The sequence below is a fragment of the Papaver somniferum genome, chromosome 3 (genome assembly GCF_003573695.1).
Source record: "Papaver somniferum cultivar HN1 chromosome 3, ASM357369v1, whole genome shotgun sequence".
NCBI classification, from domain to species: Eukaryota; Viridiplantae; Streptophyta; class Magnoliopsida; order Ranunculales; family Papaveraceae; genus Papaver; species Papaver somniferum.
In genome coordinates, this window is record NC_039360.1 from 163,381,626 (window position 1) to 163,453,714 (window position 72,089).

Here is a 72,089-nt window from a genome sequence, read left to right on the forward strand (position 1 = left end):
CTAGAATATGCTAATTGGTTAAAATCAGGGGAGTTTCTATTCTCGACATAGCTGGATAAGTAGGAATGGCGTTTTAGTTAGTGGCTAGATGGTTAAGCTTGGCATCAAACAAGTTAGAAAGAAATACAACTGAAAGGCTGCCACATCAAAGATCAAACCAAAACTCTTAGGCTCTTAGAAGGAAAAATTTCTTAGGATCGAAGATACATAGATCATTATGACGTCCACCCAGATAGTTCTCATACAATAAAACCATTGGTTCCTTGGTAATAGTTTTTGCTTTACTTGTGTTTTAGTTGCTGAACGGAATGCTGACCTAACTAACTAGTCATGCTCCCTCTGTTACTGTTTTTATTGATGGCTATATAAAAGCTAGCGTGTAATAATCTTTTTTGACATTATACCGTTGATTGATATATACGTTCTAATTGTATTTATAGGTTTACACAGAACATTTATTAGTAAACTGTATCTCCAACCTTGTGTTTGAGGACCAACTCAATAACCAACCACCAAACACAATGAATATTCTTTGATCTGTGATGAAATACTTATCCAACCATGAACTCTTTCACAATTCGGTGGCTGTTCATTTAACTGATGCAAAAGCAAATGAACTATTTCAGCTTATTAATAATGCTTAATCGTGTATGTACAATTTCTAAAATGGCATTACCCGAATACGATCAGTTAATACGCGCGCTAGACGATTCATAATCTAGGAGGTCATGGTGAGGTATGTCCAGAGTACTAGTAGCTGCATCGTGCATAGACTCCCAAATCTCTTCTTCCGCAACTAGTTACAAAGTCTGGAACCATTTATTTCGGCATTAATACTGTTATTGAACTCTTCCATAATTTTCTGTAGCCTCTGCTGTTGTAGGCAGAAGTTCCCTGTTCTTCAAATGCCCTAAACAAGTTTGGAGTGCATCTATTCATCCTAGTGTGTTAAGTAATGTTTGGAAGCTGGTTAGAAAGATTCGTTCTTCAGATGAAAATACGAAAAAGAAGAATTTAAGTTTAACCTGCAGATGTTTTTTCTGTGAGAGTTATGAAGAAACTCTTGATCATATTCTTTGGTCTTGTAATTGCAGTGAGCTGATATGGCAGTGGTTGGATGGTATGTTCAGCTTTTTGAATCCTGGTAACTTTGATGATGTTCTTACCCTAGCTAAAACATAAAGTCCCGCAATAAAGGAACTACAGATAAATGCTGCTTTCATTCCTATGAAGGAGCTGTGGTTTATGAGAAACAGGTGTGTGTTTGAAAATGAGAGTTTTAATGTTGCTGATATCAAGAGAAGAATCCGTGCTTTTATGTGGAATTCTTCTCGAGGCCTCATACCTCTTATGGCTTGCAAGTTCCGAGGAGTTTTGGGTTGCAGTGCAGAAGATTTAAAAGGGTTAGACTAGAAGAAATCTTTTTCAGCTTCCTCAGCCGAATCATCTTCTATTCTGCTGTGATGGGGCCTCAAGAGGAAACCCTGAGGAGGCCGGCTATGGTTTTTATTGGAAGAAGTAGTAATAGTATTTGTGGTAGCGATTTCTGGTGGGTTAGGGGTAGCCACTAATTACATTGAATGTATAATGGCAATTCTGTGTGCAGGGGAATGGGCGGTTAGTTAAGGTTTTCTCAAGGTCTGCTTTGGGACTGATTCTCAGTCTGTTTTTGTGGTGTTTTCCTCAAAGAAGTTACCTTGGTATGCAATTACCAGGTGGAACAGATTATGTGTTGATCTAACAAGCCGGAGCTTAATTTACTCATAGTTACAGAGAAGTAAGCTTCTCTACAGATGGTTTAGCAAGGATGGGTTTTAGTTTACCTATGGGAGAGATGCAAATTTTTGTAACTAGACCTGAGTTTAGTGAGAATCGAAAGTACCTAGCAGTCTTACTTCAGAGTCTGTTAAATTTTTTTTATTTTTTTCCTTTTCCTTTGGTTTGTCTTGTTGGTTTTCGGTTGACAGTTGGACCCTTTTGGTTATAAGAAAACAGAGAAGCTGTCCAAAACAGACCAGCTAACTCAAGCTTACAGAACTACATTCTGCTGGGCTGGACGTAGCACCAAGCTGAATGTTTTCACCTTGCTTGGTATTTAAGCTCTTCCATCGTGACTTGCTTGGTATTCAAGAAAATGAAGATAACAGAAAGATGTGATCCTCTCACTACTGCTGGGTTGTGGAGAATCTGGATTAACGTTCATAAACATGCAGATGGTAATAAGAAGAGAACTGATGCTCAACGAATATTATTCATAAAAGGTACTGATCGAGTAGACCCTTTAGCATCAAATGAAGGATAAGACATTACAATGATTTTTGGTCTCCTAGCATTCTGGAAGCCTGGCCTCCGTGTATTTTTGAAACTGCATATTCAAGAAATTTTCAGAAAGATTTTGGCCTAAGAACTCCATCTTGTGTTCCCCTCACTGCTACAAGAAGAGAAGTTAAGTCCTTGCCCAAAACGAAAACATAACGCAAACTGACAATTTAGTACGATCAATTTCCCCTCACTGCCTTATTATTACAATTTATTTACATGCTTGAATGGAAAAGAAGGAAAAAAATAATCAATTACAATGACCGTGATGTGATTAACATTAGCATAATTTGAATCCGGCACACAGAAGAATTAAAAAAAATAAAAAAATCTGGTTCGGATGACACTAACTTTTATATATATTCCTATACATAAGAGATGCCAATGAACGCATCAGTTCTCTTCCAGGATACTCGATAAAGCCGGTCTCCAAGACGGACGTCGGTTCCCATGATCTTTTCTGAATTGAGCATGATCAACCCTTTGCGTTACCACTTCCCGTAGTATTTCCTCCCAATCTTCCTTGCTCAGACGCTTATTTCTATCTGATTTATGCCAATCCTCTATCGTCTTAACCTCCTCCTCAGATTTTTTAGGCCACTGTACCTGTGATTGTTTCCGAAACGTCGATGATGGTACACAACAGATCCAATAATCATCATCGACATCCCTTGCAGTTGATGATGTACAATTGTTTCCCATCGTTCTTTTGTTTTGTTTGATCAAGTTGCTTGGTCTAGGTACGTACTTCGCTTCGTCCCTTTACTTGTTCTCTTGTGTTTCTCCAGTAATAACAAGATTTTGGTAAAAGTTAAAGGCCATCGTCGATATATATATACATGCAGGAACAAAAAGAGAATTCCTCAGAGTTTCGGAATTGCGATGGAATACTTTTCCATATGCTAATGGGATTACTCATCTGAGAGTAACATGGGTCGGTTTGGCTACCTAGTCGGCTAAACAAAATATTTTAAGATCGATTTTTTTGGGGACCATGGTTTTTTTGTGGGACCATGGCTTTATTTTGGGTAAAGGCATTAGAAGTAATTCTAGGTCACCCCATATCTAGTTATTTATTTAATACCTAATCTACCCTCTTAATTAATTTTAGGTTATGATTAGTGAATCATTTAGTTAAAAACAATTAGTGAGATTAAATTAAAAGATGGGTTTATTATTAGTTGAGTAGAATTATTGAGAGAGTAGAGTTAGAGAAGATGAAGGAGAAAAACATGGAAAATAATTTTTTTTTCCAATTCACTAAGTTTGAATATTCAAATGATGAAAACTCATCTGATTCTTCATCTCCATCCTCTCCTAGAATATTTGTTAATCTTCAAAATGATCCGGATTTGAACTGGATTTTGAACAGTTCGGTTACTTTATATGAAGAACAAGTAACCGAACTCATCTGAAGTTGTAGTTCGGTTACTTTATATGAAGAACAAGTAACCGAACTCATCTGAAGCTGTAGTTCGGCTGCCCCGTGAGATGAACAAGTAACCGAACTCATCTGAAAGTGTAGTTCGGTTACTTGTTCTAAACACGCAGGTTACCGAACTCTCTAATAATTTCTAGGAGTTACAGCGTTATGTTCGGTTGGTTCTCAACTAACCGAACTTTGGTGTACAAATTTCGGTTGGTTCGCAAACTGCATGCACTTTTGATCTAACCGAACTTTACGTAATATAAGAGTATATAAGTTTACAAAGTTCGGTTCTTTCGCAAACTTGAACCTAACAGCTAACCAACCGAACTCTGAGTTCGGTTTCTGCGATAAAATTGTGAAGTTACCGAACTTAACAAACAAAAAAAATATGAAGTTCCAGCGTCTATTGGCTAAGTTCGGTTACTTTGTAGTTTTAAAATTTTTTGTGAACAAACCGAACTCTATTGGCTAAGTTCGGTTATTATGGAACTCAACATAGTGGCCACAACAACACAATTCGGTTAGACTGGATTTGTTTTTTTTCGGTTCTAAGGGTGGAGTTCGGTTACTTTGTAATTTTAAATTTTTTTGCGAAACAACCGAACAGAGAGTTCGGTGACTTAGTTTTAAATCCAATAGAACCGAACTGTTCTTCGTGTTCTTCATTTTCAAGAAGTTCGGTTAGTAAACTAGGGTTTTATGGAAAATCGACCTAATCGAACATGACTCTGTAAATCCTATTAAAACTCTATTTTGATGATTTCTATTCGATTGAAGCAATCAAAATCAAATTAAAGCGAAGGATTTGTTGGAAAATACCTCCGGAGTGGTCCCATGGCAGAATCAGGTTGCGGATGGCGTCTTTTATACTCGATAAAATTATTATGTAACCGAACTTAATTGTGATTGCATTGATGTTGTTACATTTCTTAAATAGGCGGTGGTGGTGGTGGGAGAATCAGGTTGCGGCTGGTGTCTTTTATACTCGATAAAATTATTATGTAACTGAACTTAATTGTGATTGCATTGATGTTGTTACATTTCTTAAATAGGCGGTGGTGGTGGTGGTGGGAGGAGGTGGTGGTGGTAATCGGTGGTTGGTGGTGGTGATAATCGGAGGTGGTGGTGGTGGTAATCGGCGGTGGTGGGCGGTGGTGGTGGTGGTGGTAATCGGTGGTTGGTGGTAGTGATAATCGGCGGTGGTAATCGGCGGTGGTGGGCGGTGGTGGTGGGAGGAAGTGGTGGTTATATATATATAGGTGGTTATTAGCACTACACCATATCTAGGTTTTCCTTATGGAGTAAAAGTGTTACTAAAAAATACAAGCTAATTTCCCCAACTAAGAAAAATAGTTACTGGAATGCAGTTATATAATGTGTTAGGAGTTTGTCTAACTCTTTTACTCCATTAGGGAAATTAAATACGCTAACACTTTATTTTCATTACAATATTTATCCTAACTATATGCATTTTACACTTTATATTTAATTTGTAATGTGGAGATTGTGTTACAATCTTTGCTAACTCTCTGTATAACAGTTCAAGGGGCTAATAAAGAGATGACATGTGTCTTATTTTTTCAAAATAGGCTAACGGATTTTTTCCATTAGGAAATTGTTAAAATTTGAATTAAAAAAAGAAACACAATTTCAGGTGATTCCGTCCTGAAATATCAGGTTTCGGTTACCTGAAAATTTAATGTTCCAGTGACCTGAAAATACACTGCAGTTCATATCATGCCAGAATCAAATTCTTCTCAAGTGCAAATTTATAACAAGAATATTGGTGCAACTACCAATTCGTTCATATCCAGTATATTTGAGCCCAAAAATATCATTTTACATTGCAATCTTTCAAATTAGAAAGCTGAAACACTTGGGAAAATACAACAAATAGCCTACTTTTAATAAGAATTGACCCTGATCATAACTATTTCCCTAGCTTCAGCAGCAAACAGCAATGCATAAACACCAAAGAAAACTCGACTGGTACAGGGTAACCCACTCAAAAAGGTTATTGGAATCTGACCTTGGATGTAAGCTTTCGAGAATCAATCTGCAAAGTATGACATCAAACATACAAATTAAAATTTGATTGACAAAACAAACAAGTATCAAATTTTGCAACATGAATTTATTTATCTTGTCATTTAAATAGAGACAATTTATCACTCCCAATCCTTGAAAGAAAGATTTGCGACAAAATAATAAAGTGCTAATGAAATATATTGGTGCCTGCTTCCAGAGAAGGGTCCAATTGATATGATGCATATTACATGGCGTGTTTTGTGAATCGTATTCTACCAGTGGGATCTTTGATCTAAAAACAGCAAGTTGAACTTACCTTCCAAATGAACTCAAAGTCCCATCCACAGGTAAAAGAATTGCTAAAGGATCAAGTCATTCTGCTTCAATTCATCCAAAGTGTGGAGCTTTGGGAGTATCTGCAATGAAATTAAACACAAATAAGACAACCATTCCAAATGCTACATCTTACGCTCCAATGGTAAAAATCAAACAAGTCCCCATTGGCAATCAGAATTCGATGGACACAATCCATCATCAACAAACACCACAATTAAAGGAACAACTCAAACAGTAGGATTTATTCTAGGATTCCTCCAATCACCTATGTCTTTCCTCGGCAAAACATGTATAATAACACACTATAGGATGAATTACATAAGAACAGCAATAACAAAATTGATCCATCCTCCATCATTCGTATTAAAGAAGGGCCAATAAGAAACCAACTCAAGAACAATCATCTATGGTTCCAAGAATTAATAGAATGCACTAAAATAGTTACCTGCCTTGTTGTTCCAAAGAAACAAAGAGCACCGGGTTTTCCACTAACTACTTCACGAGACTTAATTCTGCTCTTACATCTCTTTTCATTAGCTCTTCATCAACTTGCTCCAACACTTTCCACTGTAGAACAATAGGTTTGGCAGAATTTACTATTTTCCTATTAAATCAGTCAATTGTTGATCAATCAACAAAAGAAATACGTTAAATTTTATCGAATGCACTAAAAATGGTAGATATACCGACCTTTGTTGAATGGTTTCCCATCCAAACACAAACAAAATAATGTAGTAAAGTCTTCTCCATTCTTCTATATAAAACGAAACCAAATCATTAAAATAGGCAAAACATTATCAAGTCTAGGAAGCCAATGATGTTTCACTTTGTTGATTGTGATATTACCTGCTGCTTTTCTTAGTCTTTCTTTTCTTTCCTTGGTGTAATTGTAGATAGGCAACAGTTTACTAACCTGTTAGTCATTTACATAAAACTAGATCAGCAGAGATAACATTCATTACACAAATGTCAAGTTTCTTAAACAAAATATTAAGAAGTATAAGAATACACACCAACATTGCAAAACAAACTCACTAATATGCTTCCACGCATACTCAACAGGTCGCTTCATCTGCCGCCAACAAACGAATTAAAACAGACTTCAGTCATAGAAGAACATATCACTTTATACAAATCATACAGACTTTGTAAGCATACTACTTGTGTAATTCTCGCATTAATTTAATGAATCTGTCATCAAAAAACATTCCTAATAACCAAAATAAACCACCTTGTCGAGCACCATTTCTACCCTGTCAAACTTCACTGTTAGGGTTTTCACTTCTATTCATATGCAACATAACAACAACAATAAATCAGCAGAACAATAAAAAACAAACTTAAACTGAACAGTCTAAAAACCTTAATGACTGCAATACTGAAAACCCATGTCTAAACCAGAAAAAATTGGAACACAAATAAACAAACCCAATAACAACAAACCCTTCCTTTGTTCAAAACAACCAACCATAATTATAAACAAAAACCCGTTGAAAATAAATTATATATATCATCATCACTAACAGATTAAGAAAATCCCCAAATTGAAAAACCCAAGTTTCAGATCGAGTAAAAGAAAAAAAATAAAAACAAAAATTGATCATCTATTACAACAAAGAAGATAGACAGCGTTAGGGGTTCATGACAAGACTTGTTCTTGTTCATTAATTCTTCTTTTTCCTAAGGAAAAGTAAAGAATAAACCATTTTAGATCAAAATCAAACAATATCATCAAAAAAAAAAAGCAAAAAATTAAGCTCGGGATTATACCTTATCTAGTAGATCGAAGAACAATCATTATCACATAACAAGGGTTTTTTTTTTTATTTCAGGGAAAATATCAAATTTTTAGGGTTATGAATGTTTCAATTGGAGGCTTTTTTTTCGATTTCAGATAGGTTTTTGATTCACGGATTAAGGATTCAAGGATTTGTGTTAGGCCTTGATTTGGAAATTTTGTTACGAGAGAGGGTTTTGGTTGAGGCGGAGTTAGAGAGGAAAACAACCGAGAAAGAGAAAGGAAAGAAGAGAAAGAGGAAAGTAAGAGGAGAATTTTTTTTGGTTTTTGTATAAAATTTTGGACGATGCAGATTGATCCTCGATTCCTCATACGGATTGTGGAGATTTTTGAACGGTGGAAAATTGGTTATGGATTCTCATACGGATTGATACATGTGTGTTTCTTTTGAACATAAGTGTGTTTCTTTTGAACCTTCATAAGACCAAAATCCAAATTTCGGTATTTCGAAATACTTTCATTTTTGGTAGGATTATATTTTTTTTATATAAGGAACATGTCACGGAAATCTTAGCTTCAAATTAATTGTTGTTTAGATGTTTTAGAGAAAAAGGTGACACACAACTGTGTTCTTTTGAACAGAAGTGTGTTTCTTTTGAACCTTCATAAGACCAAAATCCAAATTTCGGTATTTCGAGATACTTTCATTTTTGGTAGGATTGTATATTTTTATATAAGGAACATGTCACGGAAATCTTAGCTTTAAATTAATCGTTGTTTAGATGTTTTAGAGAAAAAGGTGACACACAAGTGTGTTCTTTTGAACAGAAGTGTGTTTCTTTTGAACCTTCATAAGATCAAAATCCAAAGTTCTGTATTTTGAAATACTCTCATTTTTGGTAGGATTGTATATTTTTATATAAGGAACATGTCACGGAAATATTAGGTTCAAATTAATCGTCTTTTAGATGTTTTAGAGAAAAAGGTGCCACCATGTTAAGATTATGTCATTATAACCATGTCAAAAATATCTGACAAACATTGATAGGTTTAGTACTCAGGTGTAGATTCCGACATAATATGAGATGACATTGAGGATAATATGAAAAATATTGGTAGGTTTATGATTCTGATGAAGATTATGAGTTAGTGGAAGCAGAGATTCCTTTGGAATATTCCCCCAAACCTTAAACAGGCCCCTATTCGTCAACTTCGAGGCATGAACCTGGCTTCGAGATCGAAACCTGGAGGTAAGTGGACTACTATAAGTCGAAAACTTCGTAAGAACAATGAACCCATATAATATGCCAAACATTGGTAGGTTTACGACTCCGATGTAACTAGCAAGGTTTAAATATTAAAAATTAACGCATTCGTCTGAAGATGTATTTTTAAATTACAAAGAAATAAATATTTCTCTGGAAAATAATATATACCAGATTTTTAGAATCGAACTGAGGATTATCCTGGTGAATATTAAATATAAGTTTCCATAATCGAACTTACAACAAACAAGATTTCGATATAAGTTGCACATATATAAATTGATAAGTAAATTACGGATCAACTAGGACGACTTTTTAATTCTAACAGAATGTTTAAATTGAACGAGATTAATGAATTAGATGTAAGTGCACGATTTACGAGAAGTTTGAAGATATTGGTAGATATAATCACATATCAATTGTTGACGTATGAGATCAACTAAATTCTTGCAGACGATTACGACATATTTACAAATAATTTGAAGATTGCCATGCTATCTGATGACATAGTTACGATTAATTTGAAGAAATTGGTAAATTACTAAATTTTGAACGATATTGACAAAAATTTTGAACGATATTGTCAATTCACTATACACAATTACGAAATTCTTACAAATTAGTTAAAAACCAAAATCTTTTATCTAAATAGCAGATTGCCCTGCTATGGGATTACATAGTTGTCTTAAATTAGGCAAGTGTATACTAAACAAGAAAATGCATATCTGATCGGTAATAAATCATTTGGTATAGTTATAGATAATTTGCATTACAGAAACAGGTTATCGTTCCATATAAACTACACACACAATTTCACACATTTATATAATTTTCACAACAAAGAAAACATTGAGGAAAGATGCAAATGAGTGAACCTGGCGTGAATCGAACACGCATTTTCTGCATCGAAGTCAGACGTGCTACCATTGCACCACGGATTCATTAGTATTCAACGACGTATAGTTTAAAGAATTATATGATTATCTTCCGAATTTGTCAACTTCAAACACATTTAATCACTTGGACAAACAACCAAGAACAAAAAAGTCAATCGAACACGCAGTTCCATGAAACCCCTAAGAAAAAGTGATTTGCAGTTTAGTCACTCTTGGCACATAGTGAGTCAGAAGAGAAATTGGAAAATTGTGAGAGAAAAAACTGAAACATAACATTCAGCAGCAAGTTTTAGAATTGTTATCCTTTGGACAATATTTTTAACCTTTGGACATATAGAACTTCAAAGTCATATCAACTATTGCACCAGGATTGATGTCGATAACTCATATTGCCCAATAGATAGTTTTGGACCAAATTGACAGGATTCATAAATCCATGATTTTACTAACTCTTGAACAATACTACTAGAGTTAAAGTTCTTAGATGCTGAAAACCCCAACTACAGATTCCCATGGAGATATTTTCAGCACCAGTCTCCCATTCACCCACTCAACGTGCACTAGCACCACTTACTTACTCTCTCACCACCTTTACCACTCTCTCTTTCACTCACTCACCACTAGTACCACTCTCCCCAGGACCAATGAAACCAAAAGGCTGCAGAGGCCAGAAGGGAAATACAAAACAGTAAAACGATCATTTAGCACAGAGGTCAGAAGGGAATAGAAAACATTAAAACAAATTCTACAAGAATCTATTGACCTAGACAAATAACAGTCATTAAGTACTATTGCCCAAAGAATATCGTCCAGCATCATGGATATTAGAATATAAAACCTATGTGCAAGTTTAATGTTTCTAAAAATCACTAGATAATGTTAAACTAAAATGTGCATAGTATAAAGATGATGCCTTTTCACCTAAATTAATATCACAAGCCAAACAAAAAACTAGATAAATAATTTGCACCTTTGATTTTTTCAACCTGGATTTCTTTTGCACACCAAGAGTTACCCTAAACCAATATTAATTAATTACATACAAAAAATCAATAAATTTTCATGGTAGCAAACGACCACCAATCAAAACAGAAAAATCTTATCCAGTTAAAAATATGAATCATAACCAAATAATCAAAATTTTCAACCTGGATTTGTTCTGCACGCCAAGAGTTACCCTGCTTTGAAGGGAGTCAATGACCTTCTTCACATCGCGGAAGACATCAACGTCAACAAGATCCTGTAGGAGAATTCCGGTAAGGCTTTATAAGAAAGCTCATAACTAGATAACCGCTCGCGATGGGAGGCCGACGACAAAAACGAATTTACAAACTTAATACAGGAAAAAAAAAATAAAGACTAAGATGGATATATTGAATGTCCTGATCAGGAATATTACTGATTTACTTGAGCTTTATGTCTTCCCAATTATATTCTTTTCTTTTGCTTCATTTGTCCTCTGGACCGTACTGTTTGTGCTTAGAAACAAGTAATCGAAAAAGAAACTATAATAGCATGCTTTGTGAATCCTAAAGAGTTTCTACCGATGTTACAATGAATAACAGTAACTATAACTAAATGTGAATCAACAGGGAGTCTATCTAGTATCTCACATAGTACTATCTCTTAAATAACTAACTTTCCACTACTACTGGTAACCAAGAAGCCAAAATACCTAAAAATCTAAGAAATACTGTATAATTTTAAGAAACCAACGAACTCACCACAAGAATAAAAACCTTGGATTTTGATCTCCCACTAGTTGAAATCTCTGGGACAATGAAGTCTCTGATCTAATAAGAGTAACCTTAACTAACACACCTAGTGTATTGTGTACCCAAATATTTATCAAGAAATTCAAAGGCAGCTATAAAGTCTGACCAACTTGTACTAACTGGAGCGGAAAAGTGTGCAGGAACTATTCTCTTGAGTGCCCAATCTATAGTAACCCTGTCAGTCCGATCCTTACCTGCAAATTTCAACACCCACAAACCAAATGTGTGCATAAATAGGTTAACAAAGTGCATTAGAAATCTGAATGCATGAGATGAAGAAACGGTATACACATTCATAATTTTTATATTACCCTCTTAGGAACTTCACATTTCCCGCACACATGCGAAAAAAATAAAAAACCCAATCTCATAAAAACCCGCACTAAACAAACCAAAATTCAATCCCTAGAATAAAAATTGCAACAAGAACTAGTTATGGGAACTTAAATTTAAGTATTTCAGCTCCATTCAAACAATTTAACAAACAGTTTGATCTCAAAACGCTTTTACTTTTTTCTTTTAGATGAAATTACAACTTGAACAATGTTACAGAAGAAATTTTTAATCATGGGTTCTTTTCACAACAGAAAAACTGACTAAAAGAAACCTAAATTGCAATCACCATCTTAAAGAAACAAAAAAAAGAGAGGAAGAAAACCAACCTGTAATTGATAACTTTCTAGAAAAATTAGGCAAGATTGTTGAGATTTAATCCTCTAATTCCTTCAACTATCGTGGTTAGATCTCTCTTCAACCTAGATAGATCGGTATTTGGGAGACAAATTAAACGGATTTGAGTTCAACTGATATAAAGGAAGAAAGATGATCGAGAGTTCTTCAGGTGTGTAATGGTTGGAAGAGTTGTGTCGGGTGTGGTTTCAGTCCTTTTAGATTTGGGAAAACAATAAAGTAAGGTTGCGGTTCCCAATATCTTCTAGTTCCGGGATATAAGTTATTCTATGGTTCTAAAACTTAAATTGGTTCCAAACAAAAGATTTGTAAAATCTTAAAATTTATATTTTGCATTTTGCAAATTTTAAAATAAATTATTGTGTTAGCTATGTAAAATTGTGTTACTACTAAAAATGACAAAGAGTTATAAAGATGGGGTGGATTTTGGTATACATAGATTTTGGGTAGGAATATTAGTAATAGTGATTTAGTGTAAAATGTGTTAGGGATGTATAACTAATGATCTCACACTTTCAATAGTTATTTAGTTTTTATGAATTAATTCCAAATTATGGTAACTATTTCTTAATTTGTTAACCCTTTGTATGAGTTACTAGATTTATAATGTATCATTTGAGTTACCAAAAAAAAATTTAGTTAGGAATCGTATTGTTACAAAAACCCAAATTTGGTGTAGTGTAAGTTGGTTTTAAATTAAATTAGGTTAAGGGTAGGTTAGTCATTTCAACGTTTTAGGATACCCCTTATCATTATAGGGAAGGTGGCCTAATAAAACCATGGTCCCCTCAAAAAAACCATGATCCCTAAAAAATCATTCTATTTTAAGGATTGGCTTTGTGTTTGACCCACCATTAAGGAAACGGCTCACTAGCTCAGAATCTCCCAACACCGGCGTTTTCAGTTCGTATGGGCTATGACTTCTGGCTCCGGATATCTGGGTCTAACGGCTCTGATGTTAGAAACGGAAGCATTGATACTTATTTCGTGAGTTACAGACTCAAGGGTTTGGAACCTAGTGTTTCTACTGTTTTGAGTGTTATTTCTGTTTCTGATAAATAAGGTAGTTAGATACTGGTAAATGCATTCATTCTTGTATTAACTCTGCATTGATTGCTATGTATTTTAAGTGTGGATGCATCAAAGACGCGATACTTGTTTTTGAAAAAGTTAAAGGAGAAGCTTGTATGAGAATGGACATCAATCATTTCTGGCATGACAATGCATGGTTTTGGAGAGAGATCAGTTGGGACAATGAAATCTGAGTTCGGGAATTCATCATCAAAAAGGATCACCCTTACGTGGGCAATGAATGCACGGACATCCCTCAAGCAAAATCGGAAATGAAAGAAGTACCAACCTAATCTTTGACTCACTGTTCTATTTTATATAAACTACACAAAATTGGTTAAAAAGACCAAAATCAGCGATTCCTGGTTGAAACAGACATGTAAAATTTGGTACTGTTCAAATGGATGAAAATGTAAAAATAGCCAGGGTGTAAACAGTTTCATCCTACCCATTTTCAAATTCTTTTTCTTATTTTTAATTTACATCAGGATGCATCCAGTTTCATCCTCGCTCTTTTTTAAGTTTAAGTCAGGATGAATCCAGTTTCATTCTTGCTATTTTTTTGGTGTCCATTTCACCCATACTAATTTTTACTCGTCCATTAGAACCATGTTATAAAAATATTTGGACAAATGACCCATTTTCCATATAACTAACGACATTAGTTGCATACGGCCTTACACAATCTTGATGAAGATTGAGACCAATATTACTAAGAAGAAACGGATCCCGAAATCTTGTTAGAGCAGGGCTGGAATATCACTAATTGCCAATGCAACCGAAGGCCGCGTCAAATTCTTTTGGAGCCAGTTGCATGATAGTGGTTAAGTGGGATCTTCCCATAAAATGCTATAGAAAAGTCAAAGATTCAAATGGTCAAAACTAATAACAAAAAGCTGACTATTTTATGGGTGTTGATGCTGGCTTTTAGTTCAGGGCTAAAATTGTAAAATCCTGCATTTAATAGGCCGTCACTCTGCAAAGAGACAAAGTCATGTAAAAGTGATGAGTGTTCAACCTCTTCACTGGCACACTTATTGAGCAACTCAATATTTTCTCATGAAATTTACCCAGAATGGTGCATGTAGTAACAATCTCAGATCTTCTATAAATTTTGGCACCTTGCCTATATTCACTTAATATAAGTTTCTTTGAATGCTTTCTGTGCTATGTTTCCCGGCTGAACCCTTAATGTTGATACGTCATGACGATTTGTGTTTACTTGCAGCAAAGTAGCACGAATTTCCAAGTATCAAGGATAAGGTCTTTGCATAAGGTATTCAATCAGAAAGCATGCTGCTCTCTGGCAATGAACTTAAAAGAACTCTACGTCAACACATAGAATTCTATCAATTACCCTGACTAACTTGTAAAAGTTAGGGTTTTGTACCTTGCGCAGTATATCAGACCTTGCTTGTCGAAATTAAGCCTAGGAAATATAGGTAATAGGTGCAAAATCTTGCCCAGAATCAGAAAACAAGGAGCCGCAGGATATGAGCAGCAACAAAAAGAGGCGTGGCCAAGCCTTAAGCCAGCCGACGCCATTTGCCACCGACCACGCCCCATCCTAAACCGACCCTATTTCCCTCGACCAATGAGGTCTCCTTAAACTCGCCACACACATATAAGTTGTGGTTGAGCCCATACTTGCCGGCCACATTTCCCATCGACCAATCAGGTCGCTCTAAAGCCGTCACACTCACACCAGAAGTGTAGCCGCGCCCATGCTTGGATGGCCTTCTGACCAATCAGGATGCTATAAACTTGCCACAATATTAAAAAGGGGAAAGTGCGCCAGATAGTCACGAAGCAAATTGGCTTTTCAAAAACCGCGCCAACATTCCAAACGTGCCATGTTGCGCCAATGAGATAAGCGGCATGCCGACATGCCACTTTGCGGCAGCATGCCAAAACATGCCACGAGCCGTGTGGGACCCAGGAAGACCTAGGAATGGTGCCATATCATAGCCACCCACGACAATCCTTACTCTTGTGGCCGTTTCCACACCATGGCCTTGCTATAGTTCCCTTGGCACAACTATGGCACCGTTTGCACAAAAAGTGTCGCCATGTCGCGTCCGCATGCTACACACACTAATTATGGTTTCGACATGTCAAACCCTAATTTAGGCAAAGTTGTTACGCCAACCAAGCCAAGTAACGTTCCCAAGAGCATTGAGATTGATGTGGCAACAGGGCCAATGTTGCCACGCCACATTTCGGGTCTAACAACAATGTGTCAAAATCTAGCATCATCGTTCCACTGACATGCGCCATCTATCTTGGCCACGCTATCGTGCCGCAACGCAAGTGCTAATTAAGGTTAGGTTTCGATACGCCAAACCCTAGTTTATCTAAAGTCGTCATGCCAACTATGTTAACTGATTCTCCTAAGGCCTTAAGTTTAACTTAGCAACATGACCAATGTTGCCAGAGTCATATTTGTGTCTAACACCAATATGCCAAAACAGCTGCCACGGCTACGCCACTGGCATGCCGCTATGTCATGGCTACGCCAGACGCCACTATGCCAATGGCGCCACTTTGCTATACAACAAGATATAGCCATAATCAATGCCCTTCCTTCCTCATGAGATGCAATCTCAGCCATCCAAATTCGCCACCGAACTAACAGACTTGTGGAAAGTTTTAGAAAACCAGCCGCTTAAATATCGTGGCCATGGCTATGCCAGGCGCCACTTATACCACCGTGCCACTGGCATGCACGAGCTATACTAGTCATGCCGCAGTGCCACTGACATACTCCAAAAAACGCCATTGTACCATTACCAGGCGCCAACAGAAGGTAGCCATAATCATCGGCTACCCTTCCTCATGAGATGCAATCTCATCCATCCAAGTTCGCCACCGAACTGACGGACTTGTGGAAAAATTTAGGAGACCATCCAAGACGTGCCTAATAGCATCACATGCTATTTTCCTGCGGAAAGACTCTTGACTTTGACTTTCCGCACGTAGCAAAGTGCTACACGTTTTCCACGAAAACACTCGAGACATCAAACATGTCACAAACTGGGGGATGCTCGTCGGGGTATTGGTCTGGCGGTTTACAACATGCGGCGTTCAATACGCCCGTTATAAGGAAGTGTCATGAAGCAGGACAACTAGTGGCGGCAAGGAGTAACGGATGTAGACAGATCCACTTCCTTCATCATGGAAGCATGGGTTTCTGGCGGTTATACGTTACTCCACTCTTCCATCACCCAATCGTTCCCACTTCCTACGAGACCAGGGTACGTTTCAATATGACTTGTATAAATAGGCTTCACTTATTTCCACCAAACAACAAGTTTTTGGTCGGCAACAACATAGTATCCAGAAATCACCAAGAACTGATAGCTTTTCGTTCGACAAGCCAGTTCCACTTTCTGATACAAGTCATAAAACAACTACACCTTCAGAATCAACCATTCTGGTCTCAACACCTTCTTCGCTTCCCTCCCTAAGACCAACCCTTCTCCTTCACTTTGTGACCGAAGCAAGCCTGGAACGACCATTTCATAGTTTAGGCCAGGATTGTACAGATTGATCTCTCGAATCAAAAGTACTCCCGTGCAGTGCATTGTTTAGGATTTAGATTCGTTTCTCATCCACACACCCAAATTTACCAAAATTAACAGAAACAATTTTCATCCACAAACAATGGGTAACGGCACAGATAAACATGTGGGTTGTGCTGGGTTCGTTTAATTGGCACAACACAACATGCGGCACGGATAAACATGTGGCACAACACATCACGTCACGTTAAGAAAGCGTGTAATAATACACATAAAATGCTACAAAATACATCACATAATACTCTTTATTCTAGCCAATTTTCGACATTTAATCGTCGTTATATTAACTTATTTTTATAAAACATAGATTATATACCTAAATATTTGAAAAAAATGAAATTAATGTGCCCGACTCAGCACAGGACGACACAACACGTTTATTGTTTTGATACAACACAGCGCAACACATCATTTAGCACGGCACAACACGACATGTCTTAATCTCCGGCACAACACGGCACGTCACACAACATGCTAAGCACGTGAGTTCGTGCACTGGGCGGTGTATTTGTTGAGTCAAAAATAGGACGGACTTGACTTTGTAAACAACTAACAGTCTTGTCTCACGTGGATCAATCCTAATTTGTTGTCTACGAGCCTATGCCCGACCTATCCATCTACACCAATATCTAGAGGTGTAAATTAGGTTGTGCCAGCACGAGCACAGCCCAGCACAGTACGCTAAATTTTGAGCACAGCCTAGCCCAGTAGGGCACAATACGTTAGTTAAATGGAACGTGCTGGTTTTGACTAATTGGCACAGTATCCCAGCACAACACGCGGCAGAATTGGCACGTGGCACGGGACAACACAACACGTTAATAAAACACGTCATGATATGTATAAAATACTACACAACATGGCACAATACGTCCCATTTTTTGTATATTTCAATAAAAAACCTTTATTCTAGCTAGTTGTTGACACTTTATCATCGTTTTGTTGACTTATTTTCATAACAATACATATAATACCTAAGTATTTGGAAAACATTTATATTGAAAAATATAAAATAAATGTTCCTCGCACAGCATAGGACGGCACAACACGTTTATTTTTTTGGCACAACCCAACACAACCCGCCTTCTAGCACGGCACAACAAGACACATTATAATCTCCTACACAGCACGACACGACACATAGCACGCTAAACACGTGATTTTGTGGACTGTGTTGTGCAGGGCTGGCACGTTTTACACCTCTACCAATATCCACTTGTTGCGTATATTTATTTATATTATCTTTTTATTACCCATTTTATTGGCGGCTTATACCGGATCTTGAAGGCCAAGTGATTTGATTTTCAGAGTTACCAAAGGCAAAATTATAATTATTAGTTACAGTTATAACTGCTTGATCAAGTTGAAAATCCATATGAATGGTGAAGAAACAATCAACACAACGTCATTTGTATCTAAACATATTACACTAGGCATGCCTACACGATCTCATTGGATGTGATTTAATTTGTTAGAGATTCAGCAAACTATATAGTCTTCGATCTGATCATGATAGGATCCCTAGACCCTAGACCGGCATTGCCAAGGTTAAGTGTTGATGTTTAAGGGATCATGGGCACCCTCAAATTGTAGCCAGTTTAAGAGATGAGTTCTACTCATGACAGATCAAGACAAGTTCAACATAGTGACATTTTACATAAAATGATTCCCTTCTATGTGCAGAAAATGACAAATTCAACATTTTTTATTTTTATTTTTGATATCCTTGACTAGTGATTGCTTGACTACATCCAAACTCCTTAAATTGGAGTTGATTTTGACAAATTTAACATATTGACATTTTACAGCAAATGATTAATTCCATTCGGTTTGCATAAATAATATATAAGTAGGTATAGTCGGTACCAACTCATTCTGGTTACAAAATACCACCGAAATAGACGTCTTAAATTGGGGTACAGTTTAAGACTATTTTAACTTCGAGCATGGTTATCCATCTATTAAAGATATAAGAGAAAACTAATTGGGCCGACGGATTGGAGGGTCCGAAGAGTCCGAAGGAAAGGAGTTTCTTTTATGGCCATTTTTTTTGTAAAATGAAGTCTCACGCCAGTGTGCAATTTAATAAAAATGTTGGAAATGGTTACTATTGAAAACGGTTTTACTTATTTGTCACCCACACTTTTCTTATTTGCCACCCATCTTAGAATTTGTAAATTAATTTTACTTTCAAGAGTTCAGATTCGTGCACCCCTCCAAAACCGAGGTGCACGTTCCGGCCATGTTTATTGGTTGAGAAAATCAGCAGAAACCACCTATTTTGTTTACCTGGTTTCCAGTTTTAATATTTTAAGGAAATTCTCAAGTCTTCCCTTATTTATGGACTTCCATGAATGTTTTTTTCTCTCTCTTTTACAATCGGTTCTCTCTGTTTAATTAACCTTCTACGGTTCTTCTTCATCCAGAATCTTTGCATTATTTGTAGTTATTATATTCTCTCTTTTCAATCATCATCAGGCCAAATTAAATCTTATTCCCAATAAACATGGTAAAGTTACTATAGCGCTATGAATCATTATTCGATACCGTTCAAATCTTATGATGAATTACTTATTTAAGATCTTTTCAAATGGACTCACTGATAACATTGATCTTAAACTCAGTCCATATGGTAGCGCTTGAACTACTACCAACGACATTATCTTCTTGGAGGAATTTTCACATTATTGATGATTTAATTGTCCAAATTCATTTAATAAGTTAAATGTGATGGATAGAATTTCCTGAACAATGATTGTGAGATCTCATCTGAATTGATATACTTGAATGTGATGGATAGACCTCTAAAATTGCATCTAATGATCTAAATGATCTATGAGTATTAAATTTTGGTTGATTTTTTCCTTTTTGTTTCTGAATGATTTCAACATATATTGAACACAGTGGAAGTTTTGACCAAAAGACCATGTATTCGTCTTATTTTTTTAGTTTCTTCCGCAATGTTAGTAGCCCAACAATCCAAGACTGTGGAAACAAATATTGGTTTTACATCCACTGGATTGATCATGTTAATTAGAGAATTTAGATTTATTGAGATCAACCAAACATAATAAGATCCCAAATGATAAAAGTACCTACAATCACTGAATGTATAACAACCACGAAGCAAACTTCACAAAAAAATATGTCGATCAATTTATCTATTTGGTTGACGGAGGAGAAGAAAGAAACAGAAAGAGAGGATTTTAATGGATTATCGTGACTTTAATGTCTCTTATTTTAATAGAAATTAAACAATAAAATAATAAAATCAGAAACCGGGTGAAAAAGTTTAGGCCAATTAGAAAGGAGGGAACGTGCAGTGCACAAATTTGCACTGTACTTTTAATTATACATTTTCCTATTTACCACCAATAAAAAGTCAAATATAATTTGACTATAGTTTTAACTATGTTTGTCTTTCTTCCTCACTGATCTACCTTTTCAGTAAATACATATTTATAAACTATTAAACATAAATTGAAATTTTGTTTGACCATAATTGTCCATCAAAAATCTTATGATTTCCTAATCTTTTGCTATTAAAGTAACGTCCGATAAACCATAACTTGATATAAAATAATGGCGCAAGCTGCTAAATACTTGTGGTGATAATGACCAGAAGGATGTCCAATTGAGCACATTAAGAAAACAGGAAAACAAAACATCAAGCATCTTGGTTTTATTGGATCCAAGAAGACTGTGGAAGCATTGTTGGCATCATCGCAAACTACACTTGCATCATACACACTAGTTTTAGGGTGATAAAATTCGCACTTCCATCAAACTTGCACTTCCATCGTATATCACGATCAGTTTTAGGGTGATTAAACTTGCACTTGCATCAAACTTTTGCATCATATATCACGATCAGTTTTAGGGTGACAAAATCGTAGTTGCATCATAAGTAGTGTTTTCAGTGGGAGGGGAGGGGAGGGACGAGGGACAAGGTGACGGCGGTGGGGAGAAGAAGAATTATTTTAGGGTTAGTTTTTTTTGGTTTATAGTATCGGCCGTTTTAGTGGTGGGTGTAAATAAAAAGTCAAAGGGTAGTATGTAGGATATATTATAAAATATATCGGTGGTAAATATGATGAATGGGCTAGCAATTAAGTGTTGGAATATTTTCAACACCGCTTACCAAAGGGGGGTCCTGGGGGTCAAAGGGTAGTATTTGAATACCTTATGGAAATAAGGCCGTTTCCTAAGAGAAGAAGACCGTTCTCTAAAGAAGACTCATGAACAAGGATATAAGCACATGGCCATTAACGTGCTTGGCTACAGAACACATGATTTTATGAAATCAATATGTGTGGAGACTCCGGTTTTATCATAAGGGGTACTTGGTTCAAGACTGGTTTCACCATAGAACCTCGATAAGGCTTTGAGTTTCTTACACTAAGTGAAGGTTCAAATCCAAAAGATACCTATCATTTATGTGTTGATTTCAACGATGATGCTTAGTCTCAATTGTGCTTGAACTACGTTGGCTTGATCCCACTCGGGTACGTAGGCAGTCACTTCGGTGATGCAGTCACTCTGATTTAAAAGTTTTAACTTTGTTTTATGGTTTTTGAAAATAGGGGGAGAATGTTGGAATATTTTCAACACCGCTTACCAAAGGGGGGTCCTGGGGGGCATCGCCCCCCAGGCTGTGGTCGACCTGGTGGGGGTTTCAAGGGGGCAACGCCCCCGGAAGAATTTTTTGAACTGACGGTTTTATTTGGCCGATAAAAGCCTGTTCGAAAATTTCGAATCCAAAAGACACCATTGATGTCTGTTGATGAAGGAACCCGACGTTTCGTGAATAGAAACCTGTTGGCGAATAAAAACCTATTCCCAACAGGTGCAAAACCCTTTATAAATAGCTTCTCCCAGTTTCGTTTAAACATATAAGAAAAATCAATCTGTTTTCTCTGTTTCAAAAAGCATCATCAGAAATCAGAAATCTCTTTGTGTGTTCTTGATTGAATCAAGGGGTACAAACCTTGAATTCAGTTTTCGTTGCAGGGCTTTCATTGTATCCTGAAGGCAATATTTCGCATACCTGTTGTAATCGCCAATTGTTATTGGGAGGGTAGAAATATTTGTCTAAAAGAAATTTATACAAGCCTTGAAAGTTTTGGAGTGCAACACTTTCTTCTCTGATTTATTCATCCTTTGTGAAACCCAATTATTTCCAACATTAAGGTAGGTGGCAAATAGGAAAAATATGGGTGGCAAATAGGTGAAACCTTAAAAACCCCCCAAATGCCCCTCCCTTTTAGTCAAATTATTATAACTCTTTATATATCCTACTTTTTTCAGGGTATAATTGACAAACAAACTAGAAATACAACATATCTAAAAATACGTGTCTTGGAATTTTACAAATTTTATATCGTTGGAAAGATTTTAAAATGATCTACACAATGAGTACAAATAATAATATCAATTTTACAGTTCTTACGAAAAATTCGGAAATGTTTATCATTTTAGGAATAGCTTTTGAAAATTAAATGCATGACCATTATGCAAACCACCACAAAGGATGCATAGCACATTATGTACCCATATTTTGGTTTATGCATCAACTAATTTTCTGTTACAACTAATAAAACGACATACCCCTCTGTTTCAGGAAAAGTGATACGTTTGTTTTAGACATAATTTTCGAAAATGGAATGCATCACCATTATGCAAACCACCACTTATGCATCCATATTTTGGTTTAGGCATCAACTAATTTTCCATTCCAGGAACAATGACATTTTCACCTCGATTTCAGGAAAGTGACACTTTCACCACTTTTTTTTGTTTCGGGAAAAATGATACTCTTTGGTCAGCCCTCCCCACCGTGACAGTGGTGTTCTAGTTAAGTTTACTGTGTCGGTAGGAAAATTAAAACCACAAGTCCTCCTATTCGGATTTCGTTTAGAGTCTGGTTCTTATGATGGGAAAATGATTACTTGGAAAGAAGGTGAACAAAATGAGTAAACTCATGTCGTTAGTGATTATAAATCTTCTCTGAATTCTATTGCTTGGGTTCCTCATGAACTAAGACTTTGTTTGCTTGTGAGTCTTCGGATGGAAATATCTTTTCTGCTAGGAGTGATGGTGGTTGGGAGACGACTAAGATTGATTGAACATACCTATGGGCGTATGCAACTTCAGTTTCTTGGGCTCCAGCGGCAGCTCCTGGAGCTCTTGCGGGATCTGCCTGTTCAGAAGATAGTTTCTTGTGGTTGTCGTAATACCCTGGAAATTTGGAAACTTTGATAGGGAAAATGGATTGCTTCCGGGCTCTTTAGATGCAGTAAGGGATGTGTCTTGGGCACCTAACCCAGGTAAAGGATTTTAATACTTCTGTTTGGAGAGTTTCTTCGTCTCTTACTGGTAATATTTTGGCTATAGCTGATGGTTACAACAGTGTTGCATAAATACAGCAGTCTCTTAATAGTAATAATAATAATATTTAAAAAATATGTAGGCTAGCACAACAACCTGTTCAATTAATGTAGTAGTATGTCGTTGTAGCTTAGCTTGTTAGGCTTCCAACCAGTTTCATGTAATAATTGTCATCCGATATGTTCTTCGAGCTTAGCTTGTTAGGCTTCCACATAGAATTTGAAATAAGCTAGATAAATAATTGAATCCGACGCATAGAAGAATAAAAAATACTGGTTCCGATGATCAAGTAAATAGTTGCACTTCCGACATTATATAACGTAATTTGATATCAACAGTTCAATGGACAATACTTCAGTTATCTGTTTCATCTTGAGTGCGAATTCGTGCACACTCCTTAACGAGTGTATATTTCATATTTCAATTTCTATCCTTGATTTAATTTAGGGAGTTATGTAACGAGGCCGTGATTCTAAACATGGAAGGTAACGGGGCCATCAGTTAATGTGAAATATACACTCGTTAGAGGAGTGTGAACAGATTTGGACTCCTTCACCTTCTCAACCTTAACAATCCTAAGTAATTAACAAATTAATTAATCAAACAATGTTAACAATCCTAAGTAATTAACAAATTAATTAATCAAACATTCACATAGACAATAAGGAACTATGCCTCACTTCGCCCCTTGCTATGCCCATCTTAGCTTTTGAGATGCTCAAGATTAAGTACAGGTTCACGTCTCAGAACTTCTACGTTGTATTTCTTAAAATCTGTCAGCCATGATTTATCCAAATATTCCTCAAACATTTTGGTATCTTTGGGATCAGGTGTATCCTTCTGAACTCCCGTCGTCTTTACCTCGTTCTCCTTTGATTTTTCACCCAAAGTTGTTGATCCCGTCGTCTTTACATCGTTCTCCTTCGATTTTTCACTCAAAGTTGTTGATGATACTTGTCTGCCGGTACAACTATTTCCCATCTTAATTTCTTTCGTTTGATCAAAGTTTCTTGCTGATCTGTTCTAACTTTGTTCGTCCCTTAATTTCTTTTCTTGGTATGTGGCTATGTGCTTTGCGTTTGAAGCTAACTAGAGAGTGATGATAGAAAAACAGAAATCTCATCAGTATATATACACGATACGGAGAACGGAAAAAGGAAATATGGGTTTCTGAATTGCTTAGAGAAAGTCTTATGGTGGAAGAGTTCCATCTTTCATCTTCCACGCCACCCCAGCATTTGGAACCGGGGATGGAAGTGCAAGTGAAGTGGTGGAATAGTGAAAACGCTATTAAGAATAGCGTTTTTTCTCAGCCGTTAGATTTCAACAACTCATCCTAAATCTACCTACAAAAAAAAAACGCTATTCTTAATAGCGTTTTCTTAGCGCTATTAAGAATAGCGTTTAACGCTATTCTTATTGGTTCAGATGGATTCCACAAACCCTTCCACGAAACGATGGAACCTTGCTTGGATTTTTCGTGGAAAATCCCAACTTGGAAGCCATTAGACTTGACATTCCATGGTTTTTCCACACTTGGAATAGGTTGGATTCCACCATAAGACTTGCTCTGCTAAGTAACCTGATTAGGGTCGGTTTGGCTAGCTAATTGGCTGCATAACAAGAAGACCTAAAAAACTAATAAATCCAAACGTGGGTCATATTTTTTATCCCCCAATTCCTCACGCCATTGAAGAAAATAGCTTGTTACCAAGTGATAGCGCCACAGTGAAGGGTCATTGAGTGTCCGTAAAAAAGTTACGAAATGCACCTGTAAAAAAAGATCAACAAATATAGGTTTTTCAAAGTGCTTTTCAAATCAAAAAATTAAAAGCAATGTCAAACGAGGCCTAAAACTTAGATTTTGTTGTCTTTTTCAGATTCCTAATCCATTTAGGATTTCTATACCTTTTCATATTCGTACTTCAAATAGGACTCTTAGCTTGTATTTCGTACTGTCTAGTTGATTCTCTGGCAAAGTATTTCGAAGTTAGTCCATACAAATTCATAATCGAATTATTGGATGGTGGTGTTAGACCCCGTTTTTTCAATTAAGATGGGATTGTTTCTGGGGCATTGTAGTAAATCACATAGGCTTTCTTACTTTATAAATTAACCAACCCTAATATTTAAGAAGAAGCTTACGTTCATACGAGTGAGGGTGAGAGTGACATGGTGGCGGCGTTGAGGGGGGAAAACCAGTAACCAGATTTCTCAGTAAAAGAGAAATTGTCGTTTCCAAAATCAGATGGAGGATTATGATCTGTGTTTTAGTATCATGTTGGGACCTTTACTCATCCTTAGAAGATCAAATAGAGAAACACATAAGTTTGAAATTGTCATATTGACTTCTCCTATCAAATCCAACTTGTTTTTGCCGCTGCAGTTAGTATCGCATCACCAACAGCGGCTTCTGAGGTTGAAGACACATAATAGAGAAACAAGAAGTAGCACATCAATTGGAGAATGGGAACCTGAATACCCCTTCCGTTAGGTATTGATAACAATTGTGATTGACGTTGTTCGTTAAATGATAACAACAGTGGAGGGACAAAACATGAATGATAGTCTTGGAGCCAAAACATAAATGATTAACATGATTGATGGAAATCACAAAAGACTGAGTGTAAAACCCCGACCCTAGTTAGGCGTAAATAAGTGGTCAATCTATTTTTGGGCGTATTCATCCCATCTCCTTAGCAGCTGGATCCATAATTTAGCAAAATGGTGATTTTGTATAGTATTGGACTTGGAAAGAAACGCATATATTTTTTTGGACACAAAGAAAAGATTAGGGTTTTCTTTTTATTCTTTAAGCTTAAAATAAAAATAGCTGCCGTCTTTGGGAACCCTAGCTATGTGAAAGAGAGAGTTGCAAGAAGAAGGAAGATTGTTTGATGCGAAAGACTGATGCTAGGTGGGGATTCCGCTGCAAAACAGGTAGGTTCTGTTTTGGGTTAAGTGGCAAAATGCCCCAAAATAGATCTCAAGGTTGTGAAAATGCCCCGCACGTTAGGAAAAAGATGAAAATGCCCCAATCCGTTACTTTGTAGTAAAATAGTCAAAATGGGGCCTTTTGACTAGTCAATGCCCTGTGAAAATGTCCAACATACCCTTTAGCAAAAAATAAAAGGTGTAAATATAATTTGTTGACACGTGTTCAAATCTCAGATACTACGGATCTCGGTAAAAATGGACGGTTAGATTGATTAAAAAGAGACGTGTGCAAATCAAAAGGTAGTAACGTGCACAACCTAGATTGTCGACACGTAGAAAGTGACTTCCACCTAACCACACATGTGATTAACACGTGCACCTCCAATCTTATCTTCAACCATAGTCGAGTTTCAACCACAAATTTTTTTGATTTGTTTTCTTCACCAAATTTTCTTCAGCAAATATCGACAGACAGAGAGACAAGAGAGATCGAGAGACAGAAATATATCGAGAGATTGATAACGATAAGAGAGATAACTTAAATCGAGAAGGGAAGATATAGATGAGAACTGATCAAGAGACCGTCGTCGAGGCTAAGTTCTGAAACCCGCGAGGTTGGTAGGTGTTGAACAGAGGGAAGAACATGTAATTTCTTGAAACCCTAATCTTCTTTTGCTTTACTGTTTTGATTTGTGATTGAAGGGTTGTTTTTTTTCGATTCGCCGTTGTAATTGAACGATTATGGAATTGAAATTAGGGTTTTTGAGAAACAAAATTAGGGTTTCAGAAAAACGAAATTAGGGATTCTTCTTTTGCTTTACTGTTTCTGATTTTTAATTGAAGGGTCGTTGTTTTTAATTCGCCGTTGTAATTGAACGATTATAGAATTGAAATTAGGGTTTCTGAGAAACAAAATAGGGTTTCAGATAAACGAATTTAGGGATATAATCTGGGTATTTTTTAATTTTGTATGTAATTGATTGTTCATAGTAGACTTCTATTCAATTGGTCGCACATTACTGCAATTAAATGAGTAAGGATTTGAGTGTTCATAGTAGGGACAATAAATTTCAGAATTTTAATTAGTGGGGTAATTAGTGGGTTTGATATGATAGACTGTTATAAATGATATTTGGGACTCTATAATTGGTATTTGAATCCATATCTTAGTGAAATTATATGGCCAAGTACTGAAATTTTCAAACTATTAGTTGTAGTTCAAGTATTCACATCTGCTTGTATAGTTCTTTTCTTTCTCCATTCTTCTTATATGATCCCCATATTGTTGAGTTGAGTGGTAGTGATGCTGATCAGTGTTGTCTAGTGGCTGTGGCGGTGAGTTAAATTAAATGTATAAATGTTGATGGGCCTTCACTAATCTATAAAAGACAGTATGCATGTGATATTGGCTTGGCCATATACATATGTATACCCTGAAAGAATCCATGATGGCTTGATGTATGTATATACCTTGCAAATTGAACTATGAATTTTTTTTGTTTTCTTTTCTTTGTTGGATGTTGTATGCTTCTAATTTTCAATCCCATCAGCTCGTACTCGGCTACTCGTGATGTGATGAATCCATTATTTGTATATATATGACTTTGTATATACAAATAATGTATATGAACTTATCATGAAAACAATACTTATCACATAATGTATATGAACTTTGTATATGGACTTGTTACATTTTTTATTGATTTGTTTCTTTTTTGTTCAATGTTTCAGAATAGGTAGTGAGGACAGGAATTTCTGGATAACTGACATAGGTGGCCGGTTTAGGGACTCGTATTGTATTGGTTGTAAAGCTGGTACCAGTGAAGTCCTTGTCTGCACCAACTACTGCAACAACATCTGCATCAAAGAAATATGGTGATACACCACCATTGTCAAAGGGCAAATCAGCTGCTACTATGCCATCTTCTTCTTCAGCTGGTTCCCAGAAAAAGGGTAAGACAACTACACCATCCTCCTCTACTGCAGCTGATGTTGGTGCTAAAAATAAGGTGACACATCCATCTACTTCTTCTGCGCCTTCTACTGCTTGTACAAAGAAATGTTAGAAGGATATTTGATTTAGGTTAAGATTAAGTGGCTTTTATGTATCAATTTTGATTGATGAGAATGATTATGGGTTTCAGAGATTGTATGGACGAGGTAAAGAATTGGTAGGTAAATGTACCACCATTCTTGAAACGGAAAATGGGTCATTTGTCCAATTTTTTGTAAAACATGATTCTAATGGACGAGTAAAAACTAGTATGAGTGAAATGGACACCAAAAAAATGGCAAGGATGAAACTGGATTCATCCTGGTTTAAATTTACAAAATAGCGAAGATGAAACTGGATGCATCCTAATGTAAATTAAAAACAAGAAAAAATATTTGAAAATGGGTAGGATGAAACTGTTTACATCCTGGCTATTTTTATATTTTTGTCCATTTAAACAGTTGTAAATTTTAAATGTCTTTTTCACCCAGAAATTATTGTTTTGGTCTTTTTAACCAATATTGTGTTCTTCAAACTAATATGAGGTGAGATGAGATTGGGAAAAAGAAAGCGGGATCTTCTTCAATCCAGGGAAAAAGAGAGATACAGGAGAGAGAGAGAAGTCAAGTATCCATAGCTACCTGATTCTCTTCAACAACTCAGAGATTTCCATCAAACAACTAAAGACTACATTAAACTACAACTGATGTCTTGCTCGGATCTAGTCGAATTAGAATAAATCCGAGCAAGAAAGGAACGACTCTTCCAAGAAACAATTGAAATTTTTCCGATTAGGATTTGATGGAATGTTGTACAGCTTTTTGTTTTTGATACCATTGACATGGATAAGATATTTTCTCAACGCTCGGCACTCATATGGCTGTGCAGCTCAAAGACAAAATTTAGTCCTTGGGATTGTGTCATTATCTTTGTACCTCCTCGGGATTTCTAGGCTTCATTTGTCTGAGTTCAAAGCAACCTGGCGAATTAGGCGGTATTAGGAGACAAAAAATGACTGATAACATATCCTAGGCCGTAAGGACCGTTCCCTATGGTGAAAACTACAAACGGACCCATTCTTCAGATTTTTTCTACTGTGAAACCCACATCCAGAAAAGTTCACGCACGCCCCCAATTCCACATAAAAAATTATTCTAGAACCCATAATTAATAAAATTCTGTTCTTCACTTTTCGGAAAAGCTACAGACATTTTTGCACTCTGCAGAAGGAAAGTTAGTGTGGATTTCACCACTTGAGCTGTACACGCGTGCCTGGGGACATTTCAATGGAATGGAATTAGGTTTCGCTAGATACCGAAGTCACAAGCAGAGAAGGTGGTACAGTTTTTCATCAGTTCAAGCCATGAAGCTACATTTCTTCTTGTGTTTGCAGATGAATGAGATGGGAATTACATGGAAGATTTCTGGCTGCTGAATGGGGGTATTTGGTTCGAATTGGTGTGGCAGATGGAGCTCGGGGTGATGGCTGAATTAGGTTGCGTTTCAAGACGTAAACCAGTTGGACGAAAGGGGTTTTGTGTTGTTGAAATGATGGTTTCTGGTAGGATGATTCTCGCAGGATTAAGCAAGGGTTCTTGAGCTTGAATACAACAAGAAATAGGTAGTACGAAGGCATGAGATATGGTCAGTCTGTTAGCTCAATTTTGGGTCTGTTGGTGTTGATTGGAGGAGAAACTGAACTGTTTTGGTGTTTATGAATGATTAGCAGTTATGGATTTGCATCGTATTTGAATTTGTTGCAAAAGTTGGAGAGCCACAGAAAATGATTCCTAGATGCAACACAACATCAAACTGTGCATAACAACTGTTTGACGAAACGGCTGAGAGAAGTTCAGCTGTTACGTGATTGATTTTGGGGGAAGTTTTCAATGGGTTTTGAGAGATAATTGAAGCTTCAAAGTACGAGGCATAGATGGTTTGAAACAATGGCAGCTATGGAAAGAGATGGAGCTGGCGGTACAAGATTTATGAATGGAGTTTGGGTCGAGTATTGGGTTGAGCTTATGAAGATTCTTTGGATGATTTGGGTTGCATTCTGGACTGTTCTGTGGATGACTGGTGGTGAAGTTATGTTGGTTGTTCTTGGCAGATTAGGAGAGGGTTTTCAAGATGAAACAAAGAAGGAACATGAGTGTGTCTCGAATTAAGGGGAGCCAAGAGAATGGGACTGCAGTTGGGAGTTTGTTGGTGTGCTGTTCAGTGAAAGAAGAGCTTGTGTAGACTGATTAGCAGTGATATTTTGGGGTTTGTATAAGGGGTTTTTGGCAGCAGTTTTCACCTGATTTATAAGCCTACAAGATGTGGGTATTTGGGTACCAGTCTGTCTTGATATTAGATTGAATGGATCTGCAACGTCCGTGAAGAAAATGGAGGTGTGAATAGTGATGCATAACAGGTTATGCACCTACAAAATTTATTGCATAACTTGTTATGCATTCTCGAAATTGGTTGCATAACACGTTCTGCAGTTTTTTTTTTTTTTGCATGACTTTTTATGCATTCCAGAAAACGGTTATGCAGCTACTTTTTTCTTAGTATTGAAACCAACAAAAAATAAGGTTGCATAGCTTGTCATGCACCTACAATAATATCTACATAACATGTTATGCAGTCGTGAAAATGGATGCATAACCTGTTACGCATCCGAAAATCATAACCTGATATGCATCCGTAAATATGGATGCATACTGCATCATGCATCAATTTTTTTATGTACGCACTAAAATCAACCAAAACAATGGTTACATAACTTGTTATCAATGCATAACTTTGTTATCCAAATGCATAATTTGTTATGTAGTGGATAAAATGGTTGCATAATTCGTTATGCGTCTGCAGAATGTGTTATGCATCTTTTTTGGTGGTTACATAATGGTTATGTATCAAGTTTTCGAAAATTTTGCCTAAAATGATGATCACCTCCGATTTTTTCGTGAAAAACAAAAATTTGATATTCTTTTTTGTACTCGTTGCGTAGCTCTCTTAAAAAGATTTCCAACGATATAAAATTTGTAAAATTCCAAGGCCCGGATTTTTAGATATGTTATATCCAAGTTGCGTTGCCAATTATAACCCTGATGCATAACCCGTCATGCGGATGCATAATCCGTCATGCAGACATTTTCAATAATTTCATATTATTTGGTTCCTGCATGATTGACATGATTTTCAAAAGTATATGTTGATGGATTTTGTCAACTACGTGACTGTAGTTTAGTGGTAAGAATTCCACGTTGTGGCCGTGGAGACCTGGGCTCGAATCCCAGCAGTCACAATGTTTTTTTCATTTTATTTAGTTCTTTTTGAAACGATGCAACGGTCATTTTGAAATCTTGTGGCCGTGGGTTATCAGATGTGGTGTTGTCTCTGTCTGCATTAGACTCACCTGTGTTGCCTTGCCAGTAGGGTGAAGAAGATCTACAGAGATGGTACGTGCATCTCGTCTTCTTCAAATAGATAACACTCGTCTCTGCCAAGAAAGAAAAAGAGAATGCAATCTTAATATTGTCCTTTTGTTCCGCTTAAAAAAATGATTATTGATTTCATTCTCACATATAACACATCCATCATGGAAACCATCATCCACTAAAGTTTTTCCATTTGTTCCCCGGAATCCTCTATTCCTTGGATTATTTGAAAAGTTAGTTTTTGTTGCTTTAGATTCCTCTCCTCCAATGGCTGCTTCTCCACCACAACCACCCATCGAACTCATACCACAATTCCTACCACACACCATGTTGATAACACCCTTAAATTCACCACTATGTCTTCTCCACTACTTAACGCCACCAACACTAGGTTATTTGGTCTTCTATCTGGTTGCACTCATGCAGGACTGGTCAAGGAAGGATTAATGTATTTCAAAAGAATGACGAGCCTAGAGTTGAACACTTCTGTTGTGTGGTCAGCATTTTTAAACAAGTGAGCAGCAGTTCATAAGGATGTCCAAGTGGGGGAGTTAGCATTCTTCCACAGGGAGTTAGCATTCTTCCTCCATTTGTAACGGTTCTCGATCTAAACCCTTACAGTTGGATTTTTTATATCGTTCCAATTTTTTATTGTAAAAGCATGTGAATTCCAATTTTTTATCGTTCGGTTCATCTGAAATTATTGTAGCGTCGGCAAGAAATTTGTGGTCCAAAATGCTTGTAATGTGAAGTCAGAGGCCAACTTTTCCAAGGTAGCCTGTGAAATTTGTATACCGCAGTAGCTAAGAGATGGGATGATGTTATGGTAAAGAGCGAAATGAAGGAAATCGGTTCTAGGAAAAATTCGTGTAATAGTTCGATTGAAGTTAATGGTGTTTCATATGAGTTTGTTGCTGGGGATAATCATATCCACCTGCATTACAAATTAGTTTACGAAGCGAAAGAAGACTCTACTTATTGGTGGGCTTGAGTTTTCAAGTACATTTTATAGCCTCGTGATCAAATTCATGAAGCCACAATCCCGAAAATGGTACCTGGACTCCAACTAACTCACAGCAGTGGCAGAAAGATCGAACAGTATCACACAGGATTCCTATACATTAAACACTGCGCTTTAATATTTTTGGCCGGTTGTTGGCCCAGCCCGCGATTTACTATCATCCCTTAACAACTTCTCCAAGTTCCCTCAAAACTTTGAGTTGTTTGTTTTATTTTTCAGCTTTAGTACCACCGCCAACTAAATGCTCATGATCCCTTGGTTCCGAATATTGTGCACACGTGGAAGAGTTCCAGATACAATATCATATGTGAAATATAAAGCCATGCATACCACTTGATTACAGTTATCAAACGAGGAAAATTGGAATCTAAAGATGCAAAAGCCACCCAGCAGCAAACCCAATTTAGCTCCTTGTCAAGATGATTAGTTAATTCTAATACTAGCAGATTCATTGGTTTTTGTCAACCTGATCAGAGCAACCATGAAATCTAAGCAAAAGAATAAAACAATAGCAGAGAAGAAAAAAAAGGGTAGATGGTTCACTCTCACCTCGCTCTACTTTTGCTGGTCTTGGTATTACTCTCATTGAACACAGGAGCAATTTGTGTCAGCTTTTCCATTATCGCAACCTCTCAAATGGAGCTATTTGTGCCTCGAAAGGGGCTCTGGTATTCAAGGTTTCAGGAAAAAATATCTGGGATAAGAGATATCCCACAAAAACAGGTTAACAACGCAGAGTTAGACATAGAGAAGGACAAGGTCCAGATATAGAATGAGAAGTTATTATTTTCAGCACCAAGAGAAAAGAACTCAACATGAAGATTTTAGAGTGAAAGAAGGTACCAGACTCCCTATGGACTGAAGAAGCTATGATGATCTCAAAAGGCTTCAATTCCTTCTAAAGCACTGTTCAGTGCAGAAATAAATTGGCAGCAGACAAATTGGCTAAACATGGAAGGCTTCATGGCACTTTCAGAACATTTGGTCTCGAACTCTATTAAATCAGGTTGACAATGCTGTATGCCTGTCTATTGGACAAACATCGCCCAGAAAATTTCTCAGAGTTCCATTGTTGCATGAGCTGAAAAACTGAACAAGGTCTAACCCGTCTGGTGGCTTCTGCTCTTGATAATGTGACCGCGAAGTACCTTAGGAATACACAAGTCAGAATTAATTAGACATGAATGTAAAGAAGAAAATTACTGGGTGAACCTAATAGAGTTCTCAATATTTCTTACCTGATGTTCTTCGGTACTACAAAATTTGAAATTTCACAAGATCCTTCCAATCCGTGTTGGTTAACACGTTGGGTTTATCTGAAAGAAATTTTTAATTTGTATAGTGGGGTGTACTGCGACGTATTTTCCGTTTAGCTTTCTGTTCCTAAAAATTCCACAGGCAGTACATAGGGTAGCTTTTTTACAACGTTCATCTAGTGCGAACAAATCCTGAAATTGATAAAATAACAAACTTATCATTTAGTGCATAAGTCACACAAACGAAATATATAGCACACAACACAAGTAAATATCCTATGTCAATCAGTGTTCAATCACAGATGTTCTGTCATATATGCAGTTGTCAAATGTACTCCTGCATTACTCGGAGGCAAAGCTAGCCTCCTACTTTTCTGTTAAATACATCTCAAATTGAACCCAATTTTTATACCTACCTCATTTCGGTCCCTAGTAGCTGTAAAAATGTTAACAGGACATGGGTGTTTTTACCCAACATAATATACCGTCAAATGTGGAGATTGATTTGTTAATGTTTCAGATAAAATCTATAGTGGGAAATCCTGCGAAGCTGATAGGAAGAAATCAATCTTTAACACAGGATATGTTGTTCCTATAAATCTTCTGTATAGGTATATTGGAGATAGTTCTCATCTAGTTGCAACTTACGCTGTTCAAGATAAAAATACATTGTCTACTGTAGCTGATTTACTTTCTACTATGTAGGAGAAAGAATAACTGAATCAACAAATGGCACAAAAGAAGGGCTTCATAGATATTGTATTTGGTCCTATAGACAAAAATGGAATTCCTGCACATAAGAAAGGTAAAATGGAACCCTAATGCTCTGTAAGCCTGATAATCTCTATCTTTAACGCTCAGGAACAACCAAGCAAAACAATCTCAGCAACAGTTCAATATTGATACTTAAGAGAACTTTAACGCTCAGGAAGAAGAAACAAATAGAAGCTGCTTGGCACAATACTGTCAGTTGCAATATTACGTTCTGTGGTGCATTTCTAATGATCCTTTTAAGGAGAAAGAGAAACCAACAGCCCAATGAGGAAGATCCTTAAGCTGTTGTGAAAATACTGGTACGCAAAAAACGCTTCTTTAGAAAATAAGTACAGCATAGAAGGTTGAATTGCAGTCTATGGTAATCAGACTAACTTGTGAGATGGCCACCATAATACCGGATACTATCTCAATAGTCTTGTCAGTAACCAAAAAAAGTTACCTAGATAGAAAAGTAAATGGTGTTTTCGCTTTCCAAGTGAACTATCTAACAGAAAAGCTAAGTAACTCACAACAAAAAAAAAGTGTAAATATTAATACTAAATTAGGAATTATTCCCTAGTAAAAACCTTCAAGTGACTGGCTGTCTAAGCAGTTAATGCTGGCCAACTGAAAGGCCTTGGCATTTGACAATCGTGGACTTTAAAGATGCATGGGATAAGAGTGAGATATTTTATCCAACCGTTAACTTAACTAGATATAACAAGATGACACAGTAAGACTTTTTAAGACTTTTTAGGACATATATGGTTGAAGTTGACTATCTAGGATCTAGCAACAATAACTCGATGTTGTTCTTGTTCCCATGTTCAGAAATTGATCAACCACATACCACGCACTCAGCAAAATGTTGTCATATACCCTCATCAGAACAAATTAGGTCATGAGCCTCTCTCTTGGACAGCAAGAGCTCAGATTGCAGTTGATGCCACCAGGGGTATTCAACACATTGACCACACACAGACACGTCATGTTAATCATGACACAAAGACACGCAACATTTTACTCGATGAAGGACTCAGAGCAAAGGTGTTACCTTCACTGTTCGAAGCAGACAAGTTTGTCATACTTCAAACTTTTGTTAAATTCTTGGTTCTTCATAAACTACAGCATGTTCATATTTCCTATGTATGTTATTGGCGATTAAGACCTTTGCTGGTTATCTAATATTTGTTAACTAATACAGAAAATAAAAACAAAAAAATAATAATAATAAGATGTGCACATGATGATTTTAATATACGGCAACATCTGCATTCATTGGATAAACTGTGGATTTCTACAGGTTGCAGACTTTGGGTTAGTTAAGTGGGGAAGGAGATATCCACGCAACATGCTCAGTTGGACACCTGAATACCTTCCTCCCGAGTAAGTGGCAACTTCCAGCCTTTATCCTATAACTTCTAATCGAGTCTTGCAAGAACTAATATGCTTTACCAACAACTATTATCAAGAACCTCATAATTGGCCGATTCTTCTTGCTGTTGAAATGCACTGGATTTGGTCTGTGTTTGAGGCCTTGAGCTGCAGACGACCTCCATATCTGATGTTTTCGCATTTGGGGTAGTTTTAGAGATCTACAATAACAGGTCAGGGTGCTCACTCGGAATAACCAGGAACATGAGAAGATGACATCATTCATCTCTGCAGTAAGCCTTCTATTGAATGACCGGATCATCCTTCGCTAGATAAAAGTTAAGGAGCAGATATTACTGAGCCTTAAAGAGTCACTAGAAGATACAACCACAAACTACCACCTCAGAAGTGTCATTCTAGGAAATATTTCCAAAATATAGCGGGCAACTAGGACTTCTAGTAATAAGATTCAACCTGATCATAGCTTTTTGTTCCAGTTAATTTTTCCTCTGTACTATTATAATCTTGAAGCAGAAAATCTTTCATATTCATATTTTCTAACTCCCATCTTATTATTATATGCAACCTGATGACGCGGTTAGGTACATGCAACATTTCGTAAAGACCCAAAGATTTATTTGGAAGCAATAACCTTAGTAGCTGTTTCCCCTATGATGTATATCAAGTTTGACACTTACCAACAGACCTAGTAGCACACCTGTACTTCCAACCCTGGAGAAGAAGATGTCAAATCCTCTGATTAGGCTGATCATATCATAAAGTGTTTCCTTCGGTGTGTGCTTGTCATACATGTACAAACTTCAGCCGATACCTACACTAATTTACATACTCAACCACGAATGTTGCGGCATGTTCTTAGGATGCAGAAGTGTAGGAACTGATTGATTAATAGTATTAATAATCTGAAAAGAGAAATAAGAATAACAAAGCAACACTGCTAAAGTTGTCGAATATTTGGATAATTCGGAATGAAATGTCTAAACATGAAACTAGCAGCAGATTTAGGAGGAATGACAAGAGGGTTTAGCACGGACTCTTTTTTTAAGAGTACCAGCATGCGAGATAAAGCAAAAGATGAATACCATAAGAAAGCAGAGCTATATCTAGTTTCATATTCCTGCATCAGGTTCAGCATCGCCCGAGTTTACAGAATATTTTGCGTCGTCAGGAATCCAAAACATTAGAACCGAGGAAGCAGTTATGAGGCGCCCACTTCAAGCAAGTAGCTACACCTATGTCGCTATTCTCGCACTCCACCTGTCAAAAAAACGAAGTTGCGCTTTCACTATTTTCATTCAAACTATCCCGAGCTGCATATAGAATGTGTATGCATATTCTAATGCATTGGGATGGAGACAAAAGTATACCTAATTTTGCATGTTGACGCTCCAGCCTCCATGCATATACAGTACCATCTCTGGAGCCTGCAACAATGTGTAGATGCAAAACTTAGTTCCCCAGATTCCAACAAATAAGAAACACCGCGCATATGTAGCATTAACTGATTAGCGTTAAGACCACAATCGACACTTCACACATTCACGATCACTGAGTTTCTACTGTACAATCAATCCAAATTCCATAGCAACTACGTGGTTAAATCTGAAGTCTCGTTTGCCCTTTCAATATCATCAGTCACCCACTTATAAAGCTAGCACACTATTTCACAAGCATGTCAGACGGTAACTAAGTGACATCTCCCGCATATATGAATTACCAACAAACTTTTCAAGCCCTAATGCACAAGTTTGGACTATTGACATCACTAAGCATACTCAGCTAGACAGGATTATAAAAACACAATTCTTAAAAACTCGTTTCTTGAAAACTAACAGAACTAACAGCTGAAATTTCAGGTATGAATTATCAAAAAAAAGAAATAAAAAATCACGTAATAGAAGTTAAACCACATATTCCCTGCTTCAGTAACTAAGGTTATCCAATCGAAGTTTCCAAAATCCCGAATTTTTGCCCAAGAATCAGATCACTTGCCACTAATAAGTTGAAATCCAAGATCTTAGAAGGATCATTTCGCAAGTTCTAGTGTCAAATGTACAGGTGGGAATTTATATATTTAGTGTTCTGTGTCGTTTCCAAGGTGATCAAAGTTACCAGAGATGTTCCCAGGTTCCTCAAACTCAAAATAGTAGGCATGATTTCCTTTTTTACAACCACAAGTATGAACTAGAGAACAGTAACTCTCTGAACTATGTGATATTTACAACTAGAAGTTATCAAACTATCTGTGATACATCCTATTTTAAAATCAATAGCTTCAAAATTCATACAACCAATCTAAGCCTAGCACCTATTATATTAAAAGACTTGGAACTCAACAGAATTTTCCATTGACAGTGCAATTCAAGAAACTAACAGATCGTTAGGACTGTAATGTCCTTGGGAAGTGCACATGTTTCAGCAACTAATGATGGTACATATCTTCACACTAGCACAACACCATGAACAGCAAGCCTATTTAGCTGCATGTAACCCCTCTTCCCTACTAAAAAGTAGGTATCACAATAAATCGACTAACTGATTTCCTTTTAATTCTGATACACGAAAGGGTTATTAACTTAATTATGAAACATAAATCACCAAACAATTTTCGTAACAAGGTTTGGCTATTATTATAAATTTCTAACAACCAACCGTGTCTAAAAGACGGCGTAAACAATTCCCACAACTCTCTTGAGGATGGACTTAAGAATAAAGCTCACAATTATATAACCCTCAAAATAATGCAACAAAGGTAACAATGGTGCAAGGGGGAAAAGTGCATTGTGTAGTTTAATGCTGGTTCCCAATTTGATTTATGAAGCATGAACTGATTGAAATGAAAACCACAGTCAGCACTTCCCTTCAACGACAACCGATTTTCAGTCTAGCGTACTTATAATCAATCCAAATCCCCTAGCTACTATATGGCCAAATCTGAAGTCCTGTTTGCACATTCAATATCATCAGTCACCTACTTATATAGCTAGCACACTATTACAAACAAACTTTTGAGGTATGAATTGTCAAAAAAACAAATAAAAAATCACAGAACAGATCAAGACAATGCGCCAGCATGAAACAAGACATAGATATATCATATAAAAATAAAACCATAAACCAAATCTCTGCCAATTCTTAAGTTCGGTAGGAGATTATTCCTTTAGGCAAAAAAAAAAAAGAAGAAAAAAAAGTTTCATAATGTTTGTAGACATGGTATACATTTGTCACCGCGAAGACTTTGATTTTCAGAAGTTTCATGTGCGTTGGGAGAACTCTGCATATAATGATTCAGTGAGAATGCATGTTAATAGATGGTTTCTTAGTGACGTTCAGTGTAACGTTCAAGAAATAACTACCACCACCTAGTTACACCAAAACAACCAGCAGAACAGATCAAAGCAGTGTACTAGTATGAACCTAGACACGGGTGCATCATACGAGTATAAAACTAAAACCTTTTACTAAAAACAACGAAGTGCTAATCACTATATATTAACAGAAACGAGGTAATAAACGAATAAACCAGTAGCAGACCAAGCTTTAAAACTAAAACCTAAAGTAGACTTAACGTGGCAGACCAAATTTAAAGGCATCTGCCATCTTATTTACATGTGTCATACCGGCTTTTCATTAAAATCCTCTAATATCTTTTCAAAAGGATGATTTACTAATCATGTGTATCAAAGTAATATCCTTCATATGAGGCATAATTAGCCAGACCTAACATAAAAGACAACAACATGCCCTTGTCAAGATTGATTCAAGTCCAATATATTTCTCAACAGTAGGTACTAATCAACCAGCACAGCAGCATTTTACTCATAAGCATCTAGTATGATGCTTCGTTCTGGTCTTGTGTGGTGAACGGCGAACCAAATGTTCAAATGTATACTCAGACCTTCCCTATAATATTGTCTTTAGTACAATTGGTTCAACTATACTATTGGCATATTACTTACACTAAAAACAACAAAATGCTAATCACTATATATCCCCAGAAACTAGGTAATAAACGAATAAACCATTAGCAGACCAAGCTTTTAAACTAAAACCTGCACAACATCCTTGAAACATTGATTCAAGTCCAATAGTGCTCAACAGTAGGTACAGAACAACCTGTGCAGCAGCATTGAAACTCATGAGCATCTAGTATGATGCTTTATTTTGCTCTTGTGTGGTGAACCGTGAGCCCAACAAACATTCAAATGAATACTCAGACCTACCCTGTAATATTGGCTTTAGTACAATTGGTTGGCATTAACATTTTAGAAGTGTAAAAATAAGTTCCATTAAGCAAACATAATTAGGTTCATTATTACAAAATCCATCGTAGGTCCGAGATCCACATAAATGAATTGAAAGGGCCGACTGATGAACTCTGCAATCAGTGGTTAGAATCAATATCTGTTCAAATCATTCATTTGAATAAATTGAATCCGTTCCCAAAAATCGAAAAACTACCCGAATTAAACCCTAAATAGTGAACCTAAATGCCTAACATATGACTCACCGAAGTAATTATATTGCGCACTCATGATACCGGTTGAAAAATCCTCAAAATCCAACACAAATTCAAGTTCAAATTTGATTGATTGTCGGAGCTGCCTAAAATCAAAATTGAAGAAATTGACAAAAAAAAAAACAGATAATTAAGAGATTACCTAAACCAAGACAGCGAAAATCTTAAGAAGACCAAGAGGCAACTCGAGGCTTGAGAGGAAAAACTATTTGGGTGAGTGGATCTTCATCAACAACAAGACAAGGGTTTCATCTTCTTCCTCTTCGTCTGGCAGTTTCAATGATGAGATCGACGCGAGATAATGAAATCCTTGAAGAAGAATCCATTATTGAAAACTAACTTGGCCAATTTGGAATTTTGAGATCTAAGAGCATCCACAGTGGGCGAGTATAACCAAAAATTTGGGATGAGATCGTAATACAGTGGGACGGAGTAAAGATCAAATCCCAACCAAAGATCAAATTCCAGACCAAATATGGTCGCGACCAAATCCCAAATTCTAATATAGTCGGGCGTAAATTTAAAGTACGCTTGTTGCTGGGCGTAAATTTAAAGTACGCTTGTTAACGGGCGGAGATTTAAATTACGCCCGATGAAAATTCAAATTAAATAAAAAAAAAAAAGAATGAGGCGGACTTTTAAAGTCCGCCTGATGAAAGTTACAAAGAATGGGGCGGACTTTTAAAGTCCGCCTGATGAAATTTTAATGGGGCGGACTTTTAAAGTCCGCCTGATGAAATTTACAAAAAATGGGGCGGACTTTTAAAGTCCGCCTGATGAAATTTTACCAAAAAAAAAAAGGGGCGGACTTTTAAAGTCCGCCTGACGAAATTTTAATCATGTACCGTTGCGTCACAACACGGACTAAACCCAAACTTTGGTCTTTTTTTTGATCTTTGATCTTTGGTTTTGATCGCACCACTGCAGTTGCTCTAAAGAAAATGAGGCGGCCGAAGGTATATCTGTGAAGGGTGCCTTCTGATGTAAGGGCGTAAGAGAAAAAAATGATGGATATGATCCAACGGTTGAGGTGTTTTAGATTTGACCAAGAACTACTAACATTAGGGTACTGAAGGATAGCGTTTGGTTCGGGATTCGGGCCATTCTGTCTCGATCTGAAAAATGGCCCGGAAATGGTCGCGCTCACATTTCTTAATTTGTATGACAAAAATGCCCACGCATATGTTATACGATTCGTTGGTAGTCAAATTTCTATTCTTCATTTTCATTTCATGGAATCAGGAGCGGAGAGAAAAATGAGAAATCTAATCCCGTCGTGTCAACAGAAGTTCAATCTCGAAACCTAAATATGATAATCAAACAACCGCTCAATTCAGCTTGAAAGATTTAAATCGGCATCATAAACTCATCCTCTTGAAGATTAACTCAAAATTGAGAGGAAAAGTTGATGAGATTTAGTTTCTGCAGATGCGGTTTGAAAGATAAGTTGAATTTATTCTTATTATTTGATATGATCATCATTGTTTGATTTATCGATTTTGAAATCGATCTCAGTTTTATTTTAACGGTTTCAAATCCTTAATTACTTCAAGTTAATACCAGATCAATGATAAAAAATTTATATGGATCAGATATAAAGGAGATGATACAAAACTTTTGCATGTGACAATTACTTTTCATTTGATCTGTTTTTGTTATTGATATCAATTATAGTTGGTTGAGCGAGATAATCCACCGAAAAATAATAATCCATTTTTGTAAAATTCGTTTTCATAAGAATTCATCCAAGAAACTTCTCGTAGATTTCTAAAGTTTGGATTAACTGTATCAGTATCTCCTAACTGTGCAATTTTCGAATTGTATTTGTAGAAACCTGAAGCGATTGTTATCAAGCGATATGACAGTTTCAGTGGCATAACAGTATGACTATGAAGAAAGAGATCTTTATACCTAAAGAAATAGGAAACGTTGGGATGTCTCTGGCATTTTTTCAATTAGAAACATCATTCAGCTTATCCCCCTCATTAATATGGTTTTTACATACTATTTGATATGAAATTTGTCTTATTTAGTTGATGTTAAATGTGATGTTGCCTTTGATTGTTTTGACAGTGGAATCATAAGACTTATGTGCTCCTATTTCATGTAGGTGAACATGTTACCAAACGAGGATTACTATGAAGGATTTTTCTTGCCGTTCGTCATCTGTAAGAATTTTCATTTGTATTCTAACTTGTAAAGATGATAAATTAAAGCTTAATGGTGATGTAACTATACATAACTAAGGAAATGCTTGGTTAAATTCATTTATAGTTGAAATATATTCACCTTGTAAAATTTCTCCTTACCATTACTTTCAAGTTTCAACTACTGTGGATGTTATACGAATTCCTTCTAGACAGATTGGAAATGCTCGAATAGGAATGTAGTATCGAGCGAGCAGGTTCTAAACAACCACTAAGTGATGGCTGCATAAACTATAACTAGGGTGTACAATTGGGTGCATATGTGAAAAAATGACTCCATAAGCTTATTCTTGTTTAAGTAACTAGGGTGTACAAATTGGTGCATATGGGAAAAAGATTGACTTGATAAGCTTATGCTGCATTGATGTTTCCTTTTAGATTTATTTGCAAATTTGAATTATATATTTATGATTCGTAGGCACCAAATCTTATTAACATAAACCTGCTTGGGTTGGTCTTGTTGTATTCCTTATTTTTCTAATTAACCATTTTAACTTGAAATTATAGGAAATAAATACTTGTGATCCAAGTCATTAAAGTGGCATGAATTTGGTTTTGAGGGATTATAAAGTATATTGCATCATGACGAACGTGGCTTGTTGGAGACCTTGTGATGAGTCTAGTTCTGAGAAGGGACTTGTAGTCAATCTTGGGAGAACTGGGATTGACCTTAACAGTTCCTACTCGGTACCATTTCGTAGTATGTGTTTTTCAGGTTTTTGTTGCAGACAAAGAGGTACTAAATTTTTCTGCTAAATGTGAGTTTGACTAAAGAAGTCTCTAAAGATGATCCTGAATTTACTTATGAACTCTCTAAAAATAAAATCTCTTGTCATCGAGATAAATAAGGTCCACTTAACTATTAGTTTGTATTGTTTATTATGCCTTCGTGGTGTATATTACATCTTAAACACTCTTTTTATCGGCATCTAAGATGACTGCTGCTGAAATATGTATCGGAAATGTCCCTTTTAAATCATTTCTCCTTCACGTCTATGCAACTTTATGACCATTTACTTGGTCAATTTGGGGGGAGAATATACATATTCGAATATATCAATATAAACTTTACTTAGGTTTGAACTTTACACCAGGAGTCTATTTTGTCTTTTGTACTTTGACGTTTTAACTTTAACAAATTTATCCGTTATGCCGTTTAAAATCATTCTAGTCTATTTCTTATAATTAACATTTTATTATGCCTGATAAATGAATCCTAAGTGCAGATTCGGTCGGTGGCTACTAGGTAGATCATTCTGTTTAGTTGTTGTAATTGTTAAGTGAAGACAATGCTTAATAATTTTAGGTTATACAAGAAATGAAACTTAATGAATTATGATATCATACTGGCTTTTTTTGGTTGTTAAAGATTTATATTCTCTTACCTACTCATGAATGTATGATCAACTTGGTGTATATAACTGTACACATGTTGATTTTAAATGTGTACACCATTATACACAAGTTGATTTTTAGTGTGTACATAGTTGTACACCCGTTTATTGGTAATGTGTACATAGATATACAAACTAACAACCTTTGATTTTCCTGTTTTGTTATTTTAGCTCTTTTAGAGATATTCGTCTATGTTCTTTATATTTTGATTTTATATACTTAGTTGCCACACCAAATTCAAATGTTAATTCTATTTTTAACTAGTGCACTAAACATGCATACCACTTGTTTTGTGGATGTTAAAACCTATATATTTGTGTAACTTAAATTAGGTGATACATTTTCTGTCCACTTACACTGGTTGACATCTCTGAGAATCTAAGCTTCTTGCATTAGTGGATTTGAAAACAGTTTTGTACAATGTGATATTATATGGATCAATATATGAAGTTGGGACTTGGTATGAATGTTTAAATGTGAAAACAATTCATTTTTTTCAAATTAAATTGGTTGTCGAGTTAAGGAACCATGAAATGTTTATCTTTGTAGTGAGTTCTTTGAAGGGATGATTTCTGAAAATTAAAGTGTTGATATATCTTTCTTCTTTTTTTTATGACAAACTACAACAAGATAGAGTCTGTAGTTTCAATGCTTAATCATTGGGGAGGGTCAACTAGTAAGCTTGATGTTTATTGGGGGAGGACCAACTGGTGTAGACTTGTTGGTAAGCTTGCGGTATCTAAAAATATGTGTATTTTCTTGTACACCATTTGTATGCGTTTCATGTAAAAGCACACTGTTTTTATTGTGCTTGTTATACGAGGTGTATATGCTTGTACACCAGTTATGTTATAGAAAATGCACTATATCTTATTTAATTTGTGGTTCTTATCCAAGGATAGCATTTGATTCCATTGAAAAGCATTACATGGAAACTAGGGTGTACAAACTAGTGCACATGTGAAAAAATAACTCCATAAGCTTATACTTGACTAGGGTGTACAAACTGGTGCAAACTTATACTTGAAAGGATGATTTTTATTTGTGTAATGAAAAGCATTACGTGGTTTCTTACACCTAAACTTGTACTTGTAAGCATGCTCTTATAGGATATTGTGAAGGTCTCGCGTAAAATCTGACTTTCAACTATTTTTATATATTGAATTGTTAATGTGTACACAGTTGTAACATGTTGATTCTTAATGTATACATAATTGTACATATGTGGATTTTATGTACTCACTTTTGTACACCTGTTTGTTAATGTGGTACATAATTGTACACCTATTTATTGTTATTGTGCACATAATTTCACACCTGTTGATTTTTAATGTGCACATAGTTGTACACCTGTATTGAGCTATAGTATGTATCAATTTGGTTTGTAGCATGTGACAGATTTTTTATGAAGGGAAACGATGATTATTATTTCTGGTATGAATTTGTTTTAGCTAATTATTTCACAATTTTACTTGATTTATCTAGTAGTTTTGAGAGTTATGCATGTAGTTATGTTTATGTTGTTATTATGAGATATACGTCAACTCAGGAATGTTTGATCCTTGTTTCTATGCTTGTCCTTTGCTTATATCATATGCTAAAACTTTTGATGTGGATGGGGATCAAATGATTGTTTAATTAGGCATTAGCTCATTAGTAAAATATGTGTCTCAAACTCTCAACCTTTTTATTTCTCTCAATTGCAAGGGAATGAAGGTCAAAGCTGATAAAGATGGGTCCTCGCCTCATGCTTCTATGCTTGGCAGGGGTGTACACATTGGTGTACATGTGTATTTTCTATGAAAAAGTAGGTTTTTCGTGTTTTACAACGGTGTACCTATGTAATTCCCATGAAAAAATAGGTTTGTGTGTGATTATGAATGATCGGCTTTATGCATGTTTTGGAAGTTTTTTTTTTTTATGTGGAGGTGTATTGAACTCTAGTATGTTCCGATTTGGTTTGCAGCATGTGACTGATTTGTCAGGAATGGAAACTTTGGTTCGTATTTGTTGATATTAAGTTTGTGCAGTTAGACCCGAATGGATTGTGTCTCTTTAATTTATAACTGCCTAACTTTTTATTTTCATCCTTTTCTTTGCTTTGTTTCTTATGTGGTTGTTAGAGAAAGGTTATCACTTTTTCTTCTGTTGTTTCTTATGTTTTATTGTTTTTTCTTGGATTCAAGTTAACTGCTAAACCATCCAATGAAAATCGTACCATTATTCAGCAAGAGCTTGGTGTGTTTGATATTTTTGTCAGTTTGTGTAGACTAGAGTCGCAGGCTGACTATCATGAATATTGAATGGTTGAGGTGTTGCATCCGGCTATGAAGCAATTGCAGATGATGCTATGGGAAATTTGGAAGAATGGGTTTGCTTGTATGTTACATTACAAGGAATGGTGCAGCTGAGTAAGTGATGGTTGAACTCTGAAGTGGTGATATTGTGAATAAATATGAAATCTGAAATGTGTGATGTTGGTGGTACTAAGGAGCAGGAATTTATGTTGTTGTTGGATGGGTAGTGTTGCTGCAGAGAAGTGCATCTAAGATTGGAAAGTTACATAAACGGATAAAAAATTTGAGTTGAATGGTTGCGGTGCTCTAGTTGTTTACAGCAGCAGGATTAAGAGTGGTTGAGTGTTGGAGCTGGTGTTGGTAATGAGTTTGGGTTGTAAACAGGTTGTATTTTTGTAATGTGTACATGTTTGTACACCAATGTAAACTAAGTTTTTTAAAAAAGTGATAATTATATAGTCATATGGGTACTCTTTTTGTATCTCTCGGAAAAAGCTTTCTGAATATATAAAGTTTGCGAATTTTGGACAAACGGTTTGAAAGATAAATTGATTTTATTTTATTTTTTATATTATTTAAAACTGCTGACATCATCATGAGTCACTTTGGACTAAATTGCAAATATTTGGGCTAAATTGTAAACTAGAAAGGTTATTTATGTACTTTCCGTAAAAAAGGACTAATTTGTACCTAGTTGAATGGGTTAGGACTAACTAGTATATTTTGGATGGGATTTTGGACTAAACCGTATTTTTCCCATCATCAAGGTCGTTAGGCCGGTACCTATAATGGGTGGTAAAGTAGAGTCAAAGGAAAGAAAAATCAACGCATAGCAAATTTGAAAGTTAATATACTCACTAAAACAAAGGAAACTCTGGTTATGAGCGCATTGATTGGAATTTATGTGAATTGAAGAAGATAAACAAAATGAAGAACATTGATTGGAACTCTATTTTAAACTATGATTGTCTAGTTTATTGTTACCAAAGACTGCATTTATGTAAATTAATTACCACACTCAGGGTATGAGACGCAATATTTTTTTTTTATAATGATTTTAATAATTACCACACACTATGAGGCTTAATTCGACCCATGATAACTTGTAAACATGAAAATCTTAATCCAAATAATTATATATTTGGTTCCACTTAAATAATAGTTTAATAATTCCTCACGATATTTTAAGACTTAAAATAATAGTTTTTGGTAAAAAAAAATTAGGACTCCTACGACATCTGTGAAAAATAATAAATGAAAATTACGCGATGTTTGGAGAAACAATAGAAAGACCAAACAACAATATATTTGGTAAGAGTATGGTTAAAAGGAAAATGCAACGAGTACCAGTGCGATAGATGTTGTTTATTTTAGACTTCAAGTCATCAAATTCAACAAAGAAAAAGCCATGCAGAGGGATGCCTTAGGTATCCCCAACAAATAGTCAACCTTAGTATTCCATTTGAAAAATAACCGATGATCATTCTTTGAACGACGAAATCTGGATTTCTCTGATGTGGTATTGAACTTACAGAGTGCATAGAACCCTCCGTCATGGAGTAGTGGCCCGAACTTTTGTATCAAATTCTTATGGACGATGTCGTGCTTGATATATACCTGTGTAGGATGTAAAGATTGATTAGAATGCAAGACTAATATTCTTTAATAAAAACAAAAACATTAGTTTGATTGGGATTGAAATATGACATACTAACATTTTCTTCAATCATTAGTAAATCCAAAGTAGTGACTTCGTTGGACAACGGATTTGAGTATAGCAGGTTTGTTTTCATCGCAATCATCCATTCTCGAAAAGCAAGCAAATACATTTAGACAACGGATTTCGTGGGGCTGAAGCTAATCATGTTTTTAATGTTGATACTCTTGCACTATAAATTTTACCAAGAAAATAAGTAGGAAATGAGTGAATGAGTTTGAAGGTGTGTGGTTGAAGAAATATATTCCTCTATTCATTCACGTTCATTAAACAATTGTAGTTAATAACACTTCTAATTTTTTTGAAGTTATATTTTTGGAATGGGCTATTATTTGTTAATCATAAATCAACCTTTTTCATTTTTTTGCATGTATGCTTTATAGTATGGACGTTCTAATCTTATTTATGGGTATTTTCTCATGATTGTGGGAGGATAATTGGGGGAGTAAATATAGGAGGAAAAGTAAAAGAAAAATTTAGAGTTATCCCTAATTTTAGTCATAAATAGAGGAGGATATTTATTGCTGGTCTAATCAAAAGAGGAAAAAAGTAAGTTGCATACCTTAATTACCCGGTACATGTCCAGAATTTTAGCTCTGCTATGATGGCCCTTTTTCTAGTGTCTTTTGGTGTAGAAACAGACCACCAGGAGGACACAAAATCTAAACCGACATGAAGTTGGTAATTATATCTTAGCAAAACGATACCCGATCAAGATTAATTTTCTTATTTTTGTACAGTTTCCTTTATGAGTTTCTCTTCTTTTTGTTTGTGTTTTCGATCAAAAGAAAAAAAGATACCTGACCAAGATTTTTTGCTCTTTTTTTTGTTTGAGTTTCTCTTCTTTTTGCTTGTGTTGCATATTTCGATCAAACTCTTCATGGCATTAAAATATGATGAAAAGATAGTCATGATCTTGATAAAAAATGCTCAAATGTTCCCAAGAATACTAAATTTGTTATGAATGAAAACAGGGTTCGTTTTTCAATTGGCTAAATGTCTCAGTCGAAAATAAATTTATTATGGATGTTAGAAAATTATTTTAAAGTTCTTTGTTCTTCTTGTTTTACACATTGTAACTCTAATGTTATTTGTGGTTTGAGGAAGGTTGGGTTATTCAATTGCTAAAATTAAAATCAGACCTATGACGTAATAGTAAATTTTGGGTGAGTTATTTTTTGAATATGTATTTGTTCTCGGTCGTTCATTTATACAATGAGTATAACGAAAATTATTCTTTATAGTTTTCAAATTTTCCGTTTGTACAATGAGTATAATGAAAATATTTCTTAGTATTTTTAAAAAGATACGTTGTTTGTGTTTTCCAGATTGTTGAAGGCTGGTGTGGTTACCTAATATCGGTGAGAGGCTAGAGATGGGATTCTAGGGTTTTGAAAATGAGTTTCAGGAGGTTGAGCATGAACAGTCTTCTAGGGTTTTCAAAGGATGCTTCAGTCACAGGGATGTAGGTTTAGGGATGGTCTTAGGGAGGGAAGCAGATGAAGAGGGAGATCATAGAATTCTAGTGTTTGAATAAGAATTGCTCTAACAGGTTATCAAAAAAGATCTATCATCTTAGAGAAATAGAGGACCTATTATAGCCAAATTCTCTAATCTCAAGTCGGTGAACATAGGGATTACTTGTCGTACCGTGCGGAGCACTTCTCCTGTTTCTTTAGGAATAGATATACATAAACTAGGTTGAGTTTATCTCATTATTCCACCGATTTTACTCTCTTTTGCAGTGAGAAGTAGGCCGGGTATTTCTCACACGTGTTGTAGACCGCCAGTCCAAAACCCTAATTGTTATCCCCCCCATTTGTGTGAAGCTGAGTCATCCTTTGTGATGATGTATTTAGAGAGAAATATTCTCTTTATCCGAGTTGGCCAAGATAGAGAGATATTCTCTGATTTTTGGGAATGACTAGGATAAGTCACATGAAAGGCATGGAATGCATCAGGAATCGTGTGCAGAGTGTGAGAGGAGTTGAGGCTGATCTCCCTCTCTCCATGGCATATGTCATGTGGAGACCGTATTATTTCTTGTGGGTCCCTTTATTGAGCATGCGGATCTCAAGAGAGCTTATCCACGTTTTTGGATAGACATGTACATTTCATGCTCAATTTACTAGCCGTGAGTGTGTTTGAGAGTCTGAGAAATAGGCTTGAGCCCTAGGTAAGGTCTGTGCCTATCATGTGAATCTCTCCGAGATTTTGCAGAGAGATTTTACGAAGAGATTTGAATCTCTCCGAGATTTTTTGAACGGATCCAAATCTCTATTAAAATTTTATTGAAGGATCTGAATCTCTCAGTGGTCAGTCGGGACTCGTCCTGGAGAGAGAGAAAAGTCTTTGTACACCCGATTAAGCATTTGCGACACTTTAGCTCACTTTTCTTTGACCAGCGTATCTTATATAGATGTGCTAGGAATCAACTGTGTGTTCATATGATGGGGCCGACAAGTGATAGACGCATTTATGTGTCTAATTTGTCCTCAATGTTTCGTATTGTTGGTACTCATTTTCGTCCTTATTATGGTGTTTTGTGTATTTTTAGGTATTTTTGGAAAATAAATATTGTTGGAAAAATCGGCTCGAAAAATCACTCGCAACACCCCCGGAGGACACTTACTATACGGAGCCCAGATTTGGTTAAGGGGGACCTCAATTACTAAGGGGCACCCCAAAAAGGAAGCTGCTATTCTCACCCCACAGCTGGTTAGGGGGGCACCATCTTCTTCATTTGAAACTTAAAAATTGCCGGGAAAAATGTGGCAGCTCTCTGAGAATGTTTCGATTGAAATTTGAAGATGTTCTAGGTGGACTAAAGGGCTGAAAATTCATGGGTAGTTGTGATATGTCATAAAAGAGCTGGTATGGGTGTTTTTTTCGATCAAATTTGGCTGGAAAATCCGTGACAAGGAATCAGGGAAGCTAGTGCATGAGAAGAATAGTTCACGGGTTTTGGAAAATTTATGCGTGTTCTGCTCGTGTATGATGACTCTAGCAACACTCTGGACCGTGAAGAAGATAAATGAGGAGATTTTGCAGCTTTAGAAACACGTGAGAAGCTAAAACATGGAAGAAAATATTCCCAGAATATTTTTCTTCATTGCCGAGTTTAATGAAAATTTGTGAGAGTTATGGCGTGATATTTTGCTGCTGTTGAGTATATATAGGGTGAGGGGATCATAGAGAAGGAGACGCGGAGATTGGGAGAGAAAAAGAGCACCACAGAGCAAAAAATGAAATTTGCAGAGCTGCCATTTTTGCTGCTGCAAAACTGAAGAACACGAAGAACGGACCTGCATCAGCAGTCGTTTTTGAACAGTGACAGCAACTCATTCTGTGGGTCGCAGTTTACAGGCAGACTTAAAAACGCAACAACAACAGTAACGGCTCTTTGTAACGGTTTTGCAACAGTTATAAGCGTTGCAAACCCGATTTTTATTATAGTTCTCCCTTATTCATCATTTGTAACCCTTTGAGCATAAATGAAATCAACTTTTGAGCGTGTTTCCAACATGATGAGCGGCTAATTCTCTCATAACCAAGGCAATGGATGAAGCTATTCACACATGAACAATGGGTAACTATTTCATTTTCTCTAATATTTAATTATAATTCACTCAATCACTGCTTTTGCAGAGTTCTTAAAAGTTTACATAATTTTCTTCATTAGTTGTGATTCAATTAGATAGGTTATGCTTTGGTTAGATAATCTATGCTTAGGGGATACAATTAATTTTTGAGAATATGTTTGATTATTGTGTGGATTAAGAAATAAAGATTAAAAGGATTAGAGTTATGAAATATTTGACATCATTCATGTGTAATAGTGGATTCTAGTGTCTTGGTTATTTTCCAATCACTTGAAATCAATTTTGAGTTAAGTTTTCTATATTTTTAAGTTCTATTAAGTCTAGAATTCATTGCCTTCACAAGCCTCAACGAACTCTTTACTACAACATCATTGAAAATACCACCAATTTTTGGCGCCACCGACGGGGCTTGTCTTTAGGATAGAGTTTTAGTTTATTTTTTTTTTTTTTTAGTTTTTTTTGTTCGTTTAAGTTTTGGGTTTTTGTCTTTTCCTTTCAGATTTTGGGAATTTGGAGCGAAAGAAATTTTTGCCAAAGCTTTTGGCGAATATTTAAAGACTTGAAGTAAAAGGCAAAGCGAAAGGAGCTAAAGAAGAAGATTTTTTTTATTTTATAGAAAAAGAGAGAAAAAAAAGAGAGTGTTATTTTATTAGATTGTATTAGGAATTCTTTTTATTTTGTATTTTCTTTTTCTTTTTGCACTTTATTTTTTGGACCTTTCTTTTGGACTTTGGACATTAATTTTTTTTTAAACCCTACGGAAGGGTAGATTAAATATTAAACTGTTTGCAGAGAAGGACGGTGATTACGATATCACCTCGGCCCCTCGGGTTCGTACACAACATAGGAGTTGTGGCCCGAGTCGACGACAACGGTTCATCCCCCGTCTGGAACGGGAGGTAAGTTTGTCGAAACACTCGCGAATCCCCTGTCAGCGAGTTACTGTATTCCTTCGTTTGCATATATGCTGAGGAACTGAAAACGGCTGTTTTAAATTCCTAGTAAAGGGCAAGGACTGGCCATACAAGATAAGGGTTCGGATTTCATCACCGTTCTTTCTTGCCCGCCTTAGGAAAACGAAACCAAACGCGAACCTAAGCTTTAAAATTTGGAATAGAACGAGACCTATAGGTAACGAGCTTAGTAGGAAAGTCGTTCGAAAAATATTGGTTACTCTTTTAGCATACTTCGAAGTTCATGATGGTTTCTGTGAGTTGAATGCGTGACTGCGCCGCCTTGTGATAGCGGTGAGGCCTTGGGTATCAAAGCTCCACTGAGCTTCCCTCGCCTCAATTCAACTTACTTTGACTCGGATTGATTCCAGAGGGGTTTGCTTAAATTGTAACGAATTCCCTTTCGAAGGATTAGAAGCTGGTCTAGAAACAATCTAAGTGGAGCCATCATGCTTTTTGTTTGCTAGAATTCAGTAGGTTTGCTGTGGTGGAGTCAGCCTTGTTTGTGTTTGCATAGAACTTCCCTTCCCTTTTAGGGTTTTCGTTTTAGTTTTGTTTTTCTAGTGTATGCCCGAGGTCATTAGAGAACGGGCTTGGAAAAGAAACACTCTAGGTCGTCTGATTAGTGATAAACCTAGTAGTTCTTCTTGTGAAGGGGGGAGCTCGAAGACTCTTCTTTAGAGAGCCCCGTTTTTGGAAACTTCAGTTTTGAGAATCTGCTTCTTTGTGAAGAAAGTACTCCTAGTCCTTTGGTAGTGCCAGAAATGGCAACTTTAAAAGCTTTATTGAACCCAACTAGGACCTCTCGTCCGTCTTGTATCAAGTTAGCTGAAACCGAGGCAAATTATGAACTCAAACCTGGGACTTTACAGATGCTCCCAACCTTTTTAGGAAAAGAGAATGAGAACCCCTATTTTCATGTTAGGGAATTTGAGGAAGTATGTAGTACTCTGAAAATTAAAAACCTTAGTGATGATGCACTGAAACTTAGGTTATTCCCCTTTTCCTTAAAAGATAAAGCCAAATCTTGGCTGTATAGTTTGGATTCTGAGTCAATTGAAACCTATGAACAACTTACATCTGCCTTTATACATAAGTTTTTCCCAAGGCACAAAACATCGTCTATTAGGACACAAATTTGTACTTTTGCTCAACAAGAGGGAGAATCTTTATATAGGTATTTAGAAAGGTTCAATGACTTAATATCTCAATGTCCTCATCATGGTTTAGAGAAGGTTAGGTTAGTTCAGATCCTCTACGAGGGTTTAGATTATTCAACAACAACCATGGTTGAGTCCTTATGCACAGGTGGGTTTGAGAATAAAACTGTTGATGAGGCGATGACATTTTTGAATGAAATCGCCAATAAGACCCAACAATGGGAAAATAATAGGGAACCCCAGAAAACAATTCTTCTAAGTAGAGGAAATGTCAATAGGGTAGAAGGATCCTATGAGTCAGATGCTAAAATAGCAGCCATAGCCAAAAGGTTAGAAGCGTTGGAATTAGGTCATTCTAGTGGTACTAGTGGTAGAATAGAGCCTTTTTGGGAAGACCATACTGTTGAAGAGCAAGCCAATGCTCTTTATAACAACACTAGATTCGATAACCGTCAGAAGTTTGACCCTTATTCAGAAACCTATAACCCTGGCTGGAGAAACCATCCCAACCTTTCTTGGTCTAAGGGCCAGAATCAAGGTCAGTCTAGTAACTCTCAAGCTCCCCCAGGTTTTGGCTATCCTAAGAATCCTTCAGCCCCGGCACAGTTTCAGAACCCTTCGGATAAGAAGATTATGAGTTTAGAAGAGTCTCTTGCTTTGTTAACTCGTAACACTATGCAGTTTCAGCAATCTGTTGCTCAAGGTTTAGAAGAAAATAAGAGAATAGGTCAGGCTAACTCTCAGGCTATTTCCGAGTTGAAAACCCAGGTTAGTCATATAAATGAGTCTTTAAAGAGGTAAGTTTCCTAGTCAAACTCAACCAAACCCTAGAGGAATTAATGAAATAGGTGAAAGACCATCCGATCATGTAAATGCTATTAAAACCCTTAGGAGCGGTAGAGAGATAGACAACAAGGTTTCCATGCCTAATAGTGAACATGCTGTAGTTCACCCTTCTGAGCCAGAGAATGAGAAGACTGATAGAGTCTCCAAAGAGACCAATGAGGGTCCTGCTGAGCCCGCTTTGTTCCCAGAGCCCCGTTTCCCCAGCTGCTAGTTCCGACTAAGAGGGAGTCCAACTTTAATGATATTAGAGGTTTTTAAGCAGGTTACTATCAACCTACCATTGTTGGATGCGATTAAGCAGATTCCGGCTTATGCCAAGTTCCTTAAGGACTTGTGTACACGAAAGCGTAAGCTTAGTGTCCAAAAGAAAGCCTTCCTAGCTAGTCACGTGAGTTCCATTATTCAGAATACCACTACTCCTAAGTATAAAGACCCAGGGTCCCCTACCATTTCTTGCACAATAGGTAAACACCGTGTTGAGAAAGCTTTGCTTGACTTAGGAGCCAGTGTGAATTTACTTCCATACCATGTGTACCTTAAGCTAGGACTTGGTGAGATGAAACCTACCCAGATGACACTCCAGTTAGCTGATAGGTCCGTTAAAATTCCTCGTGGTGTGATCGAGGATGTTCTTATTGAGGTCGACAAGTTTATTTATCCAGTGGATTTTGTTATCCTAGATACCCAACCTGTCCCTGACCCAGAGAACCAGATACCGGTGATTTTAGGTCGCCCATTTTTAGCAACATCCAATGCGATCATTAACTGTCGAACTGGTATTATGAATTTGTCTTTTGGTAATATGACTATTGAGCTGAACATCTTTCACATTAGTAAGCTACCCCAGGAACTGGACGACTCGAGCGTAGAAGAGGTGAACATGATAGGCACCTTAGTAGAGGAGTCATTACCAAACACTTTGATAGAAGATCCATTAGAGAAATGCCTAGCTCACTTTGGGATTGATTTTGATGATGATGATGTGATTAATGAGGTGAATGCTTTGTTAGATTCAACCCCTTTGTTAGACACTAGTAATGGATGGAAACCTAAGTTCGAACCTTTACCCGTTCCCGAGTCTACCCTAGTTCCTTCGTTGGAAAAGCCTCCCAAGTTGGACCTTAAACCATTACCAGATACCCTGAAGTATGTTTTTAGGCCCCTCTGAAACTTTACCTGTGATTATAGCATCCGACTTGGATAGTGATCAGGAAAGTAGGCTAGTGACTGTCCTTCAGAATAACAAGGAAGCTTTAGGGTGGACCATAGCAGACATTAAGGGTATAAGTCCTATTGATTGTATGCATCATATCTATTTAGAGAGTGACACCAAACCTTCTAGGGAGATGCAACGTCGACTGAACCCTAATATGAAAGAAGTTGTTCGAACCGAGGTTCTGAAGCTGTTAGATGCAGGCATTATCTACCCCATTTCAGACAGTAAGTGGGTCAGCCCCGTTCAGGTTGTTCCCAAGAAATCCGGTATTACTGTAGTCCAGAATGATAACAATGAGTTAATCCCAACCCGAATGACCACGAGTTGGCGTGTCTGTATTGACTATAGAAAATTGAACAAGGTCACTAGGAAGGACCACTTTCCCCTTCCCTTCATCGACCAAATGCTAGAGAGATTAGCTGGACGTAGCCATTATTGCTTTTTAGATGGATACTGCGGTTATAATCAGGTTCCTATTGCCCCAGAAGACCAAGAGAAAACCACTTTTACCTGTCCCTTTGGTACCTTTGCGTATAGACGCATGCCTTTCGGCCTATGTAATTCCCCTGCGACCTTTCAGCGTTGTATGATGAGCATATTTTCTGACATGGTAGAACGGTTCTTAGAGGTCTTTATGGATGATTTTTCAGTGTTTGGTTCGTCTTTCGATGAGTGCTTGCATCATTTGTCATTAGTTTTGACTAGGTGTAAGGAAAAGAATTTAGTGCTTAATTGGGAGAAATGTCACTTCATGGTTCGTTCAGGAATTGTTCTAGGGCATATCGTATCTTCAAAGGGTATAGAGGTAGATAGAGCCAAAGTTGACCTTATTAAAACTTTACCGGTCCCAAAAACCGTAAAAGGTATTAGGTCATTCTTAGGGCATGCTGGTTTTTATCGTCGATTCATTAAGGATTTTAGCTTGATTTCTAGACCTCTTTGCAATTTGCTTGCAAAAGATGTTAAGTTTGTCTTTGATGATGCTTGTTTAGAGGCTTTCGAGAAGCTTAAAACTTTACTCACTACCCCCCATAGTCCAGGCACCCAACTGGAACCTACCCTTTGAAATCATGTGCGATGCTTCAGATTATGCTATTGGTGTTGTGCTAGGTCAGCGAAAACAAGTTACTTCATGTAATTTACTATGCTAGCAAAACTCTGAATGATGCCCAGTTGAACTATACCACTACGGAGAAGGAACTGTTAGCCATTGTGTTTGCCTTAGACAAGTTTAGACCCTATCTCTTAGGTTCTAAGATCGTAATATATACTGATCATGCTGCTTTGAAATATCTTTTGTCTAAGAAGGATACGAAACCTAGATTGATTAGGTGGATCCTGTTGTTACAAGAGTTTTCTCCGGACATTAGAGACAAAAAGGGTGCAGAAAATGTAGTAGCAGACCACTTGTCTAGACTTGTTGTGGATACCCTTAATGATTCCCTTCCTATAAGGGAACTTTCCTGATGAACAATTGTTCTTTGTTACCCAATTACCTTGGTATGCGAATATAGTGAACTATCTTGTTACTGGTCGAATGCCCCAACATTGGGGTAAACAAGAGCGTTCTAGATTTTTAGCTGAGGTTAAGCACTTCTTTTGGGATGATCCTTATTTGTTTAAGTATTGTCCAGACCAGATTATTAGGAGATGTATACCTGAGAGTGACCAGTCCAGTATTATTTCCTTTTGTCATGATCATGCGTGTGGGGGTCACTTTAGTGCTAAGAAGACTGCTGCTAAGATATTGCAGTGTGGATTCTATTGGCCTTCGTTGTTTAAAGACTCCCACAGTTACTGTGTTACTTGTGAACGTTGCCAGAAATTAGGAACCATTTCCCGTAGGAACATGATGCCCTTGAACCCTATTTTAGTTGTCGAGGTCTTTGATGTGTGGGGTATTGACTTTATGGGTCCGTTTCCTAATTCTTTTGGTAACCTATACATCCTTGTCGCTGTAGACTATGTCTCTAAGTGGATTGAGGCGGTTGCGTGTAAAACCAATGACCATAGGGTTGTGATTGATTTCTTGAAAAATAATATTCTTACACGTTTTGGTACACCGCGGGCTATAATTAGTGATGGTGGGTCGCACTTTTGTAATGGACCTTTTAGGCTTTTGATGAAGAAATATGGTATTACACATAAGGTAGCTACCCCGTATCATCCACAGACTAGTGGTCAGGTTGAGGTTTCCAATAGGGAGATAAAACGTATATTAGAGAAAACAGTTAATCCTAATCGGAAAGACTGGTCGTCTAGGCTTACTGATGCCTTATGGGCTTACCGTACTGCGTTTAAGACCCCCATTGGAATGTCGCCTTATCGGCTTGTGTATGGCAAGGCATGTCATTTACCTGTTCGAGTTAGAACATAGAGCTTATTGGGGTTAAGCAGCTAAACTTTTCTCTTGACAAGGCAGGAGCCCATAGGAAACTCCAGCTCAATGAGTTGGACGAGATTCGTATTGATGCTTACGATAGTGCGAAGGAGTATAAGAACAAAATGAAACTTGTGCATGATAGAAATTTTAAGGAAGTCATTTTCTCCAGGTCAAAAAGTTCTTCTGTATGATACCCGCTTGCATCTTTTCCCTGGGAAGTTACGTTCTCGGTGGACGGGTCCTTTTATTGTTCGCACTGTCTTTCCTCATGGAGCTGTTGAGATCGAGACACCGGATGGTAGTAGTTCTTCGAAGGTTAACGGTCAGAGATTGAAACCCTTTTTAGAGCCCTTTCCAACAGGTGATGTTGAGGAGGTCCCTCTGGAGGACCCTGTTTACCCTTGATTGACCATCGAGGCGATTGTATGTTGTATATTAGTTTTTGATTTCTCTCTTCACCCAGGTACTATCTTTCCGACTTCTCTCTTTACTGATTCCTCATGTTACTTTACTTTTTGGTATTGCTCTTTCATTAGAAACATTGAGGACAATGTTAGATTTAAGTTTGGGGGTGGGGAAGAAACTTTTTGTTAGCTTTTAGTTGCAATAAATAAACTCCAGAGCCTAGAAATTTATGTTTATTAAGGTTGGCACTAACCGATCTAAGTGGATGGGAACATTTTGATTGTAGGATTGAGGAACCAATCTGATTAGATGGAAACATCTAGAAGAGTCTATTCATAAAAGCACAGAGCTCAGGTGTTAGAAAAGAAAACATGGTAGTTTCGCCATATCCTCGTGATGGAAACATCGAAAGAATCCTGATCACTTCTTTTTTTTTTTTTTACCATTACTAGGGTGAAATAGAGTGACTGAGATGGAAAAAAAATTGAGACCAGACCACCAGACCAACCGGAATAAATACAATAAAGTCGACCACTGGTACCCTTGTATATGCCAGTTGAGTTGACCTAGAGTTAGGATTATCGACCACTGGTTCCCTTGTATTTGCCAGTGTGTTGATATTAGTCCAGACCAGTATCTCAGTCCATTAGGATAGGTTCACCTTAGTCAACATCATCCACATTTTTCTCTACATCCATCTTCTTAATCTATCCATGTGATTGGTTGACTCCGGTTTATGATGTTCAGAAACTATCTGAGTAGAGCTCTGTCAATTTATATGAATTTTAGTATGCTTGAGTGCAAACTCATATACAACAATTGGAATTTCGCATCAGGGTACTTCCTCCTGTAGTCAATAAGTATGCCAACCAAAGAGATTCTTTAGTGCCTTCCAAGGTTCTGCATAGATAGCTAGGGTCTGGAGTAATGGTTTTGTGGGCACACCTCTGGTAAACCCTCCCGAGATTAACTCGGTTTTATTTATTTTTTATTAGTTTTGCTCGAGGACTAGAAAATAATAAATTTGGGGGTATTTGATAGACACATTTATGTGTCTAATTTGTCCTCAATGTTTCGTATTGTTGGTACTCGTTTTCGTCCTTATTATGGTGTTTTGTGTATTTTTAGGTATTTTTGGAAAATAAATATTGTTGGAAAAATCGGCTCGAAAAATCACTCGCAACACCCCCGGAGGACACTTGCTATACGGAGCCCAAATTTGCTTAAGGGGCACCTCAATTACTAAGGGGCACCCCAAAAAGACAGCTGCTATTCGCACCCCACAGCTGGTTAGGGGGACACCATCTTCTTCATTTGAAACTTAAAAATTGGCGGGAAAAATATGGCATCTCTCTGAGAATGTTTCGATCGAAATTTGAAGATGTTCTAGGTGGACTAAAGGGCTGAAACTTCATGGGTAGTTGTGATATGTCATAAAAGAGCTGGTATGGATGTTTGTTTCGATCAAATTTGGCTGGAAAATCCGTGACAAGGAATCAGGACAGCCCGTGCATGAGAAGAATAGTTCACGGGTTTTGGAAGATTTATGCGTGTTCTGCTCTTGTATGATGACTCTAGCAACACTCTGGACCGTGAAGAAGATAAATGAGGAGATTTTGCAGCTGTAGAAACACGTGAGAAGATAAAACAGGGAAGAAAATATTCCCAAAATATTTTTCTTCACTGCCGAGTTTAATGAAAATTTGTGAGAGTTATGGCGTGATATTTTGCTGTTGTTGAGTGTATATAGGGTGAGGGGATCATAGAGAAGGGAGACGGGGAGATTGGGAAAGAAAAAGAGCACCACAGAGCAAAAAATGAAATTTGCAGAGCTGCCATTTCTGCTGCTGCAAAACTGAAGAACACGAAGAACGGACCTGCATCAGCAGTCGTTTTTGAACAGTTACAGCAACTCATTCTGTGGGTCGCAGTTTACAGGCAGACTTAAAAACGCAACATCAACAGTAACGGCTCTTTGTAACGGTTTTTGCAACAGCTATAAGTGTTGCAAACCCGATTTTTATTATAATTCTCCCTTATTCATCATTTGTAACCCTATGAGCATAAGTGAAATCAACTTTTGAGCGTGTTTCCAACATGATGAGAAGCTAAATCTCTCATAACCAAGGCAATTGATGAAGCTATTCACACATGAACAATGGGTAACTATTTCATTTTCTCTAATATTTAATTATAATTCACCCAATCACTGCTTTTGCAGAGTTCTTAAAAGTTTACATAATTTTCTTTATTAGTTGTGATTCAATTAGATAGGTTATGCTTTGGTTAGATAATCTATGCTTAGGGGATACGATTAATTTTTGAGAATATGTTTGATTATTTGTGGATTAAGAAATAAAGGATTAAAAGGATAATTAGAGTTATGAAATATTTGACATCATTCATGTGTAATAGTGGATTCTAGTGCCTTGGTTATTTTCCAATCACTTGAAATCAATTTTGAGTTAAGTTTTCTATATTTTTAAGTTCTATAAAGTCTAGAATTCATTGCCTTCACAAGCCTCAACGAACTCTTTACTACAACATCATTGAAAATACCATCAACAAGACCAGTGTATCTCGAAAGGATATTCAAGGAGACTGTCGAAAGGGCCTAGTGGCAGAATAACCAGTGTAACTTGTGGGGATGTCCTAGGAATTATTCGGAAACCTCAGTAAGTCGAGTCAGAGCCTAGAGTATACATGGCCAATGTATATCGCGACGATGTACTAGGAATCAGTCCTTGATCTCAAATAGGGTGAGTCTTTCTTACAGGAGAAATGCATATCTCCGCTCTGGATCATAAGTCCTCCGGGGACGTTTTTACGCATCAACAGAGCCTACATGACGAGCAACATCTCATATGGGACGTATACTTGGAATCATGGCATCACAATCAGTTCTGTCTCGCGATGACATGCTGAAATTGTGGTCGTTCTGGTTCATAAGTCTACTGGGGACGTTTTATGCTCTACAGAACCTACGTGACCAGCAGTATCTCGTCGAGGACGTGCACTAGGAGTCACGGCATCACGACCAACAGTTTCTCGCAGGGAAGAAAACTAGAAACCGTGGATAAGGGTGCCTTGAGGTCCAAGAGCTTAATCTCTCCCGTGAGAATTGAATTTTGTCTATGGTCCTGAAATGACACTTTTGCCCCTTATACAAATTTCACAATCTACAACTGGCTAATTTGATTCTTTAGAGATGTGGTTCAAGAATTTATTTTTATTTTTCTATGGTTGTAACATTTAATTTTCCACTTTATTTTTTTAATGGCACATTCATTTTTTTAATTGATGAGGAACTAATTAAGAAGGTTATCAATATCTCTGTAACGAAAAGAGGTTACAAATACCACAAACGTTAGATGTCTTTTAATGGGATGAGACTGAGATGGTCGGATCGCCTGTTTGTCTCTCAAAATGTTATTTGTCCGTCCAAAGCTCAAAACCTCTTCTGTTTTGTATTATAGATTTGAAAATTAAATTTATGAGAAGTACCTTTGAAAATGATATTTTATTTTTAATTTCTCAGCTAACATAATGATATCTTAAATTACAATTAAAATTAACTTAACATAATGATATCTTAACATAACGCAACATATTTGTAATGCTTTCAAGATTTGATAACAACTTTCAAATTGGAAACTTTTTTCCGTTTTTGTGGCGTCATTCCGCCTGTCGCTCTACATCAATTCTGTTTTCACCATTTCTTCGGCTTTGACTTCATTGTATTAGTGCATTAACATACAAGTTTGCAAAGGTTAGCTTGAACGTATTAAGATACGAGACATTACAAGTATTGTGAAGTCTTGAAGATGTGAAGAATCAAGGAGATACAACGACAACAATTATCCTTCCACTTAAGGTTAGTGATATTTGACTTGAACTGTTTCATTCCCTAACGTATCTTTCAAGTCGTGCATATTGAAAACAAAACTGCGAAGCATATTTTAACTCTAGATAGACATAATATTAAGGAATACAATACGAGGTTTATTGTTTAACCATTAAACTTTGTAGATAAGACATCGCCATAATCATTTAAATGCTATTGTGATTATGTATGGGTATGAGGTGAGGATTTCATCCTAGGGAACAATGTTTTACATGTGTTCTAAGGAAGTAAGTTCATAAAAAAATTTATGAACCGAAAAGGAAAATGCCAGGTGTTAATGGTTTTGTTATTCATTGCATATCTTATGAACAACCAATATGTGTGATTGAGTATAACCGCTCAAAACTTGTTTTTGTTCTTGGTAGAACTATTCACAAAGGCCTGACTCATGTATTGGTATGACCTTTATTAGTGAAACCGATCTTAAGTAATCATCTGAGATGGTATGGTCAGGTTTGTGATTTTATGTAAGACCAAATATGGGAAAGAGTAACCGATCCTAGTAAGAGGTGCAGTACATCACAAAGGGGAACCTATCTTAGTATGGGGTGCAACAAGGCTTATTGCAGAAAGGGGAACTGATCCCATGGACATGTGCAACACGTTTTTAGGAAAAGGGGAACCGATCCTATGGACATGTGCAACACATATAAGTTAGATACCATATATATGTGGGGAGCCAATCCTAGTACCTAGTCAACCGAATTTTGGAAAGGTAGCGTGACTATACGCAGTACTCACATGGAAGGTAGAACCGGAACTTGTTTTGGTAGAACCGTTAAACCCATTATTGTGATTGAATGTTTGTTTGATCAATCACATAGTTCTTGAAAGTCAGGTGAACTAATTCTAAACTTGTTTGGAAGTGTGGCAAATAGGCTTCAAGGTTGTAAGTGTGAAAGAGAACTTACAAAGTAAGGATGTCGACATACTTTGAACACGTGTTGTGAATGTTTATTTCTTTAATTGTTCAAAGTTATTCCTTAATAGCTAAGGGAAGAGAATCCCAGGATCGAAACATAAGTAAGTTAAGAATATTTCAATTAAGGTTATTAATTTCATTTTGTAGGGAAATATAAGAATTAGTAATATGCATTTACTAATTATATTTTCCGAGAGATTTCAATCATTATTTTTGGACAGAGTATTTCCAGGAATTATGGAAACCGAATTTGTGCTTTAATGAATATCTTGAGAATATTTTCGGTTTTTGAAATTCCTTGGTGTCCAAACTTCCTTGTCTATAAATACTTGAAGTTTTCCTTTCTAACAAACTAATCCTTCGTAACAACATACTTCCTCTTTTTTTGTTGTTACTGGTGTAGCCGCCTATTCGGAGAGGATAGTAACCTAATTAGGTGAAATCTCTTACGGCCGCTCAGTTTAAAATCTTCCTTGGGATTGAGAAGCTCTAGCGTGTACCGTTGGTGGGAAACTAGATAATTGCAGTTTATCTTTTGTTTTCGATTGATTCGATTGACTAACGGTGGTTGAAATCTGATTGCATCTAGTTTGTTTATGCTTGAGAATCTTCTCTTCTGATATAAGATTCACTCAAACTAGTTCAGAGTTTCGACAAGGATCTTTAAACTGTTGTTAGTTCTAAATACGATCTTGTGATAATCTATTGTTAACAGACTCCTTTCTGTGCGTGATTGATCACAAGAGATTCAAGTGATTGTGTTCAGGTTTTTATTGAAGATTTAAGAAGATTTGAAGACAAAGAAGATATTGAAGATCTGACTTGGGTTTATAATCTTTAGTGTGCACAATACTTGTTTTGGGAAAAGAGGATGAAATTAATAATCGGTTTATCCTTGTGGTAGATTGGATTGATTAATTGAGTAGATCGGCATCAACACAATTCTTTGGATTAAGAATGTTGTTGGCTTAATGATGTGTTTTAAAAGTTGTTGTAGATAGTGATAAAAGGGTTGTTTTAAGACTTGTGAAGGCAATGAATTTTAGACTTAATAAAAATTTAAAGACAAACAAAACTTATTACAAAATTGACTTCAAGATATTAGAAAACAACCAAGACACTGAATTCACTATTCCACATGAATAAATTATGGTAAACAATCCAAAACTCTAATTATCTTTTAAGACTCTTATTTCTTAATTCACAAATAATCTGGAAAATTCTCAAAAATTAATTGTATTCCTAAGCATAGATTATCTAAACAAAGCATAACCTATCTAATTGAATCACAACTAATGAAGAATTTTTTTGCAAACAATTAAAAACTCTGCAAAGGCAGTGATTGAGTGAATTATAAATTATAAATTAGAGGAAATAAATGATTACCAATTATTCATGCGTAAATAGCTTCCTCATTGCCTTGGTTGTGGGAGAAATTAGCCTCTCATCATGTTGGAAACACACTCAAAATGATTTTTCATTGCTTACAAAGTGCTTACAAAATGATTATATAAGAAAATAGAGTTTTGCAACGGTTTATAGCTGTTACAGGGTGTATTGACTATTACAAAAATACTGTTATGGAAGGGAAGAATAGATAACAGACAAAAACTGTGGTCTATGACTGTATTCTGTTCTTCACCTTCTTTCTTCCCTGTTGATGAATCAACAATGGCTGCACTCTATTCTTTGCTCTGTCTTACTCCCAATCACTCGACCCCCCATTACTGAATCCCGTAGACCCTTTATATACCCAACTCGACCGAGAATATGACCTCATAACTCCATATAATCTCACCATAACTCGGCAGTCAATGAAAATATTCTGGAGAACTTTTTGTTTCCATTCTTGCTTGCGCCATGCATATGCAGCTGTCAATTATTCGTACACTATGTTTTCTTCACTCTTCAATGCCTCTGTCTCGATTCAGCACACTCCAACACACACAGAATATGTTATCAACACACAGACCCGTGGAGAACTCGTGTACTCAGTTTGCTTCCACGCGAGATTGTAGACAAATTTAGACGAATCCGGCTGGCATACCAGTCCTGTTTGGTACGTCCAATTCATCCCGGAAAATCCCAGCCATTGAGTCTCCTTGTTTCACGACCAAAATTCAAACCCTAAATTACGCTGCCATGAACATGTTTTGTCGGTGTCCTGATTTCTAGTCGCGGAATATCCAGCCAAACTGGATCGAAAATAACTCCTATACCATCCCTGTCTAGCCCATAGTAACACACCCAATTGATTCTAGCCCTTTAGTCTCACTGCAGCGACTTAAAGTCGCAACCCTAGTTCTGCCATTGATGGACTTAAAATTCCCGCCAAAATTCATATTTGAAAATGAAGAAGATGGGTAGCCCTTATCCAACGTCATGGGTGCCGAATAACAAATGGATGTTGTGGAAAAAAATGGGTGTTGTGGACAAATGGGCTACACATAGTCGTGGGTGACACATAGCAAAAATGGGGGTCCGTATAGCAAATGTCCTCCGGGGGTGCTCCGAGCAACTTTTCGAGCCGAATTTTCCAACAATATTTATATCCAAAAAATACCTACAAACACACAAAACACCATAATAAGGACGAAAACGAGTACTAACAATATGAAACATTGAGGACAAAATAGACATATAAACGCGTCTATCAAATACCCCCAAACTTATTATTTGCTATTCCTCGAGCAAAACTAATAAAAAATAAAACCGAGTTAATCTCGGGAGGGTTTACCAGAGGTGTACCCACAAAACCATTACTTCTAATTGGTCACAAGTATCCAAAGAGCTGTGAGGACATACATATTCTCAACCTATCTCCAAGTAACTAGAATGCCAGAGAAATTAAAGGTGTCAGCTCTAAAGATGACTGAAGAAAAGGGGAGACACATACGCAACACTGCTAGATAAAGAGATATCCGCTACACATCTAGATAAACATTGTAAGATGCGTCCGCTGCTTTATAGCTGGATAAGACTAGGAGAGAGATATAGATGAGAGGGACATCTGATACACAACTGGACTAATTACGTGTGATGAGTTAAACCAGTGCTAGAAAGATCTTGTGCCAGATTGAAAGCGGACTAACAAAGCAACCAAATGTATCTTTCTTCGACTCTCTCATAGTTCTCAGTAGAAACAACGTCTTCTTCGGTCTTCAACTGTTGATGATAAACTATCGAACCTCATAGAACCTTGACAATTAACTCTTCTCTTCGATTTCTTGCTTGACTTATAAATTTCTACTTCCTTTTGGCCTTATTGAACAAAACGTAACGATGATTTTTTTTCATTTTTTTTTTGAATATTTTTTTTTTTGGAAACAAAAATTACAAGACAACAATTTACATGGCCATGAGAGAAGGACTTTCAAAACTTGGATCTTCGCAACTTGTGATGTCTTGGTATCATGAATTCTAACAACTTATATCATTTGCTCTTATAACTTCAACTTTGATTCTTTTCTATTGTTGCTTCTAAACCTGAAACGTCTTCAACTTTCTTCATAGATTTTGATGCCGCTCCGCTTGTTGATGATGATAAGTTTCTACTGAGAGAGAGTCGCAATCCAGTAACTAAGACTACATTGTGAGGTTGCTTTGTTTTTCTGGCATTTCCTGACCTACTTGCCTTTCCATCATGTATGGCTAGGTCCATCACGGTTACCCTCTAAAAGGAACAAGTTCTCTCCTGAATTTCAAGGATCTCAATGTCTTTTTCTCTAATGTATCAAAAGGTTGTTATCCCTAGCATTCCAATTTCTATCTTTTCGGTGAGAAACAGTATGTAAACTTAGCTAACCGGATACCATGTGACGCTAGAAGTTTCAAAAGTGCAACTAAAAAGTTCTTTCTCACCCCCAAACTTAACTTTAACATTGTCCTCAATGTTTCTAATGAAAGAGCAATACCAAAAGTAAAATAACACAAGGAGAAGTTAGAAAGATAGTACCTGGGTGAAGAAAATCAAAAACTAATATACAACATACAACTTCCTCGATGGTCAATTAAGGGTAAACAGGGTCCTCCAGAGGGACTTCCTCAACATCACCTGTAGGAAAGGGCTCTAAAAAGGGTTTCAATCTCTGACCATTAACCTTCGAAGAACTACTACCATCCGGTGTCTCAATTTCAACAGATCCATGAGGAAAGACAGTGCGAACAATAAATCGACCCGTCCACCGAGAACGTAACTTCCCAGGGAAAAGATGTAAACGGGTATCATACAGAAGAACTTTTTGACCTGGAGAAAATGACTTCCGTAAAATATTTCTATCATGCACAAGTTTCATTTTGTTCTTATACTCCTTCGCACTATCGTAGGCATCTACACGAATCTCGTCCAACTCATTGAGCTGGAGTTTCATATGGGCTCCTGCCTTGTGAAGTGAAAAATTTATTTGCTTAACAGCCCAATAAGCTCTATGTTCTAACTGAACAGGTAAATGACATGCCTTTCCATACACAAGCCGATAAGGCGACATTCCAATGGGGGTCTTAAACGCAGTACGGTAAGCCCATAAGGCATCAGTAAGCCTAGACGACCAGTCTTTCCGATTAGGATTAACTGTTTTCTCTAATATACGTTTTATCTCCCTATTGGAAACCTCTACCTGACCACTAGTCTGCGGATGATACGGGGTAGCTACCTTATGTGTAATACCATATTTCTTTATCAGAAGCCTAAAAGGTCCATTAAAAAAGTGCGACCCTCCATCACTAATTATAGCTCGCGGTGTACCAAAACGTGTAAGTATATTATTTTTCAAGAGCTCAATCACAACCCTATGGTCATTGGTTTTACACGCAACCGCCTCAATCCACTTAAAGACATAGTCTACGACGACAAGGATGTATAGGTTACCAAAAGAATTAGGAAACGGACCCATAAAGTCAATACCCCACACATCAAAGATCTCAACAACTAAAATAGGGTTCAAGGGAATCATGTTCCTACGGGAAATGGTTCCTAATTTCTGGCAACGCTCACAAGTAACACGGTAATTATGGGAGTCTTTAAAAAACGAAGGCCAATAGAATCCACACTGCAATATCTTAGCAGCAGTCTTCTTAGCACTAAAGTGACCTCCACAAGCATGATCATGACAAAAGGAAATAATACTGGACTGGTCACTCTCAGGTATACATCTCCTAATAATCTGGTCTGGACAATACTTAAACAAATAAGGATCATCCCAAAAGAAGTGCTTAACCTCGGCTAAAAACCTAGAACGATCTTGTTTACCCCAATGTTGGGGCATTCGACCAGTAACAAGATAATTCACTATATTCGCATACCAAGGTGCTTGGGTAACAAAGAAAAGTTTTTCATCAGGAAAACTATCCCTTATAGGAAGGGAATCATCAGGGGAATCAACAACTAGCCTAGACAAGTGGTCTTCTACTACATTTTCGGCACCCTTTTTGTCTTTAATGTCTGGAGAAAACTCTTGCAACAAAAGTATCCACCTAATCAATCTAGGTTTTGTATCCTTCTTAGACAAAATATATTTCAAAGCAACATGATCAGTATATATGACGATCTTAGAACCTAAGAGATAGGGTCTAAACTTGTCTAAGGCAAACACAATGGCTAACAGTTCCTTCTCGGTAGTGGTATAGTTCAACTGGGCATCGTTCAGAGTTTTGCTAGCATAGTAAATCACATGAAGTAATTTGTTTTCTCGCTGACCTAGCACAACACCAATAGCATAATCTGAAGCATCACACATGATCTCAAAGGGTAAATTCCAGTTGGGTGCCTGGACTATGGGGGCGGTAGTGAGTAAAGTCTTAAGCTTCTCAAAAGCCTCTAAACAAGCATCATCAAAGACAAACTTAACATCTTTTGCAAGCAAGTTGCAAAGAGGTCTAGAAATCAAGCTAATATCCTTAATGAATCGACGATAAAAACCTGCATGCCCTAAGAATGACCTAATATCTCTTACGGTTTTTGGGACCTGTAAAGTCTTGATAAGGTCAACTTTGGCTTTATCTACCTCTATACCCTTAGAAGATACGATATGACCTAAGACAATTCCTGATCGAACCATGAAATGACATTTCTCCCAATTAAGCACTAGATTCTTTTCCTTACACCTAGTCAACACTAATGACAAATGATGCAAGCACTCATCGAAAGACGAACCAAACACTGAAAAATCATCCATAAAGACCTCTAAAAACTTTTGTACCATATTGGAAAATATGCTCATCATGCAACGCTGAAAAGTCGCAGGGGCGTTACATAGGCCGAAAGGCATGCGTCTATACGCAAAGGTACCACAGGGACAGGTAAAAGTAGTTTTTTATTGGTCTTCTGGGGCAATAACAATCTGATTGTAGCCTGATTAGCCATCTAGAAAACAATAATGACTATGTCCAGCTAATCTCTCTAGCATTTGGTCGATAAAGGGAAGGGGAAAGTGGTCCTTCATAGTGACCTTGTTCAATTTACTATAGTCAATACAAACACGCCTACCTGTGGTCACTCGAGTCGGGATTAACTCATTGGTATCATTCTGGACTACAATAATACCGGATTTCTTGGGAACAACCTGAACGGGGCTGAACCACTTACTGTCTGAAATGGGGTAGATAATGCCTGCATCTAACAGCTTAAGAACCTTGGTTCGAACTACTTCTTTCATATTAGGGTTTAGTCTTTGTTGCATCTCCCTAGAAGGTTTGGTATCTTCCTCTAAATAGATCTGATGCATACAAATAGTAAGACTTATACCCTTAATGTCTGCTATGGTCCACCCTAAAGCTTCCTTGTTGTTTTGAAGGACGGTCATTAGCCTACTTTCCTGATCACTATCCAAGTCGGAAGCAACAATCACAGGTAAAGTTTCAAACGGGCCTAAAAACACATACTTCAGGGTATCTGGCAATGGTTTTAGGTCCAACTTAGTAGGCTCTTCTAACGAAGGAATTAGGGTAGACTTAGAAACTGGTAGTGGTTCGATTACTTCGGTAATTGAACATAAGATAGATCTAAGGACCTGACGAAGGATTTTATGTTAAGATAAACGAAAGATCCTTTGTCCGACTCATATCACTTGGTTGAATAGAGTTGATACCAAACAGATTTGTTGTTCCTTTACTGTTTGGAATACGAACTAAAGGAATTGTTCCAAGTACGTGACTTATTTACACTAGTGGAGAATAGGTTTTTAACCACTTCCTGGGCTTCACTAAAACGACTGCTATTGTGCTGTAATAAACATTGGTGTTGTGGCCCACAATAGTTTTATGTAAACTTGTTTCTCTCACAGTCGTTTTAGAGATGGGTATTTTTTTTAAAAACGAGGAGCTCCGTAATAGGTTTTGGTAGAGTTGTAAAACCACTGTGAGAGAAAATACTTTCTATGACAAACCTTTTTATAATTTTATCTGTCTGGTTCTTCTTTCTTCTTATCGTTCTAACATGTGCAATTGCTAGATGCGCCTCTCTCTTCTCCATTTTTCATATCCTCCTTGAAGCCAGAAACTAAAAAAATCAGAAGTAATCACTTCAATATTTTTGCCTAAACCCAAACCCCTTTCTCATCTTCTGCATCTTCTCCAAAAAGACCAAATTTAATCCGAAAAATTACAGCAATAATTTGTTTATAACTAAACAAACCTGTTACATCAGCGTATGATTCTCCTTCTTCTTCAACTTCTTCTTCTTTCTCTTGTTTAATTGGGATTTGGTTAGATCTAATTTTCTTGTAAGATTCTAGGATTTTCACCAAAAAAAATCCGTTTTGGAGACGATTATTGTAAAGACTTTAGGGTTTTATCTGAAATTAGGGATTGTTCTTTGAATTTGGAATTTTTTAGGGATTTTGATATGTACATGTTTGTTAATTATGATATTATACCTGTTTTATTATGGATTCTTATTTGAATATGGAATTTGTTGGGGATATTGATTTGCTCATGTTTGTTAATGCAGCTTTTATACCAAGAAATAAAACTGGTCGATCTGAATCGATTCAGTATGTTGAGGGTCTTACCAAGGTAAAATCAATTTCTGGTTTCTGTTTGATTTACATATATCTTCGTAAAGTTTGAAAACTTTAAGAATAACTGCTCTTCATTTTTTTTTATCTGGTCAATTAGGTTGATAGAAAATCTGATCACATGGGTCAACTTTCAAAGAAGAAACAGAAGGGGTATGAGTATTCCTGTGTCCATTTTATTAAGTGTATAATATGTTGGCTAATAGATTTTGTTTTTGATTGTAGGTTCTGGAATATATGGATGATATTC

At 36.7% G+C, this 72,089-nt stretch overlaps 2 long non-coding RNA genes, 2 other non-coding genes and 1 pseudogene across 5 annotated transcripts in view; 3 read left to right on the plus strand and 2 right to left on the minus strand.

Annotated features, from left to right (window-relative positions):
- LOC113357916 overlaps nucleotides 1-1,899 on the plus strand; it is a 5,918-nt gene extending 4,019 nt beyond the window's left edge. The window contains exon 2 of the long non-coding RNA XR_003363990.1: nucleotides 1,095-1,899. This is a non-coding gene — a long non-coding RNA (uncharacterized LOC113357916). The remainder of the gene's footprint in view (nucleotides 1-1,094) is intronic.
- Nucleotides 1,900-9,985: 8,086 nt separating this feature from the next.
- TRNAR-UCG lies at nucleotides 9,986-10,056 on the minus strand. The gene has a single exon. It is a non-coding gene; the product is annotated as a tRNA-Arg (tRNA).
- Nucleotides 10,057-22,871: 12,815 nt separating this feature from the next.
- LOC113360277 lies at nucleotides 22,872-23,586 on the plus strand (annotated as a pseudogene).
- Nucleotides 23,587-31,668: 8,082 nt separating this feature from the next.
- TRNAH-GUG lies at nucleotides 31,669-31,740 on the plus strand. The gene has a single exon. It is a non-coding gene; the product is annotated as a tRNA-His (tRNA).
- A 991-nt stretch (nucleotides 31,741-32,731) lies between these two features.
- Nucleotides 32,732-41,182, minus strand: LOC113357919. Of its 2 annotated transcripts, none has more exons than XR_003363993.1 (7): nucleotides 40,963-41,182; nucleotides 37,669-37,725; nucleotides 37,384-37,558; nucleotides 34,133-34,342; nucleotides 33,738-34,042; nucleotides 33,444-33,588; nucleotides 32,732-33,360 (listed from the first exon to the last, which is right to left on the minus strand). It is a non-coding gene; the product is annotated as an uncharacterized LOC113357919 (long non-coding RNA). The 2 variants fall into 2 exon arrangements; XR_003363994.1 differs by having other exon boundaries at nucleotides 36,979-37,558.
- Nucleotides 41,183-72,089: the final 30,907 nt, after the last annotated feature.